The sequence below is a fragment of the Bufo gargarizans genome, chromosome 6 (genome assembly GCF_014858855.1).
Source record: "Bufo gargarizans isolate SCDJY-AF-19 chromosome 6, ASM1485885v1, whole genome shotgun sequence".
Classification (NCBI taxonomy): Eukaryota; Metazoa; Chordata; class Amphibia; order Anura; family Bufonidae; genus Bufo; species Bufo gargarizans.
The window spans coordinates 255,135,701-255,207,789 of NC_058085.1; the positions used below are offsets into that span (position 1 = coordinate 255,135,701).

The 72,089-nt window shown below is 44.1% G+C and overlaps 2 protein-coding genes across 2 annotated transcripts; both read left to right on the plus strand.

Annotated features, from left to right (window-relative positions):
- The first annotated feature begins 24,688 nt into the window (after positions 1-24,688).
- Positions 24,689-48,024, plus strand: RNF114 (ring finger protein 114). Its single transcript, XM_044298907.1, has 6 exons — positions 24,689-24,842; positions 38,458-38,608; positions 42,688-42,794; positions 43,371-43,485; positions 43,564-43,671; positions 46,694-48,024. Exons 1-6 carry the CDS (start codon positions 24,715-24,717, stop codon positions 46,757-46,759), a joined length of 675 nt encoding a protein of 224 aa, XP_044154842.1. The 5' UTR covers positions 24,689-24,714; the 3' UTR covers positions 46,760-48,024.
- A 17,229-nt stretch (positions 48,025-65,253) lies between these two features.
- On the plus strand, positions 65,254-67,604 carry SNAI1 (snail family transcriptional repressor 1). Its single transcript, XM_044297406.1, has 3 exons — positions 65,254-65,415; positions 65,585-66,103; positions 66,698-67,604. The coding sequence occupies exons 1-3, from the start codon at positions 65,337-65,339 to the stop codon at positions 66,877-66,879; spliced, it is 780 nt and encodes a 259-aa protein (XP_044153341.1). The 5' UTR covers positions 65,254-65,336; the 3' UTR covers positions 66,880-67,604.
- The last annotated feature ends 4,485 nt before the right edge of the window (positions 67,605-72,089 follow it).

Sequence of the window (72,089 nt, forward strand, 5' to 3'; positions counted from 1 at the left end):
CCCCCCCTTCATCGACTTTCAATTCCAATTCTTCTCTCAGAAACTTGCTTACTGATTCTGAAACTATGGCTGCTGTCAGTTCAAGTCTTGGTATTGTCTGAATACTGGTAACCCATAACCAGGGCACAGTGTATCTTTTCTTCTCCTATTACTCTGATGTAGAAGCACTGACCATAACCATAACTACTGGCATCTGAAAAATGATTAAGTTCTATTTTCTTTTACTTTCCAAAATCATGCGGTACAAAACATCTGGGTATCCGAACTTCTCTCAAGTTTTGCAAGTCTCTTATCCAACTCTCCCACCTTGGCCTGAAATTTTGAGGTATGGGCTCGTCCCATCCCAACTTCTGTCTGTATAATTCTTGTAGTATTTCTTTTTCTCTGAGGATTACTGGGGCCAAGAAACCCAATGGATCAAATATAGGAGCCACTGCGGAAAGAATGGTACGTCTAGTTGCAACTTGTCATTCTCTACATTGCATCCCAATCCAAGTTTGTTTTGAACTGGAAGATGATCATAATTGAGATCTACATTCTTCATGTTGATGCATGTTTTAGAGTCACTGATAGATTCCAGTACCTCTCTGTTGTTTGAGATGTTTCCTCTTGCGCATAACTCTTGGCTTTCTTTCACTAGTTTGATTGCAGATTCTGTGGACTCTAGACTTATGAGACCATCATCTACATAAAAGTTTTTCTTCAGAAAATTTGCTGCTGATGGGCAATCCTTTTCATTCTGATTGGCCAGGTACTTCATACCATAATTGGCACAACCTGGAGATACTGCTGCTCCAAACAAGTGTACTTTCATTCTGTATTCCGCTGGCTCTGTATCTCCGTCTTCCCACCATAGGAACCTCAGGAAGTCTCTATCTTCATATGAAACTGGTGGAACATCTTTTCAATGTCACACAGGGCCGCTAAGGGATACTTTCTGAATCTACAGAGTACTCCAGGCAGAGTGTTTGTAAGATATGGTCCTTTTAGTAGATGATCGTTCAATGCAACACCATCGTACTTTGCTGAGCAATCAAACACCACTGTAATCCTATCTGGTTTCTTTGAGTGGTAAACACCTTGATGTGGGATGTACCACACTTCTCCTTCCTTAGGTTGATTATTAACTTTCTCTGCATATCCTTCTTCGAGGATGCCTTCCATGAATTTCAAATAATCATTTTTGAGTTTGGGATCTCTTCCCATCCTTTTCTTCATACATTTCAATCTTGTTAGGGCAAGATTTCTGTTATTTGGCAGACGAGGTCGTTCTCTAAAAGGTAAGGGCATTTCAAGATGACCCTGTTGATTCTGCTTAATACTTTCTTCTAGAGTGTGTATGAACTTTATGTCTTCTTGGGATACAATCTTTTCTTTAGAACGTTTGTCTGCAAAGTCGGATTCAAGGATCTTGATTACTTTTGCTGGACTTGTTGGTAACTCTTGGACAGATATTCGATGACACAATCCTGTCACCTGTCTAGAGTTTGCGATCTGCTGTTTTCCTCCAACAACACCCCATCCTAGATCAGTTTGAACAGCGTAGGGTTCACACTTTCCTCCTGTAATTACCTTCCATGATACTAAGGCTTTGGGACAATCGTAGCCTATCAACAGTCCAATACCAAACTCCTTCAGTAGGGACATTTCATGAGATATGACAGATAGGTGCTCCCATTCATTGGCTGTTTCACAGGTATGCAATCTCGATCTAGAGGTATATTGTCTTTTGTTAAAGCTGGAGGTAGATCTAATGTGAAGTTTGAATGAATTCCTCTAACTCTCAGTCCTTTGACAATTTGACTGTTCACTAATGTGTCTCTCCCCGTCATTGTGGTGAGTTTGAACTTCACTGGTTCTGTAGCCACTTGTAATTTTTTTGCAGATTTCTTGATCAATGAAGGTGACATCACTCTGGGCATCCAGTAGCGCATAGGCGTATACCTTCTTGTTCCTCCTTTTAGGAATTGAAATGCAAACTTGTACAATTGATGTGCTGTTGCTTTCTCCTTCCCTCGCTCTGCAAGAGAATACTGATACTTTCTTTCCTTCCTCAGTATCTTTAGGTATTGAGGATTTATCTTTCTTTGGATGTTCTTAATGTAGTGGTGTAGGATGTTTTTTTTTGCAAACGCTGCATGTGGACCTTTTGTTACACTCCTTAGTAACATGGTCTTTTCTTAGATATCCGAAACAAAGTTGGTTATCCAGTACAATTTTTTTCTTTTCTTTTATGGGCTTCTCCTTCAATTGTTGGCACTTGTGTATGGAGTGGTTCCCTCCACAGAACATACATTTGAAGGTAGTCTGAAGATTTGTTGGTTCTGTCTCTCTACTGATCCCAGTAGTGACTTTGAACTTGCTCGTAGGTATCTGGACCATAAGCTGCTGCGTTGGTTGCAAAGCTAGTTGCTCTTGCACGTCTTATCTCTCTTGCAGGCCTTTCTTCTAAGGATTTAAAGACATAAGAGGATGTTACTGGATTACATGCTACCCGTGCTTCCTTATTGACAAACTCAGAGAACTCTTTAAAACTTGGGAAGTTCTTCTCCATTTCAGCTTCCATTTGATGGTGCTGTGCCTTCATTTCAGCTTCCATCTGATGGCATTGTGCATCTATTTCAGCTTCCATTTGATGGCGCTGTGCTTCCATTTGAAAGCGCTGTGCCTCGATGGCAGCTTCCATTTCAATTTCCGCTCTCTTGACAGCAAGTTTTTCTGCTGATTCCTTTTCTTTGGCTGAAGTATTTGAGGACTCTGATATATGGGTGGCACTTCTGCTAGCAAAAGAAGTCCCACTTGAGATTGTGGTTCCCCCTAACGACCTAGCATAGTCTCATTCTCCTTCTTGCTTTAACTTCATCATAGTTTGCTGCAGATGAAAGTTCTCTCATGAGCTTTACTAAATCCTTAGTGACCACAGTACACTTGTCCATGTTCCTTACAATATCCTGGGAAGGTGTAAACGGTTGACATATGCTGCCATAAGCTCTGATTCAGATTCTTCTACTGTCTCTACTATATCACTCAAGTTCCTTTTTATGCTTTATTGCTTTAACGTTCTATGAATGTCTTTAATGTATGATTTCCACCTATCATACATCCGGGTGAACTTTTTCTCTTTTAATGCTGCTTCTTGCTCCAAATTTTCCAGCATCTTTGATGTCGGTTTTCTGGCACATGATGAACGTCTTAGTTCATCTGTTTGGGCTATATTTGTTTGAGGCAAGACTAATGCTGCATCAGACTCTTCTATCTCAGACAGGTTCCCTTGCTCTTCCCCCTCTACTCTATCTATCTTTGTATCCTCTAACAGTGGCATAGTAATACTAAGCTCAGACATTTTACTTTAAATGCTATAACAATCAATATAAATAATAAGATGCCTTTCACTTTAAATGCAATACTGACAAATGCAGAAATAAATGACTTTCACTTTAAATACTTTAGAGTCCATATACTACAAACTGTCCTTTGTTTTTACTTTAAAGTCTCTTATTTCTGAACACAAAAAATGTCTATTTATGCCAAAGCCTGTATGCAATGATAAGTAATAAAAGGAAAGCTCTGACCTTATTCTAAAGAGCAGGAACAAATGTCAGTCTTCAAGGAGACGTGTCTTTTCTTAATATAATGCAATGCTCTGCGCTGACTTGCGATGCTCTGTGCAGACTTGCGATGCTCTGTGCAGACTTGCGATGCGCTGGCTTGGATACGCTGCTTGTGATGTTCTGTGCTGAATTGAGATTCTTTGTGCTGACTTGCGATGCGCTGGCTTGGATACGGTGCTGCAGACCTTAGACCTACTGGCGTGAAACTAGCTGGCTGCAGTACGTGGTCTCTCCGTACTCTAGCTCTGGACTTTGGCCTCCCACCATGCGTCTCTTTCTCTCTCTAGGGATCGCAAGAGGGTTAGTGCTCTTTCTCTGACTATTTAGTCTCTGCCACTTTATGAGTCAGCTACAGTTTGACTAATGCACACGTTCTATGGCCTTTATGGTAGCTCCGCTGAGGTGTCTTTGCTTGCTCACTCAGGAAACAGTTGCTGCGCAGCGGTATATGCTGGCGCTCTGCTGCTCTAATGCGCTTTTTACTGTGCAAGTTGAGGAGCACTATCACTTTGCCCTCTGAGGGTAATAGTTTCACTGTGGCAGGCACAGCACTATGAAGTGCCCTTTGCTCTGTGGCATTAGGAGAATTCTGATATCTCTGACTTTTAGTCTAACCAGACTGTTTGTTACTCTGTAAATCCTCCAGCGCAGTTCTATGGAAACAGTAGGTTTAAAGAGCACACCAAATGCTTGAAATAACTTTTTTATTAACGTCAACTTTTCTTTATATAACATTGCCGCCTCCGCAGCAGATAATCCATGTACAAAACATGTGTTGCATAAAGATTCATAAAAGGGCGGTATGCATAAGATGGTGTTCAATCTTGTCATTCATGGTGGATATATTTCTCTCTTGAGTATCTGTACTCTCCCTTTAAGTTATTTAAGCACTTTATGATCTCTCTGAGAGGTACATCTGAGGTCTAACTAATAGTTCACTTGCTGAACTTGGTCGCAATTTTCAATATGCAGTTAGCATTAACAATTTGCAGATTGGTTGAGTATGATCTGGTATGGTTGTATGCAATTTGGATTGCAATATGGAGTTTGAATGGTTGCAATTGTTTGTATGGTATTTGTAGTTTGAAATTGGTGAAACTGTAAGTAAACACACATATAACTGGTTCAGTACACAATTCTTATCACTATATTAACAGTAAGAACATTATATAACTGTTTTAAATACCTATTTTGGCCTCTCTGCTTCCATAAAACACAGCTCTTAGTGGAGTGAATGTCTGTTCAGCTTCTCGGTCTGGTGAATAATGATTTCTAGCAGTTCCTGCTAGGGAATTTCCCACACAGGCTGTTTGTGAGGCTGCCTGTGATTGGTCAAGACTCCTGCCCAGCAACAACAGTTTAACTCTATGCTTTCTGTTGTTTCTGCTGTGTCATTGAGCTTGCCTTACATTATATAATGTAACATTATCTTTTTCTGCTTCTGTGGACACAAAATACGGTATAACAGTTTAATGACATCTAAAAATGAAGTCACTATAAATAACTCTGCTTTTGTCTTTAACACACAAACATAGGAACTGTATTAACCCCTTAGCGCAGAACGCCGTACATGTACAGTACAGACCAAAAGTTTGGACACACCTTTTCATTCAAAGAGTTTTCTTTATTTTCATGACTATGAAAATTGTAGATTCACACTGAAGGCATCAAAACTATGAATTAACACATGTGGAATTATATACATAACAAAAAATTGTGAAACAACTGAAAATATGTCATATTCTAGGTTCTTCAAAGTAGCCACCTTTTGCTTTGATTACTGCTTTGCACACCCTTCGCATTCTTTTGATGAGCTTCAAGAGGTAGTCACCTGAAATGGTTTTCACTAATAAGTGGGACTACACTTTAATAAGTGGGATTTCTTGCCTTCTAAATGGGGTTGGGACCATCAGTTGCGTTGTGGAGAAGTCAGGTGGATACACAGCTGATAGTCCTACTGAATAGAATTTGTATTATGGCAAGAAAAAAGGAGCTAAGTAAAGAAAAACTAGTGGCCATCATTACTTTAAGAAATGAAGGTCAGGCAGTCCGAAAAATTGGGAAAACTTTGAAAGTGTCCCCAAGTGCAGTCACAAAAACCATCAAGCGCTACAAAGAAACTGGCTCACATGCGGACCGCCCCAGAAAAGGAAGACCAAGAGTCACCTCTGCTGCGGAAGATAAGTTCATCCGAGTCACCAGCCTCAGAAATCGCAGGTTAACAGCAGCTCAGATTAGAGACCAGGTCAATTCCACACAGAGTTCTAGCAGCAGACACATCTCTAGAACAACTGTTATGAGGAGACTGTGTGAATCAGGCCTTCATGGTAGAATATCTGCTAGGAAACCACTGCTAAGGACAGGCAACAAGCAGAAGAGACTTGTTTGGGCTAAAGAACACAAGGAATGGACATTAGACCAGTGGAAATCTGTGCTTTGGTCCTACATGCCTGGTTCCCACCGTGAAGCATGGAGGAGGAGGTGTGATGGTGTGGGGGTGCTTTGCTGGTGACACTGTTGGGGATTTATTCAAAATTGAAGGCATACTGAACCAGCATGGCTACCACAGCATCTTGCAGTGGCATGCTATTCCATCCGGTTTGCGTTTAGTTGGACCATCATTTATTTTTTTCAATAGGACAATGACCCCAAACACACCTCCAGGCTGTGTAAGGACTATTTGACCATGAAGGAGAGTGATGGGGTGCTGCGCCAGATGACCTGGCCTCCACAGTCACCGGACCTGAACCCAATCGAGATGGTTTGGGGTGAGCTGGAGTGAAGGCAAAAGGGCCAACGAGTGCTAACCATCTCTGGGAACTCCTTCAAGACTGTTGGAAGACCATTTCAGGTGACTACCTCTTGAAGCTCATCAAGAGAATGCCAAGAGTGTGCAAAGCAGTATTCAAAGCAAAAGGTGGCTACTTTAAAGAACCTAGAATATTACATATTTTCAGTTGTTTCACACTTTTTTGTTATGTATATAATTCCACATGTGTTAATTCATAGTTTTGATGCCTTCAGTGTGAATCTACAATTTTCATAGTCATGAAAATAAAGAAAACTCTTTGAATAAGAAGGTGTGTCCAAACTATTGGTCTGTACTGTACGTCGGGGGATGCATTGCCAGAATGCATTTCGCCGTACATGCACGGCGGGATGATCAGGCGGGCATTGGATCGGTGCGCACCCGATTACTGCAGGGGTCCGGCAGTCCCTGGTAGCCGGGCCCCTGCCGTATCCAGCGATGCCGGCGGATTAACCCCTTCTATGCCGCAGTCTGCGCTGACCGCGACATAAAAGAAGTTTGCGGCAGGTGAGTGATCGCATCGAGTCCCCGCGCTGCTGTGATGGGGACCCGATGTGTGACAAAGCAGCCAGATGCCGTGCAGAGGTTGCCCAATGACCTGCACGGCATCGGGAACTGCGTTCTACAGGAGCCGAGGAGATCCAGCCTCAGGCATCCCGCAAAAAATTAGCCCCTACATAGGACAATCGCCCAAAAACAGTAAAAACGATGGCTCTTAGAATATGGAGACACTAAAACATGAAATTATTTATTTATTATATTATTGTGTAAAACCTACATAAAGAAAAAAATGTATATATATTAGGTATCGCCATCTCCGTAATAGCCTGCTCTATAAAAATATCACATGCCTAACCCTTCAGGTGAATACCATTAAAAAAAAAAACTTTTAAAAAAAGCCATGTTTTGGCACCTTTCATAACAAAAAGTGTAATAGCAAGCGATCAAAAAGTCATATGCACCCAAAAATAGTGCTATTCAAACCATATCTCATACCACAAAAATCGTATACTACCCAACATAATCGCCCAAAAACTGAAAAACTATGGCTCTCAGACTAGAGACACTAAAACATGTTTTTTTTTTGTTTCAAAAATGAAATCACTGTGTAAAACTTACATAAATAAAGAAAAAGTATATATATTAGGTATCGCCGTGTCCGTAATAACCTGCTCTATAAAAATATCACATGACCTAACCCCTCAGGTGAACACGGTAAAAAATAAAAACGGTATAAAAAAAGCCATTTTTTGTCACCTTAGATCACAAAAAGTGTAATAGCAAAATACTGCCAATCAAACCGTCATCTCATCCCGTAAAAAATTAAGACCCTACTTAAGATAATCACTCAAAAACTGAAAAAACTATGGCTCTCAGACTATGGAGACACTAAAACATGATTTTTTTTGTTTCAAAAATGAAATCACTGTGTAAAACTTACATAAATAAAAAAAAGTATACATATTAGGTATCGCCGCGTTCGTAATAACCTGCTCTATAAAAATATCACATGACCTAACCCCTCAGATGAACACCGTGAAAAAAAAACAACGGTGTAAAAGAAAGCTATTTTTGGTCACCTTAGATCACAAAAAGTATAATAGCAAGCGATTAAAAAGTATTACGCATCCCAAAATAGTGTTAATAAAACCGTCATCTCATCTCGAAAAAAATTAGCCCCTACACAAGACATAAATAAAACTATGGCTTTCAGAATGTGGAGACACTAAAGAATCTTTTTTTTTAAATGCTTTGTTATGTAAAACTGAAACATATTTGGTATTGTCGTGTCCGTGACAACCTGCTCTATAAAAATACCACATGATCTAACCTGTCAGATGAATGTTGTAAATAACAAAAAATAAAAACGGTGCCATAACAGCTATTTCTTGTTACCTTGCCTCACAAAAAGTGTAATATAAAGCAACCAAATATTCTATGTACCCTAAAATAGTACCAACAAAACTGCCACGCTATCCCGTAGTTTCTAAAATAGGGTAACTTTTTGGGAGTTTCTACTGGGATGCATCAGGGGGAATTCAAATGGGACATGGTGTCAAAAAAACTGTGCAGCAAAATCTGCCTTCCAAAAACCGTATGGCATTCCTTTCCTTCTGCGCCCTGCCGTGTGCCCGTACAGCAGTTTACGACCACATAGGGGGTGTTTCTGTAAACTACAGAATCAGAGCCATAAATTTAGAGTTTTGTTTGGCTGTCAACCCTTGCTTTGTAACTGGAAAAAAATTATAAAAATGGAAAATCTGCCAAAACAGTGAAATTTTGAAATTTTATCTCTATTTTCCATTAATTCTTGTGGAAAACCTAAAGGGTTAGCAAAGTTTTTAAAACCAGTTTTGAATACCTTGAGGGGTGTAGTTTCTTAGATGGGGTCACTTTTATGGAGTTTCTACTCTAGGTGTGCATCAGGGGGGCTTCAAATGGGACATGGTATAAATAAACCAGTCCAGCAAAATCTGCCTTCCAAAAACCATGCTACGCCCTACTGTGTGCCCGTACAGTAGTTTATGGCCACATATGGGGTGTTTCTGCAAACTACAGAATCAGGGCAATAAATACAGAGTTTTGTTTGGCTGTTAACCCTTGCTTTGTTACTGGAAAAATTGATTAAAATGGAAAATTTGCCCAAAAATTTAAATTCTCAAATTTAATCTCCATTTGCCAATAACTCTTGTGGAACACCTAAAGGGTTAACAAAGTTTGTAAAACCAGTTTTGAATACCTTGAGGGGTGTAGTTTCTAGAATGTAAGCCTCACAAAGTGACTTCAGACCTGAACTGGTCCTTAAAAAGTGGGTTTTTGAAAATTTCTGAAAATTTTCAAGATTTGCTTCTAAACTTCTAAGCCTTGTAACGTCCCCAAAAAATAAAATGTTATTCCCAAAATGATCCAAACATGAAGTAGACATATGGGGAATGTAAGGTAATAACTATTTTTGGCGGTATTACTATGCATTATAGAAGTAGAGAAATTGAAACTTAGAAATTTGCACATTTTTCTAAATTTTGGGAAAATTTTGTCTTTTTTTTATAAATAAAAATGATTATTGTTTTTTTACTCCCTTTTACCAGTGTCATGAAGTACAATATGAAGTACAACATTCTGAGATTGATAAAAAACAATCTCAGAATGGCCTGGATAAGTAAAAGCATTTTAAAGTTATTCACACATAAAGTGACACTGGTCAGATTTGCAAAAAATGGCCTAGTCCTTAAGGTGAAAATGAGCCCGGTCCTTAAGGGGTTAAGGTTATTGGCAGGTTTAGCTGTATAAACATATAAGCTATATTAGAAACCTAGGACAGGTCTTAGCTGGCCAGCTACAGTCACTGCTCCTAATTTACTGCTGGAGTCACTGCAGCTTCATTCTGTTCCACAGCATCGGCGCCTCTGTGCCCTGGGTTCTTTATACTTCCACACCCATATCCTCCTCACTTCATGGCACCCTGCCCCCTCTTAATATAGCCTCACTTCCTCTAACATATTGGCTGTTTACAATTCTCCTCTTCTTACTCTTGCCATCTCTGCACTCCTTCCACAGGCATGGATGCATAGTAAAAATACATGAATGTTCTTGAACATAGCATTCCCCTTACGCTAACATATTTCTCCAGTTTTACAGATGGGGTCCCATAACAAAGTTAAAAAAGGACCTTACTTTATAGTGCTATGTTTTGCCACTCAGGGACACCATGATCTTGTGTTTGTTTGCTCCTCAACTCCCTTTCCATGACCCGGGCAGGGGTGGACGCAGACAACAGAGGACCTCTGTGCAAGAATCATAGCTCTTTGATCTCCAATAATTCATTATACAGATCTTCTTTATGTCTCTAACAATCCACTACTTACTATGAACCATTAAACTAATTTATTCAGTCCCTGTCATTTTTAGGCTGAAAGGGCCCCCTTACCTAATGGGGCCCTTTGCAACTACACTTGTTGCACATATGGTATGTACACATCACCTTGTTTTGCTAACAATATGTGACCAAACTGATAAATGCATTGAGCGAGGATTTCCCACCAGATAGCGTCTGATAAAAAAAAAGTATGATATGAATATTGGTTGCAAAATGGCTTCTTTTACTAAAAAAATTAATAAAAAAAATCACAATTAGGCTTTCTGTTTATCATGACGTGGTACAAGTCTTTAGTACTTGGGTGGTAATATCTCTCCTTGGTAAGAGAGTGCCTTAATCGGCGTGAGGAGACTTATGGGGCATACATGCTCCTCTGGAACTCTGGGAAGAAAGGAGTGCAAATGTGCTCTGAACAAGCTCTGCCTCTAATGTCACCAGATGTAAGGTAGATATCCTATAAGTCAGTGGTGCCCCACCATTTTTCATCTGAGGGCTGCACTAGACATGGTATAAATTTTGCGGGCCAGAACCAGGTAACTTTGCCAAAAAGAAATGCAAACAATGTGGGGGGACATGTGCGAGCATTACTACTGTGAAGGGGCAAATATCTGGGCATTTTTTCTGAGAAGGGGCACATCTGGGCATTTTTACTGTAAAAGGGGCGCATCTGGGCATTTTTACTGTGAAGGGGGCACATCTGGGCATTAACACTGTGAAGGGAGCATGTGAGCATTACTGTGAATGTGGCACATCTCTGGGCATTATTACTGTGAAGGTGACACATCTCTAGGCATAGCAAAACTAAGGATTGGAATGCAGGAAACTCTCTTTAGAAATGCCTTGTGGTACAAAATTAAGAATCCTCTCACACAGGCACCAAAGATAGCAATCACATATTAAGAAATAGTCTCAGGTCCAATCACTTCCACCACTACCACCCTCGCCAGTCACATCCTCCATAGACCTCCTGCTCCCATCTGACTCATCCTCATGAGTGGCACACTGTTATGGGGGTATATATAGAAGTGGCACCTGTTATGGGGATATATATGGGTGGAACACTGTTATGGAGTATATGAGTGGCACACTGTTATGGGGTATATATTGGTGGCACACTATTATGGTATATATGGGTGGCACACTGTTATGGGGTATATATTGGTGGCACACTATTATGGGGTATATATGGGTAGCACACTGTTTTGGGGTATATATGGGTGGCATACTGTTATGGGGGTATATGTGACTTATTTTTGGGAACATTGGGACTAGTAAAGAGGAGTCATGTAAAACATGTGCCCCTATTACACAGCGAATCTCTCCTCCTCGTGTGTTGTACTCTGTGTGGGGGCTCATGTATAAGACTGCAGAAAATAATTGTACTGCAGTACTGCAGGCCGAATGACTGTGAAGGGGGCACATGTGAGCTTTATTACTGTAAAGGGGGCACATGTGACCATTACTACTATGAAGGGGACACATGTGAGCATTACTACTGTGAAGGGTTCCTCCAGGAATCTAATATATGGTACCATCGTTTTCATCAGAGAGGGTACCTTAAAAAGACATTACATAAGGTCTTCCATAGGGCCAAAAAGAACCAATCGTTGTGACCTTCTTCAAAATAAACAAAAATAAAGTACCAAAACTACCAAAACTTTTTCTGGTTTAAATATTAATTGGGAGAAATCACATATGTTGTTATTAGGAGACAATCACAGGGAGATTCAAGGGTGCATGTCCTTGAAAAACACGAGAACTTTAAACGGAACCTGTCACCAGTTTTATGGTGTCCTAACTAAGGGCAACATAATTAAGTGACTGATTCTCTAAGCAAAATGCTGGGTCACTTTCTTTAATTGACCAAGTCAGTCTGCCAACATCTTGTATTGAAAAGCTCCAGCTGATAATGATGAGTCATGAATATTCATGAGCTCCTGACTCTCCCCGCCCACCTGCTGCTGAATGACAGTTTGTTTCGATAGGAATCAGCAGCAGGTGGGCAGGGGAGTGGCTATAGCTCTGAATTAAATATATACGCTGGACTCAATAGCATCACACTGGACTCGAATCAGCTCATTAGCATGCGGCATGCGGCATCTTTGTGTGTATATTATGAGGTAACCATCTGTCACACCAGTAAGTGAATACATCTAAGGCACTTTTTAGTAGTTAATGATTGCATATAATTAGTTAGATTATAACCAAATATCCACATGACAGGTTCCCTTTAAATATCTAGGCATACAAATTTCTGGAAATATAGAAGAATATGAAAAATTAAATGTACTCCCCTTAATAAAAGAACTTAGAACCAAAATACATATTTGGAAAAGATTTCCAATGTCAATACAGGGTCGGGTAATGTATGTAGTGTATGCAGCGATTTAGAAGGCAGGGACACCTGGGAACTGTCCCTGCCTTCTCTCTGGGGTGGCCTGCTGTCACTGACAGTGGGCCCCCTGCTCGGCAGCTGCCCGATTCCAGAACACCCATTCAGAGATAAACATCCACCCATGTGTCACGGACGGTGTACAGGAAACAAGACAATGCAACATGCATATATGACTCACTGGATCTAAAGCTAAGGAACCAAAAGGGAGACCCCTGCACAAGAGCTGGCACTTTCCCTGGCTGCTCAGCCTATGTAAAAATCCCAAAGGTGGATGGTTGCATATCCACGTACCTCGACTATATAACACCTGAACACCCTACAATAGTGAGGGGACACGACCACCGGCTCCCTACACCAGACACGGAGGGAGTCAGGGTCACCTGGGATCCAGCAAACAGAAAATAACAGATAAATGTACAGCACTTAACTTAGTAGCAGACTGGGAAATAGGATCAGCATGCACACACACTCCAGGAAGAAGTATAAGCCGCCCAGTAATGCATTATGGGGAGGAATTTAAAGGGAAGCAATCAGTCCAACTACATGACAGCTGAGAGAGGCTAACGAGATGAGGAACTGAACACCACAACAAAGAAAACTCAAGGAGGAGGTTCTGAAAGGCTTCTGTCAGAACTTCTCAGCTGTCTGGTTGTGACACCATGTGAGATTCAGTGGTCACTGGGACCAAAGTGTGGCTTTTTGTCACCTCACTGACTGATTATTTTAATAAAACATACATTTTAATGGTTCATTTAAAATATTTATTTCCACTCTAAATACCTAAGTGTCACGGCTGAGGATGGGAAAAACCCTCAGCCGTGCGATGCCAGAAGATGTTAGGCTGCTCGGCCAGGACAACAGGATTAGGGAGCAGGTCACCTCCTAAAGCGTCCCTAACCTGACCCTAACTCCTAGCTGCATGGGCCGACCTTGAAGGTAGGAGGGCCCATGGTCTGGAACCTCGGATCCCTAACTCACCCTCCGACCGGTCCCTGAACTAGGAGTCAAGGTAAGACGGCCTGTTCCTTCTGGACACGGAGGAACAGGGGTCTCACTGGCCAAGCTATAAGGAATGGGGAAACACATACAACATACAGATATGCCACGCTGACTGGAACCCATGCATGCACTACTAATGTCCACAGAACAACTAGAGGACACAGCACACATAACACACAGGTAACCAGGACATCCGTAGTTGCAATAAACAGAGACAAAGGAAAACATCAACTGAACATCAAGACATAAACTACACAGATAAACCTATCACCACAAGGGTGGCCCCCACTGGCAGATGATATACACAGGAGGCTGCTCCAGCTAAGCATGGCTAATGCAACCCACTGACACATGTCAAACACTGAGGCTTTATAGGCCTAAGAGGCCACACCCACACAGACACACCCAGTGTCTCACACACACAGAAAGGGAGTTAACCCTTCCAACACCAGGGAAGGGAAAACACCACTTAAAGGGGAAGTGTCCAAACCAAGATCACACTGTGGCTGTTGCCGCAGGCAACGACATGGGTGGCAACCATATCCTGGGAGTCAGCCCGAAGGCCGGGACACTGCCACCACATGTACACATCCAACCAAACGTTGCCACGGGCAGCCACAATGACGGGAAGAGTCCTAGTGCACACACAACACAAAACGCAGTGCACACCAGACAAACAAACACAACACCCAACATGAAGGTTGTTAGGTGCAACCGCATGCCATGCAGCAAGCTGCCCAGCACCGCTCAGGCTGCTCTGCTGAAACCAACAGCATACAACTAGTTGCCCGCTGGCAACCACAAGTGAGGCCACACACCAGCTGCCCTCACCTGTGATTGAACACCAAAACCAAACCGCAGGCAACCGCCTGCGGTTGAGGAGTCACGACCTTAACCGTGGCCGTGACACTAAGATTTAAAATTCCTCAGAATTTGGAGAGATGGGAATTGTATCTAATACTGATACATGGACTTGTTCCCTGCTAGGGTGCCTGACGCCATCCCCTGAAGAAGCCGTTGATACGGCGAAACATGTAGGGATGCAAGAGTAACACTGGTTTTAGTTCAGAATTGGAGAGAAGGGAACCCCAACAGGGGAGACAGTATACACAGCGAAATAAACAGCTGGTATAGAAAACAGTTTGACTTGAAGGAGTAGGACACATGAAAAGAAGGGGGATAGTCCTGAGGAGATATCAGGCACCCCAGCAGGGAACAAGTCCATGTATCAGTATTAGATACAATTCCCATCTCTCCATGTTCTGAGGAATTTTAAATCTTAGGTATTTAGAGTGGAAATAAATATTTTAAAATGAATCATTAAAATGTATGTTTTATTAAAATAATCAGTCAGTGAGGTGACAAAAAGCCACACTTTGGTCCCAGTGACCACTGAATCTCACATATAAATAAATATAGTGTGGCCACCTCCTGAAGGACCCAAAATTCTGTTGAATAAAACATCCACCCATAGGACTTTTATATCCTATGGGCGGATGTGAAGTGGTTAGATAATTTGTTACAACATTTTTCTTTGACTTTTTGTGAGCCTTGAGGACACTATAATAACACACTTTGAATGTAAATTAGATTTTATTGACAGTAATAACCTAAGGCACCAGTAAAGTCACAGTTACAGTCATGTGAAAAAATTAGGACACCCTTTGAAAGCATGTGGTTTTTTGTAACATTTTTAATAAAAGGTTATTTCATCTCCGTTTCAACAATACAGAGAGATTAAAGTAATCCAACTAAACAAAGAAAACTGAAGAAAAGTCTTTTCAAGATCTTCTGTAAATGTCATTCTACAAAAATGCCTATTCTAACTGAGGAAAAAGATAGGACACCCTCACATGTATTCCCTCTTAAATTGGCTCAGATCTCACACAGGTATATCACACCAGGTGCACATAATTAGTAGATCGTTACTCTGCATGTTGAATGAGGCTTGCCCTATTTAAACCTCAGACATTTAGTTTGGTGTGCTCCTGACTGTTGAAGTGAGAGTGAGCACCATGGTGAGAGCAAAAGAGCTGTCAGAGGACTTCAGAAAAAAGATTGTAGCAGCCTATGAGTCTGGGAAGGGATTTAAAAAGATCTCAAAAGATTTTGAAATCAGCCATTCCACTGTCCGGAAGATAGTCTACAAGTGGAGGGCTTTCAAAACAACTGCCAACATGCCCAGGACTGGTCGCCCCAGCAAGTTCACCCCAAGAGCAGACCGCAAGATGCTAAAAGAGGTCTCCAAAAACCCTAAAGTGTCATCTCGAGAACTACAGCAGGCTCTGGCTACTGTTGATGTAGAAGTACATGCCTCTACAATCAGAAAGAGACTGTACAAGTTTAACTTGCATGGGAGGTGTGCAAGGAGGAAACCTTTGCTTTCCAAGAGAAACATCGAGGCCAGACTGACATTTGCCAGAGATAAAGTTGACAAAGACCAGGACTTCTGGAATAATGTTCTTTGGACAGATGAGTCCAAAATTGAATTATTTGGACACAACAGCAGAGGACATGTTTGGCGTAAACCAAACACAGCATTCCAAGAAAAGAACCTCATACCAACTGTGAAGCATGGAGGTGGAAGTGTCATGGTTTGGGGCTGCTTTGCTGCAGCAGGACCTGGTCAGCTCACCATCATAGAATCCACGATGAATTCTACTGTGTATCAGAAGGTGCTTGAAGAACATGTGAGACCATCAGTTAGAAAATTAAAGCTGAAGCGGAACTGGACCATGCAACATGACAATGACCCAAAACATACTAGTAAATCAACCAAAGATTGGCTGAAAAAGAAGAAATGGAGAGTCCTGGAATGGCCAAGTCAAAGTCCAGATTTGAATCCCATTGAGATGCTGTGGGGTGACTTGAAAAGGGCTGTACGTGCAAGAAACCCCTCAAACATCTCACAGCTGAAAAAGTTCTGCATTGAGGAGTGGGGTAAAATTTCCTCAGACCGATGTCGAAGACTGGTAGATGGCTACAAGAACCGTCTCACTGCAGTTATTTCAGCCAAAGGAGGTAACACTCGCTATTAGGGGCAAGGGTGTCCTATCTTTTTCCTCAGTTAGAATAGGCATTTTTGTAGAATGACATTTACAGAAGATCTTGAAAAGACTTTTCTTCAGTTTTCTTTGTTTAGTCGGATTACTTTAATCTCTCTGTATTGTTGAAACGGAGATGAAATAACCTTTTATTAAAAATGTTACAAAAAACCACATGCTTTCAAAGGGTGTCCTAATTTTTTCACATGACTGTATATGGTAGAAAAATATGCAACTTCAAATATCTGCATAGTAGAGCATCTATACAATGCGATAGTCTAAGCATCCTCTGCAACAGCGAGTAGTTATCTGTCCCTTTGCTCCTTTATATATACTTACCTTCTCCTTTAAGAGATGTCAGTGTCATTCTGTATTTATTTAATATCTTGTGACAATATCTAGTCACATTATTATACCATCTTGAGAGTATTACTTAGGTCTGACAATAATAGTATATATTTGTTTGCCCGATGAAGTCAGAAATCCCCTAGTTTTCCAGATAACACCAAAGTCATGTGCTACCCCGAAAGCATACCTGTAATCAGTGTAACAATTTATTCGCAGTCCCTTACCCATTGTACATGCGTCAGTGAGTGCCTTCAACTCCGCCTCCTGTGCAGACGCACAAGATGGGAGTGGATTTTTTTTTACTTTCCTTTATGTCTGGTGATCCTCCAAAAATAAATTAAGACACACGGAAACAAAAACGGAAACGGATCACGGAACCCCCAATTTTGCGGAGCGGAACACAACAACGGTCGAGTGCATGAGGCCTTAGTGGGAGTTTAACAGTTGTTCCCTCAACCCCTTGACAATAAATGTAATCTGAGGAGATAAGCTCCTCAGGTACATAATTTTCTTGTATTAGGGTATAGGCTGCTCCTGTGTCTACCAAAAAATCTATTCCCTGTGTCCTCACATGTGGATGTGATGATTAGTTGTGGACCTGGGGTTGTGTCAAGGGGTTAATTAACGGTGAGGGAACTCACAGGATTGCCATCACTTCATTGATGAGGTCTGGGCAGTAGTCTGACCTCTCAGTCCTAAATAGCGTAAATAGCGTGCAATAGTTAGGCCGCTGCAGACAGCCTCATTATCTGCGCTACATCTCCTGTGTGCGCATCCCAAAAATATCTGTGACATCCAGTGTACGTTTGTATGTTTTCCGTAGACGGTGTCCGCTGTGGACAGGAACATTAGCTTTGCTATGTCTCCTGTGTAATGTGTGCACATCCCAAAAATATCAGTGACATCCAGTGTACTTTTTCCGTAGACGGTGCCCGCTGAGGACAGTGACATTACCTGGGGTACATCTCCTCTGTAACGTTTCCACATCCCAAATACCTGTGACATTCCCTGTAATTTTATATTAGCCAACATTCCAACTACCTGTGACATTTCCTGTAATTTTTTAATAGCCGCTGGTGGCAGCATTGACATTATCTGCGGTATATCTCCTATGTGATGTTTCCACATCCCAAATACCTGTGACATTCCCTGTATTTTTATATTAGCCGCTGCTGACATCAGAGACATTATCTGCAGTATTTTTCCTGTGTAATGTTTCCACATCCCAAATACCTGTGACATTCCCTGTAATTTTATATTAGCCGCTGCTGACATCAGCAACATTATCTGCGGTATTTCTCCTGTGTAACGTTTACACATCCCAAATACTTGTGACATTCCCTGTAATTTTATATTAGCCACTGCTGACATCAGCGACATTATCTGCAGTATTTCTCCTGTGTAACGTTTCCACATCCAAAATACCCGTGACATTCCCTGTAATTTTATATTAGCCGCTGCTGACATCAGCGACATTATCTGCGGTATTTCTCCTGTGTAACGTTTCCACATCCCAAATACCTGTGACATTCCCTCCAATTTTTTATTAGCCGCTGCTGACATCAGCGTAATTATCTGTAGTATTTTTACTGTGTGACATTTCCATTTTCCGCGCATACACTTACAAATCCTACGCTACTCTACGTGTGACATACTTTAAAGCATACAGTATATAACATTTAATATGAAGAAGGTGAGCAGTAAGGGGCAGGGAAGTGGCAATGATGCTGATGGTGAACGCAGAGGCTGTAGCCCTGGGCGCGGTGAAACTGTGCCTGCTGCCAGAGCACAAGAAAAACAATAATTCAAGATACCTAGCTTCATGTCCCAGTTTGCAGGGCGGCGCATAACAACGCTCTCGAAGTCAGACCAGTGCGACCAGGTGGTCGGTTGGATTGCAGCAGATAATGCTTCTAGTCGGTTAAGCACCACCCTGTCTTCCACCAAGTCCAGTCTCAGTAGCCAAGAGTTTGGTCAACACAATACTCACCCTGATCCTCCTTCCTCCCACCATGAAGTCTTGCCAAACAAGTGATCCCACACTCGGATATTCAGAGGAGCTCTTTTCAGCGCCATTCCTTCATTTGGGCCTCTCGACAAGCCCGCTTGAAGAGGGACATGAGATCTTGTGCCCTGATTCCCAAACTCTTGAGCATCCACAGTCACAAGAAGATGATGGTGGTGAACGGCAATTAGTGTTTCACGAGGTGGATGATGATGATGAGACACAGTTGCCAATAAGTCAACGGCAATTAGTGTCTCAAGAGGTTGATGATGAGGAGGAGACACAGTTGTCAATAACTGAGGTTGTTGTTAGGTCAACAAGTCAGGAGAATGAGCAGAGTGAGGAAGTGGAAGAGGAGGTGGTGGACGATAAAGTCACTGACCCAACGTGGGAAGGTGGCAAGCCGAGCGAGGACAGCAGTACAGAGGGGGAGAGATCCGCAGCACCGCAACAGGCTGGAAGAGGCAGAGGGGTGGCAAAAAAAAGAAGGTGTGCCACACCAAACAGGCCCGCAACTGTTCCCCGGAGCACACTCTGCGGAAATCTTCCTTGCCAAGGGGTAGGTGTTCCGCAGTCTGGCGCTTTTTTTTAGGAAAGTGCAGTCGACACAAGAATTGTAATTTGCAACCTGTGCCATACAAAAATGATCAGGGGCGTGAACACTAGCAACCCCACCACCACCAGAATGATCCGCCAAATGGCATCAAAGCACTGTAATAGGTGGGCCAAACGCCTGGGTCCACAATCTGTGTCTGCGGGTCACACCACTACCTCCTCTTCCCCTGTGTTACATGCTGGCCAATCTCCTGTCGAAGGAGCAGGGCACCTGGACCTTCGCAAGCACCATCAGCGACCACATCCACTTTCGTGTTCCAGCGCATCATATAAATGTCCTTAGTCAAGGCATTTGAATGCAAGCGCAAATACCCAGCCACCCACCCACAGTCCATAGCACTAAATGCATAGCAACTTTCCAAATTACTGGCCCTGGAAATGTTGCCATTTAGGCTTGTGGACACTGAAGCCGTCTGCAGCTTGATGTCGGCGGCCGTCCCTCGTTACGCAGTCTCCAGCCGCCACTATTTTTCATGGTGTGCTGTGCCCGCCTTACACCAGCATGTGTCCCGTAACATCACCCGTGCCTTGACCAACGCAGTTACTGGGAAGTTCCACTTAACCACTGAGACATGGACAAGTGCTTTCGGCCAGGGACGCTACATTTCCCTGACGGCACACTGGGTGAACGTTATGGAGGCTGGAAGCGAGTCGGAACCTGGGATGGCACAGGTGCTACCGACGCCAAGGATTGCGGGCCCTAATTCCATCAGGGTTTCCGCCACCACCTACGTTAGTGGCTCCAACCCCCACTCCGCCTCCTCCTCACTTTCACCTCAGAATTGTCCTCTTACAGCAACCAGTCAGCCATCAGTCAGTAGCTGGAAGCAGTTTAGCACTGCAGTGGGGAAGCGGCAACAGGCCGTGCTTAAGCTGATCTACTCAGGTGACAAACAGTACACCGCCACAGAGATTTGGCTGGGGATAAGAGACCAGACTGAACTGTGGCTCTCGCCACTCAACCTAGAACCAGGTATGGTTGCGTCTGATAATGGGCGTAACTTGGTGGCGGATATGCAGCTCGGGAAGCTCACACACATCCCATGCCTAGACCACATCCTCAACTTAGTGGTTAAGCGGTTTCTCAAAACCTACCCCAATTTGCCTGAGCTAATGGTGAAGGTGCGCCACGTGTGTGCGCATTTCCACAAGTCATCGACAGCTTCCACCGGCCTGTCAACGCTGCAGCAGCACTTACAATTGCCAGCTCACCGAGTGTTGTGCGACACGCGCTGGAACTCGACGTTCCACGTGTTGGCCAGGTTTTGTGTGCAGCAGAGGGCAATAGTAGAATACCAGCTGCAACATGGTCGTCGCCTTTCCAGTCAGCTTCCGCTCTTCAGAAGCGAGGAGTGGGCATTGATGTCCGACCTCTGTGAGGTTTTAAGAAACTTTGAGGAATCAACACAGATGGTTAGCGGCGATAACGCTATTATCAGCGTCACCATCCCACTTCTGTGTCTACTCAAACGCTTGCTGCTCACAATTAAGACCGACGCTTTGCATGTGGAAGAGGTGGAAATAGGGGGAAACATTACACAGGGTGATAGCCATACCTCCCTCAGTTCATCTTCTCAGCGAAAATTGGAGGAGGAGGATGAGCAGGAGACGGTTGTCTCCGCTACAGAGGGTAGTACCCATGGAAGTTTAATCCAATCTGTTCATCCTCATGATGATGACAGCGAAGTCTTGCCTATTGGGACTCTGGCACACATGGCTGACTTTATGTTAGGCTGCCTTTCCCGTGATCCACGCGTTTTACGCATTTTGGACAACACAAATTACTAGTTGTTCACCCTTCTCGACCCCCTCTACAAAAATAACTTCTCATCTCTCATTCCTGTGGTGGAGAGGACGAGCAAAATGGTGCAATACCAGAAGGTCCTTGTTGAAAAATTCCCGAAAAAATTTCCAGTTGACAACACTGGCGGCAGAGTACGTAGTTCCTTGGGCAACCGAGGAGGGGAGAAGAGGGGAACACACAGCAATTCCAACAGAGGCAAGGCAACACTCTCCAAAGCCTGGGACAGTTTCATGACACCCCGCCAGCACTCTCACCCTGATGCGTGGCCTAGTGTCACAAGGAGGGGGAAGTTTTGATGTTGAAGGAGTACGTAGCAGACCATGTCAGCGTCCTCAATGATCCCTCTGTGCCTTACAACTACTGGGTTTCCAAGCTGGACTCGTGGCACGAACTGGCGCTCTACGCCTTGGAGGTGCTGACCTGCCCTGCCGCCAGCATTTTGTCAGAGCGTGTATTTAGTGCTGCTGGGCGCATAATAACTGATAAGTGCATCCGCCTGTCAGCTAAAAATGCTGACAGGTTGACTCTTATAAAAATGAACAAGGTGTGGATTTCCCCTGACTTCTCTACTCCACCAGAGGAAAGCGGCTGAACATAAAGGCACTTTAAATGTGTTTTTTATAATGTACTGAATACACTGCATTCCCATGCACCCCTTCCACCACAAAAAAGAGTATATGGTTCGATCTTCCTTTTCTCATCCTCATCCTCTTCCATCATATCAACATGCTTATTAGTCTGCCCTCGCTCCTAATGTTGTAGAGGGTCAGCTCACCTGCAGGCCCTCACATATAATGTTTTAGAGGGTCAGCTCACCAGCAGGCCCTCACCTACAATCTTTTAGAGGGTCAGCTCACCTGCAGGCCCTCGCATATAATGTTTTAGAGGGTCAGCTCACCAGCAGGCCCTCACCTACAATTTTTTAGAGGGTCAGCTCACCTGCAGGCCCTCACATATAATGTGTTTGAGGGTCAGCTCACCAGCAGGCCCTCAACCATAATGTTTTACAGGGTCAACTCACCAGCAGGCGCCCATAATTTTTTCTATGGTCAGATCAGCAGCAGGCACTCATCCCTAATGTTTTAGAGAGTCAGCTCTGCAGAAGACCTCACCCCTAATGTTTTTGAGGGTCACCAGCAGGCCATCAATCATAATTTTCCAAGGCTGTGTATGATGCCCTCCTTTATGTGTAATAAAGGGTGTATTGGAGTGCCGATTCCTTGTAATTTTTGGCAGCCCTTTCACTTAGTGCATAGGATTTATGAGTGTAGGAGTCCCACTACCTGAACAATTGTACCACAATGTGAATGAGGCCCTCCATTATGTGATATATAGGTTGTATCGGAGTGCTTCTTCTTTGTAATTTATGGCAGCACTTGCACTTTATATACAAGTAAATATACAGGAAAGAATGTTTACTAACAATTTTTCCTTTAAAATCTATTTTATCTTCGGTTTTAGGGCTCTTTCACACCTGCGTTCTTTTCTTCCGGCATAGAGTTCCGTCGTCGGGGCTCTATGCCGGAAGAATCCTGATCAGTTTTATCCTAATGCATTCTGAATGGAGAGAAATCCGTTCAGGATGCATCAGGATGTCTTCAGTTCAGGACCGGAACGTTTTTTGGCCGGAGAAAATACCGCAGCATGCTGCGCTTTTTGCTCCGGCCAAAAATCCTGAACACTTGCCGCAAGGCCGGATCCGGAATTAATGCCCATTGAAAGGCATTGATCCGGATTCGGCCTTAAGCTAAACGTCGTTTCGGCGCATTGCCGGATCCGACGTTTAGCTTTTTCTGAATGGTTACCATGGCTGCCGGGACGCTAAAGTCCTGGCAGCCATGGTAAAGTGTAGTGGGCTAGCGGGGGAGCAGTATACTTACCGTCCGTGCGGATCCCTGGGCGCTTCAGAGTGACGTCAGGGCGCCCCACGCGCATGGATCACGTGATTGCACGTCATCCATGCGCATGGGGCGCTCTGACGTCATTCTGGAGCGCCCCGGGAACTGCGCGGACTGTAAGTATACCGCTCCCCCGCTCCCCACTACTACTATGGCAACCAGGACTTTAATAGCGTCCTGGCTGCCATAGTAACACTGAACGCATTTTGAAGACGGATCCGTCTTCAAATGCTTTCAGTTCACTTGCGTTTTTCCGGATCCAGCGTGTAATTCCGGCAAGTGGAGTACACGCCGGATCCGGACAACGCAAGTGTGAAAGAGGCCTTATGTGTATTTGTGTTAGTCTGTAAAAGTGGCGTACTTCTCGGACAACATCGTTCCCAGCAGCGAACTGGGAGTCCAAGATGCATCCAGACATCCTCCCCATGCTGTTCCTGAACCATTTTGGTGGTTCCACCAATTTCTGACCTTTTCCTATGAACCAGACACCCTCCCCTCTTCAGAGAAGGGGGTGCCTGGTTTAATGCTCGGGTTCTCCCATTGTGCTCGGGTGCCCAGTAGAGCACCCGAGCATCCCGAGGTGTTCGACCCGAGCCCCCAAGCACTTTGGTGCTCGATCAACACTAGTAAAGATGTACGGTGAAGACACAAGCATCCATGTTAATTCTATGGGGAAGCTGACCCTGGCACAGACTTGCCCAGTGCAGATTAGTGAGCCCCGACAGATAGACGTTAGTGCCACCTAGAAGAGCGGAGACTACCAGTTTGACCTCTGGTGGCAACTCAAACTCCCTCCAATGAAACACTCAAATGGCATTATGGTGATGGTTCTCAATCTCAGGGCTCATGCACACGGCCGTCTACAAACAGCAGGTCCGCAATATACAATGCGCGGAAGGGCTGAACAACGGCCTCGCTTCTCTCATAGACAGTCCTCTCCTATACTGATCCCTTCTGGAACCACTGTGTGGCTGCCCAGTGTGAACCGTGGCCTGTTCAGTTAGCCACTACGTGTCAGTATTCGTATTTTATCTACTTTTAGCAGCTGAAATGATTATAAAAAAATAAATAAAGATGTAACCCTATGAATTTACCATGGTTACTATTAGTAATACTGAACCCCTATATTACCATGTATTACTATTAGCACGATATCGCTACGAGGAGGACGATGACTACATGACCACCTTGGAGCTGTAAGTTTCCAGCATGAATAACGTCATGTGACCCGAACGGTCACGTGTTGCGCCGGGGGGCGGGGTCTGAGGATGAGTGACGTCAGAGGGTGTATGCGGAAGTGCCGGGACTGATGGCTGGGGAGCAGCGCAGGCCGAGAAGCTCCGGGGCAGCCTGGGACGTGGACCCCATGGAACGATTCATCTGCCCCATCTGCCTAGAGGTGTATCTGGACCCGGTGCGGGTCACCTGCGGCCACATGTAAGTCCCCGCTGGGTCACATTGTATCATCAGTGTTTGTGCCAAGGGAGTTGTAGTGTCGCTGCAGCTGTGTCCTGTCACCTCACCTGAGGGTCCAGACTAGAATGGAGTCAACGGATCGGCACTTGTCATTTGAGGGAATCATCTGTGTGTCCAGTAGAAAGTGAAAGTGAGGTGTGCAGCTGCTGACATGTCTGGGTGCAGTCCCATGTAAGACGTCACCAGGGGAGTAGATGTCACTAAAGATTTGTTCTGCTATAAGCCTGTATATACCCCCCTCTAGACACGTATACACACATGTATACCCAAGTAACAACCAACATGGCTGCCAGAAAGTCCTGATGGGCTAATAAGCCATATATATATATCTCTTTATTTGAATAAAACAAGTACAATTAAAATTTTAGTTTGAGATCAAAATATAATAATATTTTTCTTCCCCATATAAGGCTACTTTCACACTCTCGTGTGGTGCGGATCCGTCATGGATCTGCACAAACGCATCCGTTCAGAACTGATCCGTTTGTATTATCTGTAACGTAGCCAAGACAGATCTTAGACACAATTCAAAGTCAATTGAGGACGGATCTGTTTTCTATTGTGTCAGTGAAAACGGATCCGTCCCCGTTGACTTACATTGTGTGTCAGGACGGGTCCGTTTGGCTCAGTTTCGTCAGACGGAGCAGCGTTTTGGTGTCCACCTCCAAAGCGGAATGGAGACGGAACAGAGGCAAACTGATGCATTCAGAGCAGATCCTTTTCTATTCAGAATGAATTAAGGGCATCTCACAAGTGGAAAGCCAAAACGCCAATGTGAAAGTAGCCTAAACCACCAGTCCCCCCCCACCCTCGCTATGTGTCTCAGATCTCATTATCACACAAAAAAGAGGAGAGAGGAAGAGGCAAAAAGGGAAACTGCAACAAAGAGTCAAGACAAATAGATCATCAAGGCTTAAAGGGAACCTGTCACCGGGATTTTGTGTATAGAGCTGAGGACATGGGTTGCTAGATGCCCACTAGCACATCCGCAATACCCAGTCCCCATAGCTCTGTGTGCTTTTATTGTGTAAAAAAATCCATATGCAAATTAACCTGAGATGAGTCCTGTATATCAGAAGTTCTGTCCCTGACTCATATCTCAGGTTCATTTGCATATGGATCAAATCGTTTTTTTTTTTACACAATAAAAGCACACAGAGCTATGGAGACTGGGTATTGCGGATGTGCTAGCGGCCATCTAGCAACCCATGTCCTCGGATCTATACACAAAATCCCGGTGACAGGTTGCCTTTAAGAACTCCAAGCTAGGGCTGCAGTAAATGGTTATTTCAGTAATCGAGTATTCTATCGATTTATTTTTTTACGATTAATCGAGTATTCTAATAAGAAAAAAATGAATTAATAGACTGTTTTCCTTTATAAAAACTCATCAGACCCCCTGCCATCAGTCCCCAACACCCTTTGTTCCCCCCTGTGTGATCAGCCCAAGTGCTTCAGTTCCCCCTCAGTGCCATCGGCTCCACTATCCCCCAGTGCCTTCAGCTCTCCCCCACCCCAGTGCCTTCAGCTCTCCCCCACCCCAGTGCCTTCAGCTCTCCCCCACCCCAGTGCCTTCAGCTTTACTCCACCAGTGTCATGTCCCCCACTCCCCCAGTGCCATCAGAATAGCCCCTCCATGGCCCCCCCCAGTGCCATCAGAATAGCCCCTCCATGGCCCCCCCCAGTGCCATCAGAATAGCCCCTCCATGGCCCCCCCCAGTGCCATCAGAATAGCCCCTCCATGCCCCCCCCCCCCAGTGCCATCAGAATAGCCCCTCCATGGCCCCCCCCCCAGTGCCATCAGAATAGCCCCTCCATGGCCCCCCCCGTGCCATCAGAATAGCCCCTCCATGGCCCCACCCAGTGCCATCAGAAAGCCCATCCATGGCCCCACCCCCAGTTCCATCAGAAGCCCCTCCTGCCCCCCCCAGTGCACTCAGAATAGCCCCTCCATGGCCCCCCCCAGTGCCATCAGAATAGCCCCTCCATGGCCCCCCCCCAGTGCCATCAGAATAGACCCCTCCATGGCCCCCCCCCAGTGCCATCAGAATAGCCCTCTCCATGGTCCCCCCCCCCGTGCCATCAGAATAGCCCCTCCATGGCCCCCCCAGTGCCATCAGAATAGCCCCTCCATGGCCCCCCCAGTGCCATCAGAATAGCCCCTCCATGGCCCCCCCCAGTGCCATCAGAATAGCCCCTCCATGGCCCCCCCCAGTGCCATCAGAATAGCCCCTCCATGGCCCCCCCCAGTGCCATCAGAATAGCCCCTCCATGGCCCCCCCAGTGCCATCAGAATAGCCCCTCCATGCCCCCCCCCAGTGCCATCAGAATAGCCCCTCCACGGCCCCCCCAGTGCCATCAGAATAGCCCGTCCATGCCCCCCAGTGCCATCAGATAGCCCCTCTATGGCCCCCCAGTGCCATCAGATCAGCCCCTCCATGCCTTCCATTGCCGGCTGCCCCCCTTCAGTGCCATGTGCCCAGCGCCAGTGAAATAAAATACTTACCTTTCCTGTAGGGGCGGAGCTCCACAGCTCCTTCCTCTTCTCCGCGCGCTGCACTGGACCCTGACATAACACAGCGTGGGATCATTGTGCGCGCTTACGTGCACTATGACCTGATGATGTGTCATGATACAGTGCATTGTGGGCTGGCGAGTGACCACGGAGCGGTAAGTAATAGCAAGTGCTTCACTCCCGCTCCGTGGTCACATGACACAAACAATTTTTTGTGTGTCAAATTACTCTATTTAATTGAGTAATCGTTTCAGCCCTACTCCAAGCTTCCCATATCTTAGTCCACTTCTCTTGAGCATTTCTTTGCTTATATAGAATATTCTCATAGTTTTTAACCTTGTTAACCAAATTTATCCATGTATTCACATCTGGAGTATATCGTGAGAACCAGGACCGAGTAATCAGGAGTTTGGCCAAAGATAATATTCTACCTAGAAAAATCTTTTTATATTTATGACTGCTTAATTTAGAAAGATCACTCAATATAAAACATTCTACTTGTAACTTCAATTTATGGATAAGAAAAGTATTAATACCATTCCAATATTCTTTTAATTCTGGACAGGACCAAAGCATGTGTAGGTGATCCACACCTGGTAGATCACACCGTGGGCACCTAGAACTATCTCTTAGCACACATTTATTAAGCCATAAGGGCGTGACATATAATCTATGAAGAATAATAAATTGTACCAAAATGTGATTAAAATTGTGAGATAATGAACTTAAATTTAGAAATCTATTTCCCCATCCCCCTACTTGAATACCTGGACAGTCAATTCCCCAGGCCCTTTGCCCTGGTGATTGTATTTTAATAAATAGTGCCTTAAGAAATAATTTATAAATATGTGCAATCTTCAATCTCTGCTCTAAATTCCCTATCAATTCATTTACAAAGGTAGAGGTATCTATCTCTAAAAGTGCTTTATCCTTTAAACTAGAAAGTGCCGATCGCAACTGAAGATATCTAAACCACGACAAATTCTCCACCCTTAGAGCTAAGTCCAGGAACAACATTGTCTCTCTATTCTTCACCACCTGTGTAACATATAAAAAGCCATTATTTTGCCAAAACTGATCCCCAACTATTCCATCTAAAAAAGAATTATACTAAAGAGGGGGTGCATTGAAGTGATCCTTTTATCCCCAACCATGATCTAATGGTGCCCCAAGACTTAGATAATAACTTTTGGCCTCTCTCCCGATTAATCAATTGGCCAGATTCTAGTAAATATATTGTTATACGAAGATCTCCTCACCAAAGTTGTAAACAATGCACTTTTCTGCCATTCGCGATACAACCATAACTGGCCAGCAATAAAATAACCCATGAAGTAGGGAAGATTCAATCCCCCCTGCTCCAATGGTTTATACAAATATTCCAATTTAAGCCTTACTTGCTTTCTTCCCCACAACAAGTCATTAATCTCCATAACTTTAAAAAACTTGTCTTCTATCCATATGGGTGAGATCCTCAGAATATAAAGGAGTTGGGGTAGAATCACCATCTTAACCAGGGATACTCTATCAGCTCTAGATAAGGGAAGTTGAAGCCATATCCCAATTTTTGACCTCAGCTTAGTTACCATTGGAATAAAATTAAGCTGTAGAAAATCCTCAATCTTAGTGACTATAGTCATACCCAAATAATAAAGAGCCGGAGACATTTAACTTAGACAGAAAACCCTCATCGGAGGGTACAAATGGTACAGTGACATAAGAGTAGTTTTTGATCCGTTTATATCTAAACCTGAACACCGGCCGAAGGAATTAACCATTCGGATGAGTCTTGGAAGAGTTGTACTTGTATGATCTATAAAAAATAAGACATCATCCACATATAGAGAAATGCGGTCTTCCATCCCTAATATTCCTAAACCCTTTGATTTTAACATCCTGTCTAACGGCCAAAGCCAAAGGCTCTATATAAATGTCAAATAGCAATAGAGATAGTGGGCAGCCTTGACGAGTGCCCCTATTCAAGTCAAATAATTGTTTAATCATATCTATAAATCTATCTCCAAATCCTACCCAAAACCTTTCAGAGGAATCTCCACTCCACCCTATCAAAGGCCTTAGAGGCATCCAAAGACAGGATGGAGCGAGAGGTCCCTCTGGAGGACTGAATGTTCATGAACAACTGATGAAGATTATTTGGTACCCATTGGATGTATAATAGAAGAGATGACCTTGGAGAGCCTTGTAGCCAGAATTCTTGAGAGAAGCTTTAAATCCGTATTTTGTAATGATATAGGTCTATATGACCCCAGATCTATTCTCATTGTATACAATAGGTTGACACTCTCTCGCCCATCTTAATATCATATCTCTGTCCCGTAAGACCAATATCTTAACCAGAAGTGTCCGTGCCTGCCTCAGAGGAATTGGCACCCGGTGTGCCCTATCTACTAAAAACCACCATGACTGCACATATGAGAGATTGACCCCTGACCTCTGTAGGGGCAGGAACAGAGAAAGGTTAAAATGACCCCTCCCACCACCATACACCAGTGTGTTACTGCCCCTACAGTGGCCAGGACGGAGAAAGTCCTCTCTGCCAGTCAGGGAGGTGAAACGTATTGTATACCCCCCCCCCCCCCCCTTTTTTTTTTTTTTTTCAGAAGTACCTGGGAGCTACATCGGAAGCTCGGCTCTTCCCTTGCAGACATCTCGTTCCGGGTACGTCCTCTGCTCTCTGGAGATGCATGCCAAAGCTGACAGGGAGACGGCAGGGTCACGCTCCCTGTTAATCTGGAGCCTATCCTGCGGCTGCCATGGGCCTCCTATCTCCTAGTGAGATCAGCTGGCCGAGATGTCGCACGTGTGTGGGCAGTCTGATGTCCCTTCCGGGTCAAGGAGTATACCTGGAAGTGACTATCTCAGGCGGGGGATTAAAAAAAAAAAAGCTCTGTTCCTTGCTGACAGTCACATCATGTCGGACCAGGAGCTACAGCATCCAAAAGAGCAGGGCGCTCCAACACTGCAAACCGTGAGTGTACACTTTTGTGTAGTGGCAGCAGACCCACCAAGGAAAAAAGTCCATAGTGGGGATTATAGGAGGTGGTTTAGAATAACTACTATGGAATACCTCCCCTTGGGCTGGTACCCCACATTTCAATGTACACTGCACTTTCTTTGATGTACTATACATAGAATCCTGCAGTGATATAGCTGCTCTCTCATAGGTCTCTAAACAAACCTTGAAGAAACCCAGGAAGACTATGAGATGCATCCAATGCTGTGCTAAACTTCCTGATAAAAAAAACTAAAAAGCTCTGTAAGGAGTGTATTACAAAAATTGTGAGAGATGAACAGCCATCTATCATGCAGGAATTCAAGTCCATGATCCAAGAGGAAGTTAGATCTTCATTGGTATCCATTCGCGAAGAAGCCCTTGCAGCACCTCCGCCAAAACGCCCAAAATTTATAGATATATCCTCTTCAGACTCTGACGGGTTGGAGGACGAGGCTTCCTCATCTAAAAGAGACTAAGACGAGCATCCCTTATCTGAAGGGGAAATAACAGATGAATAAAAAAAAAAAAAAAAAAATTCTGCACAACGGAAATGAATGATCTTTTAAAGGCGGTTAGAGATACTATGGGAGTAGAGGATGTCCAAAAACCTCACTCAGTTCAGGAGGAGATGTTTGGGGGATTAAAAACTAAACGCTTTAGAGTGTTTCCCATATACAAAAACATCAAAGAAATGATTATGGATGAGTGAGCATTCCCTGAGAGAAAATTTGGCATTTCTAAAGAATTCAAGAGCAGGTTATTATTTGACCCCACTGAATCTAAGGTATTTGACGAAATACCTAGAATTGACATCCAGGTAGCAAAGGTAAATAAAATAAAAAACTCGCTACCTTTTGAAGACTCTTCCCAATTAAAAGATACCATGGAAAGGAAGGCGGATAGTCTCCTGAGGAAGTCTTGGGAAGCGGCAATGTATTGCCTTAAGACGAATATCACCGCAACCTCAGTGGCTAGGTCGATGTATCTCTGGTTGAATGAACTAGAGAGACATCTAATTAATAAAACCTCACGAGAACAGATATTAGATTGAATTCCATTACTGAAATCAGCCACAGGCTTCCTAGCTGATGCTTCAGCAGAAACTATTAGTTTTTCAGCTAAAGACGTGACTTTATCCAATGCCGCCAGAAGAGCTCTTTGGATGAAATCCTGGTGTGGGGGGGGAATTATAGTATCCAAAATGAAATTATGCTCGATAGCTTTTTCTGGGGAGTATGTATTTGGGCCCCGTCCTGGACACAATCCTAGAAAAAGCTACCGACAAGAAAAAAGGTTTTCCTGGAGAGAAGCCGACAAAAAGGAAATTGCCCTTTCGTCCCCAGTTTAATCAGGGGAAATCCTTTCGGAGGAAAGGGAAAACGGGCCGCTGGAGCTATGCAAAAGGGGGACGGGGTAGAGGATATCTTCTTAATCTCCAAAACAAATCCAGCGACAAACAGTGATGCCAGGATAGGGGGAAGACTAAAAACCTTCTACCCACAGTGGAAATCCGTAACTTCAAATCCTTGGGCTTTAAACATAATAACTTGAAAATAACAAACTGGGAGATCCCTCAGGAGGTTACTACGCTATTCTATTAATTAATTTGAATTTCGATGGTCACTTGGACCTGAGCGTACCTTTGCAACCTCACTGACTAAATTAAAAACTTACACTTTTATTTCAATTCTCATTAAAAGTACAAACAAACTTCTATAGAACATGTGTTAAAGCTCTCAGGAATGGAATCAGGGGCATATGCTAATTGCATTGATACATGTGTATATGTATTCACGTTCCGTAGTACAGCTGATTAGCGGGGTGATCCCACCTCTAAATATCCAATTTATCCTCACTATAAAATTGGATATTTAGAGATGGGAGCACCCCACTAATCAGCTGTAGTACGGAATGTGAATACATATACACATGTACCAATGCAATTAGCACGCCCTGATGTGTACAGTCGACCTAAAAGACGCGTACTACCACGTCCTGATCCGTACCGAGTCTCAAAAATACCTGAGGTTCGCCATAAAAGATCACGGGGGGAACCTAGCCCATTTTCAATTCGTCGCCCTCCCCTTCGGGATATCATCTGCCCCCAGAATATTCACCAAGTTAATCGTAGAAATTATCGCCCTTTTGGGGACTAGGGGTCTTACAATCGTCCCCTCCGTAGAAGACGACTTCCTAATCATATCAGACTCAGAACAACAAATAAAAATAGATCAAGACAGGTTTTGCGACCTTTTAAAAAATCTACGATGGGATAATAAACTTAAACAAGTCGTGCCTATCGCCAAAAAACAAGGGTAAAATTTCTGGGAGTTCTTTTGGACTCCACAAAACAAACTTCCGGAAGGAAGGATAGAAAATATACAAAAAACTGTGAGAGTTTTTTTTTTTTTTTTTTTTTAAGGAGGTTTTATTTCATCAGGGAGACTGAGTCTCTTAGGGCAGATGACAGCCTGTATTGTTGCAGTTCCATGGTGTCAGGCCCACTACAGAACCCTCCAGGCTTGGCTTGGCTGAAGAAGTGGGACAAGCACCAGTCATCACTAGACCAAAGGATTCGTATCCCAGAACACGTAAAAAAGCTCCACACTCTGGTGGTTGGATTAAAAAAAGCTAAGGAAGGGTGTAGAATGGCAGAAAACACCAGCAATAATTATCCAGACCGACGCGAGCGGCACGGGATGGGGAGCAAAGGTCAACACAAACCTCTATCGGGGAATCTGTTCTACGGAGATGGCAATGCGATCCTCGAACTATGGGGAACTCAGAGCAGTATGGGGAGACCTTGAAGGCAGCCTCGGCAGAAATGGTAAACAACCACATAAAGATCTTCTCAGACAATGTGACAACAGTATCCTACCTGAAACATCAGGGGGGTACAAGATCAGTAAGACTACAGAATCTATCCACAAAAATATTCTACTGGGCAGAGGGAAAAGTAAAATCTATCTCGGCCATTCACCTAAAAGGAGAACAGAACTTAATAGCAGATTTTCTGAGCAGGACCACCATAGATCAGGGAGAGTGGTCCTTAAACAGCGAGATATTCAACCTGTTGGTGAAAAAGTGGGGTCTCCCATCAATAGACCTATTCGCATCCAAACTAAACGCAAAAGTCCCATTATTTTGCTCCTTGGGCAATAGATGAGTTTTCCCAAAACTGGAATTGGGACCTCGCTTATGCCTTTCCCACATTCCAGCTAATACCCAGGGTTCTACAGAAAGCATGAAAAAGTCAGCAAAACTAATCTTAATGACCCCGCTCTGGCCCAAGAGAAGTTGGTTCTCCATACTAATGAAACTATCTCCACAGGAACCTTTTAATTCTTCCACTCAGGAAAGATACCTTGGTCCAGGGCCCCGATCTCACATCCACATCTGGAACTCTTCAAACTAACAGCTTGGATCCTGACTCCGACATACTAAGACGCAAAGGCCTTTCTGAGACGGTAATATCTACTCTCAAGTGAAGTAGGAAAAAAGTTACCGGTGCCATTTACCTCAAAATATTGAAAACAGTCTGTATCTGGAGTGGAGAGGACACACCTAACCACTCAGAGCCCAATATTCAGAAGATCCTAGACTTTCTTCAAAAGGGTCTAGAACTGGGCCTCAGGCCATCTACCCTGAAGGTTCAGATTTCAGCTCTAAGTGCCTTCTTTGACATTAAGCTGTCCAGTTATAGATGGATCAGGAGGTTTATTAGATCCTCATCTAGACTAAGACCTTCAATCAGACCCTGGATGCCTTCCTCGGACTTAAATACGGTTCTTAAAGGACTGACAGGGGCTCTATTTGAACCTTTAGAAGACATCTCCTTAAAAAAAAACTTTCACAGAAAACAGCTTTCCTGATAGCCATATCATCAGCTAAGAGTTTAAGCGAAATCCAAGCCCTTTCAATTCGTATATACCTCACTATACAAGAAGACAGGATAACCCTCAAACTAGATCCAGGCTTTTTACTTAAGGTAGTAACCGATTTTCATAGAAACAAAGAAATAATAGTACCTTCCTTCTGCACAAACCCCAAAAATCCTGGGGAGAAGCAATTCCACTGCCTGGATGTCAGAAGAACGGTCCTCAAATACCTAGAAAACACCAAGGATTTACGCCAAGTGGATAATTTACTTATCCAATTCCGAGGAAAGAATAAGGGCAAAGCAGTATCAAAAGCAACCATCGCTAGATAGTTACACTATTCAGGGTATTAGTTGCCCCGTAGGAGTTAAAGCCCATTCTACCAGGGCAATTTCCTCATCATTTGCAGAAAGAGCAGGGGCTTCTCTGGAACAAATATGCAGCGCAGCCACATGGTCTAGTATGAATACCTTTGTAAAACACTACAGATTGGACGACTTATCCAGATCCTCAGATCTTTCGGGAGGAAAGTTTTACAAGCCATAGCCCCTCCCTCCTTAATGTAATGTACCGGTAATTCAGTTTCCATGAATCCACAATGACTGCACAATATCCCACCCAAAAATATATAACTGAATTACCGGTAAGTCTAATTCCGGTTTTCGAAACTTCTCCAACATCAACGTCTGTAAAAATTGAGTGAGATTTTTATCCTCAGCACCCTCGGGTAGACCCAGTATTCTCAGATTGCATCTCCTTGACCTAGTCTAAGTCTACCATTTTTTTTTCTAAGCATGTTCAGATCCGTCTATAGTGTAGCGATCTCAGTTTTTGATATTTTAATTTCATTCTGTAAGGCACCCAGGGAGTTCTCCACAATATTAACTCTGTCTCCAATCTCCTCCCTTATCAGAACTACATTGGTCTGAATTGATCCTAGCTGGATTGAGATTTCCTGTATTAATTCCCAATTTTGTTTAACTCCCAGCAATATTTATTTTAACTGGGACGAATCAGCATTGGATAATTCTCCTTCCTCCAACCTCTCTATCCCCTGAGGTTGAGGGAATTCTTTCATGACTACCTCCGCCATAGCCACAGAATTATTATTTCCTTTAGAGCTAGTATCCTGCAGCCCTTTTTGTTCTGCTCTCGTAGTAATCTTTGGAGAATTCAGAAACTGGTCTATTTTTACAGTTCAGTAGCTCTCGGGGCTGATTTTTACCCCAGAAAAATCAGCTGAATGCTTATTTTGCTTAGGGCCCATTTCCCCCCTCTTTCCTTCTTCCCCCAAAGTAAGCTATTTATATGTTGATCAATTAGTCTGTTATAAACAGAAGAGAAAATCAGCATGGGGAAGCAATCTAAAAAGAAAAAAGACAGAGATCCAGCCAGTCTCCTTATAAAAAGTCTGAGAGATAAAAACTCAGGGAGAGGCGGCCGACAAAACGAGGACAGGAAGAGAGCAAAAGGAATCCATGGGGAAAAACAAACCGGGCCAAAAGGATCCACAACTGCAGTGAATAAGCGGCCGTATTAGGCTACTTATGTTAGTCTTATTAGTTGAAGATGGAAAGATCCCACCAGTCCTCTCAATAAATATTGACCGGATTCGGCAGGACACACAAGCCCCAGGGAGGCAACACAGAGAGTGGAGGGGAGAAGCTGGCAGAGGAATTCACGTGGCCAGCAAGCGGGACAAAGAAGTCGCAACCAGACCACACCGGGATCAGTATTGAACTCAGCCGGGTAGGTATCGTCGATGACAAGCGGTGGAGCAAAGCAGAAGCGGACTCTGTGGTGCAAAGCAGGAGGAGGGAGTGACGCACCTAATCTACGCCATCACGTTGCACAACCCTGCTAATAAGCCTTTCAGGGTTTAAAGAAAGCTGGGATGGAATAGATAAATACCCCTTTTAAAGAGCATCTGGCAGCATGATTAACCCTGTAAACCTACAAGTACCTCATAAATAACCATAGTCAATATACAGTCACCTAAAGAATTATTAGGAACACCTGTTCTATTTCTCATTAATGCGATTATCTAGTCAACCAATCACATGGCAGTTGCTTCAATGCATATAGGGTTGTGGTCCTGGTCAAGACAATCTCCTGAACTCCAAACTGAATGTCAGAATGGGAAAGAAAGGTGGGCTACAACAGCAGAAGACCCCACCAGGTACCACTCATCTCCACTACAAATAGGAAAAAGAGGCTGCAATTTGCACGAGCTCACCAAAATTGGACGGTTGAAGACTAGAAAAATGTTGCCTGGTCTGATGAGTCTCGATTTCTGTTGAGACATTCAAATGGTAGAGTCCGAATTTGGCGTAAACAGAATGAGAACATGTATCCATCATGCCTTGTTACCACTGTGCAGGCTGGTGGTGGTGGTGTAATGGTGTGGGAGATGTTTTCTGGGCACACTTTAGGCCCCTTAGTGCCAATTGGCCATCGTTTAAATGCCACGGGCTACCTGAACATTGTTTCTGACAATGTCCATCCCTTCATGACCACCATGTTCCTATCCTCTGATGGCTACTTCCAGCAGGATAATGCACCATGTCACAAAGCTTGAATCATTTCAAATTGGTTTCTTGAACATGGCAATGAGTTCACTGTACTAAAATGGCCCCCACAGTCACCAGATCTCAACCCAATAGAGCATCTTTGGGATGTGGTGGAACGGGAGCTTTCGTGCCCTGGATGTGCATCCCTCAAATCTCCATCAACTGCAAGATGCTATCCTATCAATATGGGCCAACATTTCTAAAGAATGCTATCAGCACCTTGTTGAATCAATGCCACGTAGAATTAAGGCAGTTCTGAAGGCAAAAGGGGGTCCAACACCGTATTAGTATGGTGTTCCTAATAATTCTTTAGGCGAGTGTATATCCATAGTCACAACACTTAAACCACCTGAAAACACAAAACAAAGACTAATGGAATTACTATAAAAAAAATATATCTTTTATTAAATACAATGACAACTTGTATCACATGATTGGAATAGGAGAGAAAGGATGGAAAAATGACACCTAATACAAAAGAAACTAAAGCAGGACGAAGCCTGGAAGGTGATCCACGTGTTGAGGTGTTCTTCTAGCAGGGTATTTGGTACCTGGCGACCACGGGTATGTTTTAGATGTATGTTATTACGATTAATTATTGAGTTGTACAAGTGTGGTGCCACATTGTGGGTCATGTAGATAAGACTGAGTATTTGTACATTTTACATGTATTTGGGGTGATTCTAAGAGACTGTTTTATGTCCTCTCTTGTTCATTTTGGCACAATATCCGTGCTTGCATCTTTCATGCCCCTCTTTTATGAGAATCATTACTGTTCCTATATCATGTCATATTGGTAATTATAATTAGATCTTATTGGTAGGTTTGGATTCTTTACAGTTGTGGTTAGTCAAAGTCCGCATATCCCTGCTTTAGTTTTTTTTGTATTAGGTGTCATTTTTCCATCCTTTCTCTCCTATTCGGATCATGTTGTGGTATAAGTTGTCATTGTCATTGTATTTAATAAAGATGGATAGATAGAGATTATATATATATATATATATATATATATATATATATATATATATATATATATATATTCTCTATTTATAGTAATTCCATTAGTCTTTTTGTTTTGTGTTTTCAGCATGATTAACCCTGGCATACAGTCTGGTAGGGTTGATCATGCTGATACAATACCTGGATTATGACTGTCCGTTGCTAAGAGAACTGCATTTTTATTGATATGCAAATTACCTTCCTGGAACACTAAGTGGCTGGCCAGAGCCCTCGGAGCACCAGTTCATTTCCAGCTCTTAGGATTCTGTCGCTCTGCTTTTCCCCTGGATTGCCCAGTTGTTTATGCCTGCGCTGTGTCTCCCGGTCTTGGCGCTTGCTCAGTCAGAATCTACGCTGCTTGGAGAGCAGCAGTAGATCCCAGCTTTCCATGAACCCTGAAAGGCTTATCGGCTCATCAGCCATGTTAGTTGTCTTTTGGATACACCCTGTACGTGTTTCTGGCACTGATCTTGTAACTGTCTTCTGAGAGTCAGTGGTCTGACGCCCGTGAGCTGGGAGTAGTATCTGTGCAACAGCAGGAGAGCTGCAGACTGCTGGTCTTCTTCTGTTCCTCAGCTCTTCTTGTTTTGCTCTGCAGATTCTGCTCCTCCTGCCTCCAACAGTGTATGAAGCAGAAAAGTCCTATCTGTGCCGTTTGTCGTTCTGCCCTGAGCCCAAGCTGGAAAGCCTCGGACCTGGAGAGGCAGATGCGGGACATCCAGGCCTCATGTAAAGGTTGTCATATACAGGTGAGTGAGTCAGTCCCGGAAGATGGCTACATCCTTACTGCCTCCAGTAACTGGACTGGACTCATTTGGGTGTTAAAGTGGTTCATTCCATGTAGTCACTTTATGGGCCCATTCACATGGCCGTATTTTGGATCCGAATCCGATCCGCCTTTTATTGTGTATTAGATGCAGACCCATTCATTTCAATGGGGATTCAAAATGAACGCACCCCGTGTGCTGTCCGTATCCATATATCTTTTCCGTGGCTCCGCAAAAAAGGTAGAACATGTCCTGTTATTGTCCATTTTTTTGTTGTAAAATAATTTTGTGTTTTTTTTTGTCATGGACAATAAGCTAAGTCACAAAAGTTGGTATATTATGCATTGTAACAAATAAGAGCATAACGTTACCATTAGGTACTAGTACAGTGAGGTATCAGAATGCAGTTACAAAATACAGTTTCAAAAGTCTGTACATAGCTATATAGTATTAGAAAATTGCCATACAATAACTCAACCTAGTTATGAACAAGGTGGGGGAGAATTCCATGGGATAGTGGGCGGGGAGGGGGGGTATGGAAAAAGGCCATTCGAAGGAGTGGGCGATCAGAAGGCAAATTTTGGTTGTAGGTAAGGTACTACTACAGGTAAGGCACTGCATGTGTCAATTCACTTGGGTGGAGATACATTGCATTAATGTAACTTAGTTAGTAGAAGGTAACTCGTATAATATTGTAAGTGTAATCAAAGGGGAGATCTACCTTTGCACAAAAAGCATAAGGAATACTGGAAGCCGTCTTATTGTCCATTTCTTTTGGACCAGGGTACGATATTTTGGGCATGCATGCAGCCTCACTCCGCTACTTGCGGACTGCAAAATTGATTGTCTTGTAGGGCCTAAAGGGGTTGTCCCGCTGATCAGCTGGTTGGTGTAGCTCGGTCAGCGGAAGTCAATGCTTTAATGGGAGCATCCCTATAGTAGCGAGTTAGTGCCTCTTACAGTGTGGTGCTGACTCCCATTGACAGAGCAACAATTAACCAGCTGATCAGCGAGTGTGCAGGGTTTTGGACCCCTGCCAATTGGGTGGTGATAAGCTATCATCATCACTTAAAAAACCCTGGACATGGGATCTGGGGATGTCCTAAGTTGAGATCATTCTGGGATCAAGTGTGTATATATGCCAAAGATGTATGGGGAGTTGAAGTTAAAGATGTACCCCAACAATGTGTGTTTCAGTTCATTCCCAGGGATCAAGAGGACGCTGACTCATCCATAGTGAGCACCAAAGGGCCACATGTCTTGCTGCTAGCTGGCAAAAAAATGTATACTGAGGAAATGGTTACAACCCCAGGTGCCTACTTTGGATGAGGCCATTGGTACTATGAAAATACTTATGTATATGGATAGATTAGATGCGGAACGTAGTAAAGAAAAAGCCACACAGTCCTTTATTCACAAATGGAGACCATTTATTGAACATTCACTCACTACCTATGAGATACAGGAGGTTGTGAAACCATTTGCAGAAACTACCTGGTATATGAAAGCACGAGTGGCAGGTAGGTTAGGCAACCTGTTAATATAACTTGAAGTCTTGGGATTATATGTGGTGCTATATTGAGTTGGCTGGTTAACTCTGTTTAGTTGAGATGGGGAAAACATATCTAGAGTGACGAAAGGGAGATCTAGGGGTTACGCCAATATGGAACAAAACAATATAGTGTAATTGTACCAGTATTTGTACATGGTGTCCCATCACTTTTCTTGGGGAGAGGGAGGGTGGGTTGGGGGTATAAACATAAAAATGAGATCTAGGCATAAACCTTCTCGAGAACACAATGCTATGCTTTAATCTTGCACCACGAGATGGTACTTGACGTGATTCTTGTATTTTGACTTTCATTGTATGTGTCTTCTTACTTTTTGTAAATTGTACATGATGCCAGATCTGAATAAAAATTTTGAATAAAAAAACCCCAAAAAAATAAAAAAAAACCTGGACAACCCGTTTAGGCCCCTTGCACATTTTGCAGACATGTTCTATCTTTTTGCAGAATAGATATACGGATGAAAAAAAGCACACTGGGGATACGTGTGATTTCCCCGTCTGTTCTGCAAAAGGATAGAACATGTCCTGTACTTGAGCGCGAAATGCAACGCATTGAAGTCTATGGATCCGTAAAAAAATGCAAGTTCAACACGGACTGAATCTTTATTTTGTTGATCTGCAATTTTGCAGACAGCAAAACTGATATGGTCGCGTGTATGGGGGCCTTAAAGCGCTGATTTATTTATTTTGCTACATATACTCCAGTCTCATCAAGAACAGCAATCGTAATTCTGTTTTCTTGTTGGCTTTCAGGCTTCAGGACTACCCTTCAGGTCCCTTGTATGTTCAAAGTATTTGCTGCAGTGTGCAAAACGGATAATATGATGCAGCGCAAACTACCTCCCGGCAGCGCCAAATAGATAATACAGTGCAGCGCAGACTACCTTCCAGCAGCGCCAAGTAAATAATACAGTACAGCGCAGACTACCTACCAGCAGCGCCGCCAAGTAAATAATACAGTGCAGCGCAGACTACCTTCCAGCAGCGCCAAGTAAATAATACAGTGCAGCGCAGACTACCTTCCAGCAGCGCCAAGTAAATAATACAGTACAGCGCAGACTACCTACCAGCAGCGCCGCCAAGTAAATAATACAGTGCAGCGCAGACTACCTTCCAGCAGCGCCGCCAAGTAAATAATACAGTGCAGCGCAGACTACCTTCCAGCAGCGCCAAGTAAATAATACAGTGCAGCGCAGACTACCTTCCAGCAGCGCCGCCAAGTAAATAATACAGTACAGCGCAGACTACCTACCAGCAGCGCCGCCAAGTAAATAATACAGTGCAGCGCAGACTACCTTCCAGCAGCGCCAAGTAAATAATACAGTGCAGCGCAGACTACCTTCCAGCAGCGCCAAGTAAATAATACAGTACAGCGCAGACTACCTACCAGCAGCGCCGCCAAGTAAATAATACAGTGCAGCGCAGACTACCTTCCAGCAGCGCCAAGTAAATAATACAGTGCAGCGCAGACTACCTTCCAGCAGCGCCAAGTAAATAATACAGTACAGCACAGACTACCTTCCAGCAGCGCCAAGTAAATAATACAGTGCAGCGCAGACTACCTTCCAGCAGCGCCAAGTAAATAATACAGTGCAGCGCAGACTACCTTCCAGCAGCGCCGCCAAGTAAATAATACAGTGCAGCGCAGACTACCTTCCAGCAGCGCCAAGTAAATAATACAGAGCAGCGCAGACTACCTTCCAGCAGCGCCAAGTAAATAATACAGAGCAGCGCAGACTACCTTCCAGCAGCGCCAAGTAAATAATACAGAGCAGCGCAGACTACCTTCCAGCAGCGCCAAGTAAATAATACAGATCGGCGCAGACTACCTTCCAGCAGCGCCAAGTAAATAATACAGATCGGCGCAGACTACCTCCCAGCAGCGCCAAGTAAATAATACAGATCGGCGCAAACTACCTCCCAGCAGCGCCAAGTAAATAATACAGATCGGCGCAAACTACCTCCCAGCAGCGTTATTACTCGTAACCATTTCTCGCCCATTGAGAGCAACAGTGTTACCCATATCTACCCTCCTCCCACTGACAGCGGCTCTGTTACCTCCAACAGCTCCTCCCACTCTGATAGCAGAATTGTTACCCATTACCACCCTTCCCTTCTGACAGTAGCATTATTACCAGAGTACCAGTGGAGTAGCAGCTCTGGATGTGACTGGAGTATAATATGGGCTGTAAGTAAAGGAATAAATGTATGAGGTGATGATTTTAAAAATCATTGGGTGTTGGGCAACTCCTGTTAAATTTTTAAAAGAGGTACAGACAGAGTGGCTGTGTAATAATCGGTCAGGCCCGAGTTCCCCTCGAGGCTGAGCTGATTCCGATCATTAATAGTGAGAAAGTCCTGGACTTTCCCCTGTTGGGAGTCAGTTGTTTTTCTTGAATTCAATCATGGGGATTTCCAGCCGCACAGCTTTCTTGTACGTTATCTACTGAGACATATTTCCAGACAGCTCACATGACGCTTTTCTTCATAGATGGCCCTGTCAAACATGCGCAGCCACTCCGCCACTTGTTCCAAGTATGAGAGCTACGTTATGGAGGGGATTAAGTCGGTGAAGAAGGAACAGACGCAGGTTGTCAGGTGAGTGTCGGGTAAGTCGCTGCTGCAAAACTAAGGGCTCATTCAGACGAACGTAAGGGATCCGTGCTGCGGACCGCTAATATACGGGCACTGGCTGTGTGCACATCGAGGTGCGAATGCAGACCAATTGACTTGAATGGATCCGCAAAAGATCTTTTGTGGTGCGGAAGCTCACGGGAGTGCGTTGTAGTGCTTCTGTGGGCTTCTGATCCATGCTTCCGCTCCGCAAAAGATAGGACATGTCCTATCTTTGGCCATATCTTGCGGATCGCGGACCCATTCGGGTCAATGGGTCCGCATCTGCACCACGGAGTGCCCGCAGCTGGAGCCCTTACGGTCGTGTGAATAGGGCCTAAGACAAGGACTAATACATTCTATGTACCAGACGAGTGCATGGTGCCATCATGCCTATGTATTGTATGCATAGCTATCCTTATGTCTGTATACTGGACATGTGAGCATGACCACCCTAATACCTATATGCCAGACTAGTGTATTGTGCCCCATATATTATATAGCACAGTATATATAGAGTCTTCCTGAAGTACAAGTGCCTCTCGTCTGTTTCTGTTGCAGTGATGTCCCTAACCGCTTCACCTTTATCTGTCCATACTGTCGGCAGCAGAACCTGGACCAGGAGGGTTTGGTGGAACATTGCAATAAATTTCACTTCTCTGACCCAACCCCAGTGGTAAGGCCTTACAGTCCTCTCACTCAGGCTATATTCTCTGCCCATCTTCTGCCACCTCACCTGTATTCTCTTCCGTAGGTTTGCCCTATTTGTGCCTCCATGCCCTGGGGAGACACCAGCTACAGGAGCTCCAATTTCATGGAGCACATCCACCGCCGACACAGGTTCTCATATGATACATTTGTGGTTAGTACATTTATGTATTAACATACTTATAAGACATGTCTGCGAGAGAGAGTTCTGTTCTGCACTATTTACATGCCATTAGACACAGATTTGAGTTGCCATAGAGTGAAAACAGATTTATATAATGGCATGTACACACACGTCTGTAAGGGTACTTTCACATTAGCGTTTTTTGATTCCGGCAATGGAACTGCCTGCCGGCAAGCCATGTACAAATGGAAAGCCTTTTTTTCCGGATCCGTTAGATTAAAAATAGCTCCTCCTATGTCCCGGTGCATGCGCAGACCGGAAAACCAGATCCGGTAATGTGGCATTTTCCGAAACGCTTGGTACTGGATCCGACATTAATACATCTCTATGGAAATTAAGTGCGGGGAAAAAATACCCCAGCATGCTGCGGTATTTTGTCCGGTCAAATACCGTACAAGGGACAGAACGGAAGACATCCTGGAAAGCAATCCGTTCAGGATGCATTAGGACAAAACTGATGTTTTTTTTTTTTCCGGTATTGAGACCCTTTACCGGATTTCAATACGAGAAAAGAATAAAGCTAGTGTGAAAGTACCCTTAGCTTACTTTTGATAAGATGTGAATGTGCCTCTGGTGCCCCCTATTGGAATTACTGATGAATGACACATTGCCCTTTAGTAATTGAGAAATTGACATTAATATTTTTTTTGATGGGGCCATTAATTCCATGGCACTGTACATCTAAGAGGGGGTATACATACAGAACATAAACAACACAAGTACAATGAGCATGAACTTAGTAATAAACTGGGAAGGAGAGGACCCTGCCCGCTACAGTTTACAATCTACAAAGGAGAAGGACACAGTAGTTGAGTGTGAAAGCTGCTCACATGGCTGTGTGGTGGCCGAATGCTTATTGCAGGTGGTAAACTTTCCCGAAGAGGTGGGTTTTCAGGTTGCTTCTGAAGGTTTAATGTTGGGGTAGAGAGTTCCAGAGTATGGGGGATGCACTGAGAAATCTTGTAGTTGATTGTGTGAAGAACAGACAAGAGGAGAACAAAGAAGAAGGTCTTGTGAGGATCAGAGATTACATGTGGGGATAATCGTGAAAGCAGATTGTGGACAGCCTTATATGTAGTTGTTGTATCTTGAACTGAATTCATTTGGCAATGGGGACCCAGTGAAGGGACTGGCAGAAGAGAAATGGGTGGAGAGGCGGATTAACCTGGAAGCAGAGTTGGGGATAGATTGGAGGGATGAAAGAGTTGTACATGGTTGGCCACACAGGAGGAGTAGTTCGGGAAATTATAAGGGCATAGACTAGCATTTTAGTTGACTGAGCGGTGAGGAAGGAGCGGATACAAGAGATATTCTTGAGTTGAAAGCAGCAGGTGGAGGTGAGAGTTTGGATGTGTGGTTTAAAACATAAGGCAGATTAAAATATCTTGAGGCAATGGACCAGAGAAAGTGTGGTGCAGGTTATTGTAATGAATTAGGGGGCAGAGTGACATGGGGGAAAGAAGCGGGAGGAGAAGAATAAAGACATAGCTAATGTAGACACGTGAAGATTCTCGATAGTAGAGAAGTGACATCTGGGCCAGAGCGGTAGGTTTGAGTGTCATCGGCATAGAGGTGGTACTAAAATCCATGGGACTCTATGAGCTATCCCAGGTCGCATATATAAATGTAAAAGAGTAAGGGACCCAGGACAGAGCCTTCAGGGACGCCAACAGCAAGGGCGCATGGTGAGGAGGTGGTGTATGAATGGGAAACTCTGAAGGTTCTGTTGTTGAGGTTCAAGGAGATCCAGGAGAGGGCTAGGTGTGTAATGCCGAGGGATGAGAGGGTTTGCAACAGGAGAGAGTGGTTGATTGTGTCAGACAATAGACAGGTCAAGAAGGAGGAGCACAGAGTAATGACATTTGGCTTTGGCGGCTAGCAGATCATTGCCGACTTTGGTTAGGGCGGTTTCAGTGGAGTTATTGGGTCAGAAACTAGCCCGACATTATGTTATTGTAAACAAAGGAGCCTTTGCCCTGCGCGAGCATCGGAGCATGAACTGCTCTGATGCTCAAGTCAGGGGGGCTGCCTGGGTAAAAATGGAGGTTTGTCTGGGTTCAGCTCTGAACCCGGACAACCCCTTTAAAGCTTCTGTTTGGAGGCTCTTCTGCTTGTAATATTAGCAGGTTATCATATTTAGTAGTTGCTGAAATTGTAAATCCGATACATACTAGATAAAGGGGTTATCCAATTTGTCAACCCACACACACACACACACACACACACACACACACACACACACACACGTGGCGGGCCCCTCACCGGTAATATACTTACACCTCTCCCGGCGCCGTTCCTAGTCCTCGCACCGCCGCTGCTGCTTCTTTCTGCACGCTGATGGGGAAGAGCCTCCATAGCGTCACCTGCGATGCTAGGGAGACTCATCCCAATCCCTGCCATTGGCTGGTGTGTGTCCCCCTCCCCCCGACACTGGATGTTTTTATCCGCGTGCAGGGAGAAGCAGCAGCGGCAGTGCGGAGACCAGGAGTGGCGCCGGGAGCAGGGTAAGTATATTACCTGTGAGGGGCCCGGCACATGTGGGGGGGCTTTGAGAAATTGGATAACCCCTTTTATGGGTCTTTAGACGATAAATAGCAGTTCCTTAGCAAAGTGTTACTTTTATTTCATGATAAAACACATTGCTGCAGTCTACTGCAGATCCATCAGCGGAATACAGGCTTCTGTTAACGTGAATAGAATCCGCAGTACACATTGATGTACTTTTCTGATATGTCTGCAGGGAGACCATGGGGCTTTGGGAATCCACGTCATCCTTGTACATGCGGATAGCTCCTGCAGGTAAAGGAGGCAGTTTGGATTATAATTTTTTTTTTTTTTTTTTTTGCGATATTCCTTCCCTAATGATTTCTGGGTTGGGGAGCTTCATGAAGTTTTTGCGAATCCCATCTACTGTTATTTTTGCTTCTCTGCCTCCCTCTAGTGACGCTCACAGGAATTACAAGAATTTTATAATTTATTTCTCTCATGTTAGGATTACAGCGCTGATGAGGATGCCATGATGCGTGAAGCTCTGGTACGATCCCTAACGGACAATTGAGAATATCGGTGACTGAAGATGCCATGCACATTGTCTAGCTCTACATGTTTTGCTGCTCTTCTGCAGTTGGATAATCCATGTAATGGGATAGGCTGCTGATGAGTGGATAGCGTCTGTTCTGTTTAGACACTGATCTTGGGTGTGTCTTCACCGCTCAGTGTGTCCAGGTGATAGATGTCACTGTAGCTGACGCCCCTCTCCCTATATAATGTTCTGTTATAATAACTTTAGTGTACAGGTTTCTATGTGTATTCATGTATTTTGTAGTCAGGGAGATAACAAGATCTTTGTATAATGTATACCGCTGGATTTTATATCTGATTTTCTTTATTGCATTCAGTTGATTATAACCTTCTTATTGGGTCAATGTTTATTTTTATTTTTATTTTTACACATATATCTTAAAGGGAGTCTGTCAGCAGTTCTGATCATGCTAAACTGCTGGAAGCATTAGGTAGATGCCAGGGAGAGCAGGACAAACCTACCTAATGTGTATTGTTTATCATAAGGAGTAGTCTGAATATGAAGTTTTATTCTGCCATATTCTGTTTCTGCCCAGGAGGCGGAGCTATTTGCATTGTACTGCTTCTCAGCTCCTCCTTTCTACTCTGAGTGGCTTCTGTAGCATCCAGCCAGGAGACAACTCCACTGTCACTCAGAGCAGAGGAGAGGATCTATGAAGAAGGTCAATGCCGAGAGGAGTTCACACTGAAGCGGAGTGTAATCTAGCAGAATAAAACTGTCATATTCTTACTACACCTATTTGTCCTGTTCTCCTCAGCTCCTACCTAGTGCTGTCAGCAGTTTAGCATGGTCAGAACTGCTGACAGTCTCCCTTTAAAGTTTCCTTTTTAACTCTTCATAGGATGTAGTCTCTCTAGTCTGAGTTCATCATGCACAACCTCAGGGCGAGATATATTAAACATGTTCAAGGCTTTTTCTTTTCCTCCTCAGATCAGCTCCTCTGTCACCTATCCTGGCTTTTCTGTTGGGAAATGATTTGCTCCTTCGTGCATAAATATAATGTTTTTATGAACAATAAATCATCAGGCAGTTATTTTACTTATAGGGATTCTTCGGGAATACTGATCTTTTACCAAGTGCCCGCAGTCTGCCTCTCCAACAGAACATACCTATAAGTGTGGGCCATTTACTCAAAACATTATTATGCAGGTGCTGACATAAAACAACACAAAAATCGCCTATATAAAATACCAAAATACACTGCAACGCATGTTAGAAATATTTCCAAATGATCTTTATTGATTTATAAAATACAGTGTAAAAACAATTATATGCATTTTCACACCATGACCACAAGGGGGCCGTACTAGGTCAACTATAGTATCACATACAATGTCTAATAAAGGGAAAAGTATGCATTAAAAGTGACAAAGACCATATGGTATTCCCTGAAAAACTTTTTAGTTTCAAAAGTTGGTTTTATTAAAGAATGACATAGGATAAAGTTACAAAACCAGAAACAATATCATAAAAGAGCACCTCACATTTGAGGTGGTTAATAATAGGTGTATAGTTTTATGCATGTAGTATCAAATGAACAGGGAAAAGTGAACGGGAGAAAATAATTTAAAAAAAAAACAGTAGATTCACATACATCAGGTAACCAAAACATGGTATCCTTGTGAATGCAAGGCTTAGGAATTCTTAGATACATGGAGGGGGCAGATGTTGTGGACAGAATGTAACCCAGGCATCTCGGAGCATACTTTAGGGGAAGTCCTGAAACTTTTTTTTAAAGACAAAGGAGTATAAATATACAGACCCAGATTATACTTGCTTTATTTATACTCCTTTGTCTTTAAAAAAAAAAAAACACATGGTCTTTGGCACCTTTGCTACATACTTTTCCCTTTATTAAACATTGTATTTGATACTATAGTTGACCCAGCGAGGCCCCCTTGTGGTCGTGGTGTGCAAATGCATATAATTGTTTTTAAGCTGTATTTTATGAATCAATAAAGATAATTTGGATATATTTCTACATGCATTGCAGAGTGTTTTGGTATTTGATATAGGTGATTTTTTATTTTATTTTTTCTCTCCAAGCAGAAGATTTATACTTACCTGCTCCCCACCACTCTGGTACTCCGAGCTGCCTCTGCTACATCCACGTTCTGGCCCCTGGCTTTTTTCTTTCTGCTTTATGGGCATGGTCACATGCTCTACTGTAGCCAGTGACTGGCTTCAGTTGTAACAGGTTCAGCACATCACCGCTAAAGCCAGTCATTGGCTGCAGTGGAACTTGAGGGCATGCCATGGATTGCCAGAAGAAGAAAACATCCAGGGACTGGAATATGGAGGCAGCGTGGAGAAATGGAGTGGCGGGGAGCAAGGAAGGGTCCATTCACACATCCGTAGTGTATTGTGGATCTGCAATACACCCGGCCGGAACCCCTATAGAATTGCCTATTCTAGTCCACAATAGCGGCCAAGAATAGGACATGTTTTTTATTTTTTGCGGAGCCGCGGCCCGGAAGTTCGGGGCCGCTGTTCCGGAAATGCGGCTGCGGAGAGCACATAGTGTGCTCTCCGTATCCATTTCTGCCCCATTGAGAATTAATGGGTCCGCACCCATTCCTGATATTGCGTAACTAATGCGGACCCATTTGCGGACGTGTGAATGGATCTTCCGTTTAGAGAGGCAGCCTGCGGGCACTTGGTAAAAGCTCAGCATAACCGGAGATCCCCTTTTTAAAGAGGTTGTCCCAGTTGCACAGCTGCTATACTTGTGACCTATTAGGGACTGTAGAATCTCCTCTCTACAAGATAAGACATTTTATTATTTCATGGTTGCCCATTCATTTGAATGGACACATATGATAACAAATTTCCCTTGCGGCAGCCTGCAGCTTCCCCATTTGGTGCCACTTGTTTAAAGTGCATGCCCATTACTGCTTTCAAGAACCAGAGGGGCATAGCACATTGGAGCATCTTAATTCTAGTGATTGTGTGTGCGTGTTTGGGGGGTGGGGGGCGCGGGCTGATACAGATATTGTCCACAAGTGTAAATCTTTTTCTTTGATGTATCAGAAGATGGTAAATAGTGTGGTTCCCCTTTAAACGTAAGAATTGTGCCACCACACTCCAATATCACAAAATGTCTAATCTGCTACAGTCAGTCATTGGCATTTGTATTCACCCATAAATTGGACATATTTGTATATTTTGCTCCACAGTGTTTATGTTTTTATGTGTATTTTGGGCTGAGATTCTTTAAGGCTACGTCTACACGACGACATTTGTCGCGCAACAGATAGGGCACAACTACAGTGCAACATTTGTAGCACAACATTTTGTTGCACCAATGTCGCGCAACAATATTTATAATGGCAGTCTATGGTGTCGCACTGCAACATGCTGCGAGTGCGACACAACAGTCGCAGAAAAATCCATCTTGAATGGATTTTCTGCGACTGTTGGGTCGCAGTCGCTGCATGTTGCAGTGCGACACCATAGACTGCCATTATAAAAATTGTCGTGCGACAAATGTTGTCGTGTAGACATAGCCTTAGAATGGGGTAGGATGGAGTTATTCTTCTAGCCTCCGTCCATCCTCAGGGCCGGCACACTGACTGACACGATCCCAGTGGTCTCTTCAGCAATACGTTACCTATATTGTACATGGAGATTGAGTATTTCTTCTTTATCTTTGTAGCATCTTAGTAGATTCTTTTGCAATAATTTATTTTCTGGCATTCCGTCAGCAGTGGGGGAGGAGCATCATTGAGTGCGGCGCGCGATACGTCTGTTGGTTTTTAGGTCTCGCTTTTCTCTGTTACTTTGCTCTATGACAATTTTTCTTTGCTTGCCTTTTGCATTGTGTCCCATAAGGTTTGGGAACAGAGTTTTGCTCTCGGGCAGAAATGCGTTGGTTTTCCACCTCGACGTATCTTGTAACGTCAGACCCGGCCCATTAATACATATCCCGAGTCTACATTCCCCGTATTATCTGGACGTTTCCCTATTTTGTGCTCCAAGACTGCACGGTTTGAAGGTCTTAGGCCTTATGAATATTTTGATAACGGCAGATACTAAGGCTAGGTCTACACAACGACATTTGTCGCGCAACATTTTGTAGCACCAATGTTGCGCCACAATTTTTATAATGGTAGTCTATGGTGTCGCACTGCGACATACTGCGACGCGACAGTTGCAAAAAATCCATTCCATAGACTACCATTATAAAAAATGTCGCGCAACAAATGTTGCAGTGTAGTAAGTCGCGCGACAAATGTCGTCGTGTAGACCTAGCCTAAGGACTCATGCACACGACCGCTTTTATTCCGTGTCCTTTGAAAACTCGGCTAATGCACCGTTTGCCATCCGCGTCTGTGATACGTGGTTCCAGTCTGTCAAAAAAAATATAACCTGTCCTATTTTTGGGGAAAACAGTTTGCGGACCCATTCAAGTCAATGGGACCGCTAAAAAAACACGGAGGCACTCAAGATTGTCACCCGCGTCCGTTTTTTTTTTTACTATCATTTGCATGGCAAACCTGTCTTAGACTTTTTTTACATTCCTTTTATGTCTGATGGTCCGCCAAAAATAAAGGAAGACACACAGAAACGGAAACGAAAACTGAAAAGGAACAGAAGAGAACCCCATTTTGCGGAACTGAACACAACAACGGGCGTGTGCATAAGGCCTAAGGGCCACTCCGCCCAAAACCCTTCAGAGATGGAATTTCTGTGACACAGTTTCACTCCCCCTTTTTATTTTTTGGTTACTGGTAAAGGCTGAATTATTTTTTTAGGCTGGTTTCGCACGCATGTTTGTTATTACCGTTTTTTAACAGCATTTTTTAGCAGGGTTTTTTTTTTTCATGTTGCCATATGTTTCTTTAAAATCTATGGTGAATTATCAGATTCACTACAGTAAAAAAAGAATTTGCATGGTGTTTTTTGCATTGCTTTGTGGTTATATTTTTTTTGTTTTATTTTTTTCCAGTTTTTGATAAAACACTGCATGCTCTAGGTATGGTATTTTTTTTTTCAGAAATTCTTGCCTTAGGAATCTCTATAAAGGTTGACAATGTCTTCTGAGTATACTTAAATAAATAAAAAGCCACCAAAAAATGTAATAAAAAAAAACCCATTAAGAATTGCGTAAAGGAGGCCTAAAGTAGGTTACTAAATCATATTGTATAGTTAAAGGGGTCGTGTGGCCTAGGAGCCGACATCCTCAATTGTCATAATTTGTGGCCAATTCAATAAAAAAATAAAAAACTCTCCTATCTACTTTCCTGCGCCTCTGGCCCATTCTTGTCCAAATCAGGCCAGTGATTGGTCTCGGTTGTCGTGGGACCAAGCCACTTCCTGTCAGTTGGGGATCAGAAATGAGGCAGTGGTGCAGGACCAGGGACAGGCGAGCAAATGTCTGTACATGGAGGTCTGGGATTCCGTTTTATATATTTTATAGCTTCATAGAATCTTTTGCAATAACTTCTTACACGAGACCAAGCCACTTACTGTCCGGTGGCGATCAGAAGCAGGCAGAAACTGGACCGCAGTAAGGGATCGGGGACAGTGTTTTTTTATTTTATTTTTTATGTTTATTTTTTTAATTGGCCACAGCTTACCACCACTGGGGTTGTTGACTCCTAGGCTGAACAGCCCCTGTAACAGTTCTGCAACTTTAATAAACTGTGTTTCAATTCCTCACCATTTCAAGTATCTTTGTTTGCTGTCAGTGACTGGGAACATTGGAACATTAAAGGCTTCCATCCAGAGACTAAAACCCCCAAAAGACCTAATATTTCTCAATATTTCCAACCCCCCCCCAGTGTATCGCCGTAGAGAGCAGAGCTGTACATTAATGGGAGTCTGTCAGCACTTTCCACCATGCTAAACTGCTGACTGCTCTCCATTCTGTACTACTGCTGTCTACGATCAAGGATTCTGAACACATTTCAGTTTAATCATTTTGGTGTGGTCGGTCTACCTCCTGTGCCATCTCCTATCACGTCTCACATGTGCAGTGTTAACAGGTGATCTTGTCTACGCAATATGCATAAATAGGAACAAATCAACAAAACCTTTTCTGCCAGCAGCCGGCCGGGCACATTTACAGGTGAAACTCGAAAAATTTAGAATATAGTGCAAAAGTCCATTTATTTTAGTAATGCAACTTAAAAGCAATTGCATTAATGCAGCTTAAAATTAGAATTTTGTGAAAAGGTTTAATATTCTCGGCTCAAAGTGTCACTCTAGTCAGCTAATTACTCCATACCCCCTGAGCAAAGGGTACCTCAAAATGGTGACTTTGGGGTTTCATAAGCTGTAAGCCATAATCATCCAAATTATACCAAATCAAGGCTTGAAATATCTCACTTTGCCTGTAATGAGTCTCTCATATGTTAGTTTCATCTTTTAAGTTGCATTACTGAAATAAATGAACTTTGCACGATATTCTAATGTTTTGAGTTTCACCTGTATGTCCCCCTTCGGTTGTTTCTTGCACTGCCCCTGGGGCGGATGACCCCAGAAAATTCCTCTCTACTGTCACTTTATTATTTATGCAAATATAACACTCAGTGTATTAAGCCATTAACACACATTTTACAAAACCATGTTTGTAATTCTAAGCAGCAATAAAGCACTTGGAGGAATCAGTGAATTGTGTCCGTTCCTTGTGTGTGCACTAAGGGGGGGCTCCACCCCAACAAAATGCTTGTTATTCTCTTCTGTTATTAATTATCAAGATGATGGCGGCCATATTGGTTGTTACCCAGCTCATGATCTGAGGTGCAACACTGTGTGCTTCAGCACATTTTGCTTTACTTACACCATCTCATTGTTGGTTTACTTTAGAGCAGGGCTTCTCAACCTGCGGCCCTCCAGCTGTTGCAAAACTATAACTCCCAGCATGCCCTAATAGCTGTAGGCTGTCCAGAGATGCTGGGAGTTGTAGTTTAGCAACAGCTGGAGGGCCTCAGGTTGGGCATCCCTGCTTTAGAGCAATAAAATGGTTTTTGGAAAGTTCGATACAGATAACCCTCAATTTCGGATCAGAGGGATCCCCACGATTAGCTGCGGTGAGTGCCGCGGCCTCCTCACAGTTTACCAAGCACAGCGCCATATATTGTATAGCGCTGTGCTTAGTAGTGTAGCTTAGGCCTATACGTTTGAATAGGACTGAGCTGCGCCTTAGGCTGCTTTCACACTCACGTTTGGTGCGGATCCGTCATGGATCTGCACAAACGCATCCGTTCAGATAATACAACCGTCTGCATCCGTTCAGAACGGATCCGTTTGTATTATCTGTAACATAGCCATAGCGGATCCGTCTTGAACACCATTGAAAGTCAATGGGGAACTGATCCATTTTCTATTGTGCAATATTGTGTCAGTGAAAACGGATCCGTCCCTATTGACTTACATTGGCTCAGTTTCGTCAGACTGACGCCAAAACGCTGCAAGCGGAATGGAGCCAAACTGATGCATTTTGAGCGGATCCTTATCCATTCAGAATGCATCCGTTTTGGACCGCTTGTGAACGGATCTCATAAACGGAAACCAAAATGCCAGTGTGAAAGTAGCCTAAGCCATGTGACCCTTGAACACTGTCGCCAGCCGCAGTCCATTATGGTCTCTTCAAACGGCTGATTTGCAGAGTGCTGGGCGTTGACCCGCCCGCCTATCTGATATTGATGACCTATCCTGGGGGTAGGTCATCGGTATCAAACTCCCAGAAAACCTTTGGAATTTGTGCTGAATAGCAGGGTCATGCCATAAATAAATGTGTTGCCAATTGAGACCCACTCAACCCTGCCCACTTGAACATGGCACCCTGTCATTCTTTTTTGCGCAGTTTAATAATGAATCTGTCCAATATCTGCTGAACCAGGAAAATGACACAGATTATGCAAAAAGAAAACAAGTGCAAGGTCTTTATTAATTGTATTCAGCCATTACCTAAGGTCGGATGAACTACGGACTGAGGAAGCTGGGTGTCCTACAGTCTGACTGCCACGGGGACTGTCGCAGTCCCAGACTCCGTTTTCAGCACACCTGTTTACCTAGAGCACAGTAAGCAGATTCGCCATTGAAGGATCTGAGAAAACAATGTGGGTGCAGTAATGGTTAGCCATTGTGGGGTGCAGGGTCACGTCCATAGATGGTTGGGTGTATTGTGCACCTTGCTACTTGCAGCTGTGATCCCACCTCTGACCAGACACGGAGTCCTACACCTGTCCTGTGTATTGGTACCGTGCTGACAGCAGGATGCTAGCCCCGGACCACTCCCTCCTTTACACCCTAGTTTGCATCTCATTTTCCCCCAATCTTTTGTTGTTATCACCTCCGCAGAGTCTGCAGGAATAAAGGGTGGAGCGGGCGGGTGTCTGGGACTTGTGGATTGTGGACTTGTGTGTTGGTGTTATATGTATCCAGGGAGAAAGTGACAAAAAAGCTAATTTGCTTTCTAAAAGGCCGGCTTGTTAGGAGCAACATTAAGAATTTAATCCTTAATCTACGACTTTGAAGTGACGCTTCGTCCTGACACTTTCCCTGCTCCAGATCCTGTGCGATTCCAGAGTGTGGCTGTGTCAATCTGGTCCTAGACCAGATCCTGTGGCATGTTCACACACTAAGGGCTCATGAACACGACCGTATGTATTTTGCGGTCTGCAAAAAATACGGATGACTATTCGTGCGCATTCCGTATTTTGCGGAACGGAACAGCTGGCCCCTAATAGAACAGCACTATCCTTGTCCGTAAAGCGGACAATAATAGGACATGTTCTATTGTTTTGCGAAATGAAAATACGGACATATGGAAATGGAATGCACACGGAGTAACTTCCATTCTTTTTTTGCGGACCCATTGAAATGAATGGTTCCGCATATGGTCCGCAAAAAAAGGAACAGACATGGAAAGAAAATACGTACCGTATGTATTTTGCGGTCCACAAAAAATATGGATGACATTCGTGTGCATTCCGTATTTTGCGGAACGGAACAGCTGGCCCCTAATAGAACAGTACTATCCTTGTCCGTAAGGCGGACAATAATAGGACATGTTGTATTTTTTTGCAGAACGGACATATGGAAATAGAATGCACACGGAGTAACTTCCGTTCTTTTTTTGCGGATCCATTGAAATGAATGGTTCCACATATGGTCCGCAAAAAAAACGGAACGGACATGGAAAGAAAATACATTTGAGTCCATGAGCCCTTAAAGGGCTTCTGTCACCCCACTAAAGTGTTTTTTTTTTTTTGGGCTAGTGAAATTAGTTATATTGCGATATATGACAATATAATTGTGTTACTTACTTTGATCCAGCAGTTTCTGCAAAAAACGAAGTTTTATAATATGTAAATTCGGTCTCTACCAGCAAGTAGGGCGGCTACTTGCTGGTAGCTGCTGCAGAAATCCGCCCCCTCGTCGTGTTGATTGACAGGGCCAGCCGGGATCTCCTCCTCCGGCCAGCCCTGTCGGCATTTCAAAAATCGCGCGCCTGTGTTGATTCGGCGCAGGCGCTCTGAGATGAGGAGGCTCGTCTCCTCAGCACTCCCTCAGTGTGCCTGCGCCGATGACGTCTTCTATTTCGGTGATGTCATCGGCGCAGGCGCACTGAGGGAGTTCTGAGGAGACGAGCCTCCTCATCTCAGAGCGCCTGCGCCGAATCAACACAGGCGCGCGATTTTTGAAATGCCGACAGGGCTGGCCGGAGGAGGAGATCCCGGCTGGCCCTGTCAATCAACACGACGAGGGGGCGGATTTCTGCAGCAGCTAGCAGCAAGTAGCCGCCCTACTTGCTGGTAGAGACCGAATTTACATATTATAAAACTTCGTTTTTTGCAGAAACTGCTGGATCAAAGTAAGTAACACAATTATATTGTCATATATCGCAATATAACTAATTTCACTAGCCCAAAAAAAAAAAATCACTTTAGTGGGATGACAGAAGCCCTTTAAGCCGCATTCACGCAATCGTGTCACAGCCATGAATCTGCAAAACACAGGCACCGGCTGTGTGCACCCCACATCTCGCTGTGGACCCATTGACTTTAATGGGTCTGCTATCCGCAAGATGTGGCCAAAGGTAGGACATGTTTTATTTTTTTGCAGCGAGGAGGCACAGAAGGCTATATCTTTGACTGCATTTGTGGATTGCAGACCTGTTCAATTCAACAGGTCTGCACCGCGATGTGGCGTGCAGACACTACTGGTGCCTGTGTTTTGAAGTCCGCAAAACAGACACAGCTTTGACACTGTTGTGTGAATGCGGCCTATGGTTTCATGCACATGACTGTATTTTGTATCTTGGTCCAGTCTGCATTTTTTGCGGATTGCATATAGACCCATTCGTTTCTATGGGTCCGTAAAAAAAAAAATTTACAGGTCCATTCCAAAAATGATAGAACCTGTCCTATTATTGTGGTCAAGAATAGTAACTTCTAGTAATGGGAGTGAGAAAAATGCGGGATTTGCAGATCGCTTTGTGGACTGCAATACGGATACGGTCGTGTGCATGAGGCCTAAAATGCATGTATGGAAATGCTTTTGATTTTGCATGTAATTTTCTGGGAATTGGGGATAGACCCTTCTTTTTTTTTAGCAGGTAAAATATTCAAATTGCATTGCCATATTATGTAAAATCAATCTTATCACAGGCCTGGTTATCATTACAGATTGGTGCTATTTACTGTACTGTAGAGACTTCTTGCATTGAATGTAAATGATCACGCCTAGAATTAAATACGTCCTGTGCAGCTATTAATATGATCAATGACAAATATAATGCCACGTTAGAGTGATACCGTTCAGTGCAAAATGGGTAGTAACGAGTGGTAATAGTGAACAATCCGAAAAAATAATATATTGGGATTCATCAGAACGTTCCTGGAACTACCACTGTCCACCACCAGAGGGCAGTGTTGTTTAATATTTTGGTAGCAGGATGTGATTTCTCAAATCAGATGAATTCTGTCAGGTTGAATATTACATATCTCATAATCTTCTAATAAATGGAACCGTAAAACATCATTAAAAGAAGATTCAACATGTGAGTACTATCAGGGCTTTATGCCTCCTCCCTGCCCTTAGCTCAGTGCCAGTCCATCATGTGCAGCGTTGCCAACCGTCCAGAAATTTCTGGACAGTCCGTTAAAATATGTGAATTATTTTTTCCCCTGCGTCTGTGTTTTTTTTTTTTTTTTTAGGCTGGGAGTACTGGACTAGATTATTTTGGTGGTAATTATCATCATCAGCAGCTCAGAGTAAATGCTGGTAATGAAGTGTTATCAGTATATTGAGCCATAGATGTGTATCTCTTATAATCTTTATCATTCACTATGGTTTTCCAATATGTCCATAAAAAAAAAGGCTGTCTGTCTGTGATTTTGGGATAAATTGTCCAGAAAAAGAAAAATTCTGGTTGAAAACCCTGGTTTTGTGTAATCTTATAGAGAAATATTACTAAGGACTTATGCCCTTACAACTGTTGTTAGAAAGTGTACCCACAGCAACCAGCCTGTCTGAAATGAGTCAGCCGCCACTGTGCTGACAGCAGAGGTGAGGATTAGCTTGGCAGCGCTGACACCACCTCAGACTTGCATATTCATCTCATCAGTATACAGATAAAACATAATTCTTATATCATATTTAGGCTACATGCACATGACCGTATGTGTTTTGCAGTCTGCATGACATCTGTATACCATCCGTTTTTTTTTTTTGTTTGTTTTTTTGCAGATCCATTGTAGCAATGCCTAAAACGGACAAGAATAGGACATGTTCTATTTTTTATTTTTTTGCAGCGCTACGGAACGGACAGCAAATTTTTTTGCGGACCCATTGAAATGAATGGGTCCGCTTCCTATCCGCAAAAAAAACGGAATGGACACGGAAACTAAATACGTTTGTGTGCATGAGGCCTTATTATCACAGTTCTGTGTCTTTTATACTTTCCTTTTTTTATTTTTTTCCTGTGAGCGATGTACCAAAGTTCACCACTAGGTGGTGGAGTTGCTGTGTGGTTGCTGTACATTTGTTCATTTGCTATGGACCTTTAAAGGGGTTTTCAGTGTTCAGAATATTAACGTCCTATGCCCAGGATAGGCCATCAATAACAAATCGGTGGGGTCGTCTGACTGTCGGCACCTCCACCGATCTTCAGTCTTTACTTCAGTCCCTCCACCTGCAAGCCGTCTACTTAGTTGCAGTGATTTGGAGGACTGGAAGTTTATCCCCTTCACTGGAATTAGATAAAGCTGCAATATCCTGCATCGCCGCTACTAAGTAGACGGACCCATTTAAATAATGTAAACTAGTCTGTCAGCGGGGGTGTCTAGACTCAGACCCTTACCAATTTGGTATTGATGGACTATCCTGAGGATGGGTCATCATCAATACTCTGAACCAGGTAAACCCCTTTAAACATCAGGATGAGCACCGATAATATAGTTACAAAGGTACCCGCCGTCCAGTGTAAAGCACGTTGCCGTGAGTACTGCCACATGACAAACTGAACTCTGCGGAAATATTGTAAATGGGGAAAAAAGTGCATATACACTACGTGCAGAATTATTAGGCAAATGAGTATTTTGACCACATCATCCTCTTTATGCATGTTGTCTTACTCCAAGCTGTATAGGCTCGAAAGCCTACTACCAATTAAGCATATTAGGTGATGTGCATCTCTGTAATGAGAAGGGGTGTGGTCTAATGACATCAACACCCTATATCAGGTGTGCATAATTATTAGGCAACTTCCTTTCCTTTGGCAAAATGGGTCAAAAGAAGGACTTGACAGGCTCAGAAAAGTCAAAAATAGTGAGATATCTTGCAGAGGGATGCAGCACTCTTAAAATTGCAAAGCTTCTGAAGCGTGATCATCGAACAATCAAGCGTTTCATTCAAAATAGTCAACAGGGTCGCAAGAAGCGTGTGGAAAAACCAAGGCGCAAAATAACTGCCCATGAACTGAGAAAAGTCAAGCGTGCAGCTGCCAAGATGCCACTTGCCACCAGTTTGGCCATATTTCAGAGCTGCAACATCACTGGAGTGCCCAAAGGCACAAGGTGTGCAATACTCAGAGACATGGCCAAGGTAAGAAAGGCTGAAAGACGACCACCACTGAACAAGACACACAAGCTGAAACGTCAAGACTGGGCCAAGAAATATCTCAAGACTGATTTTTTCTAAGGTTTTATGGACTGATGAAATGAGAGTGAGTCTTGATGGGCCAGATGGATGGGCCTGTGGCTGGATTGGTAAAGGGCAGAGAGCTCCAGTCCGACTCAGACGTCAGCAAGGTGGAGGTGGAGTACTGGTTTGGGCTGGTATCATCAAAGATGAGCTTGTGGGGCCTTTTCGGGTTGAGGATGGAGTCAAGCTGAACTCCCAGTCCTACTGCCAGTTTCTGGAAGACACCTTCTTCAAGCAGTGGTACAGGAAGAAGTCTGCAAGGTAAGAAAAACATGATTTTCATGCTCCATCACACGCGTCCAAGTACTCCACAACGTGGCTGGCAAGAAAGGGTATAAAAGAAGAAAATCTAATGACATGGCCTCCTTGTTCACCTGATCTGAACCCCATTGAGAACCTGTGGTTCATCATCAAATGTGAGATTTACAAGGAGGGAAAACAGTACACCTCTCTGAACAGTGTCTGGGAGGCTGTGGTTGCTGCTGCACGCAATGTTGATGGTGAACAGATCAAAACACTGACAGAATCCGTGGATGGCAGGCTTTTGAGTGTCCTTGCAAAGAAAGGTGGCTATATTGGTCACTGATTTGTTTTTGTTTTGTTTTTGAATGTCAGAAATGTATATTTGTGAATGCTGAGATGTTATATTGGTTTCACTGGTAAAAATAAATAATTGAAATGGGTATATATTTGTTTTTTGTTAAGTTGCCTAATAATTATGCACAGTAATAGTCACCTGCACACACAGATATCCCCCTAAAATAGCTAAAACTAAAAACAAACTAAAAACTACTTCCAAAAATATTCAGCTTTGATATTAATGAGTTTTTTGGGTTCATTGAGAACATGGTTGTTGTTCAATAATAAAATTAATCCTCAAAAATACAACTTGCCTAATAATTCTATATAGAACGTGCTGTGATTTTTCCTGAATGCAGGGAGGATCAGTGATAAACACCTGCCCATTGAAATGAATGGGTCAGAACTCCGGATGGTGTCCGGACAAAACATGGATTGTATCCGGACGGAAACCTCGCGCATGTGAAAGAGCCCTGAATCTTAATGTTAAAACGCCCAGTGCTGGTAGCAAATGGATTGTACTGTATATACATATGTAAATTCTAAGCCCCCCAGGGCTATTGGGCGCTTGGATTCAAGCTGTGGTGCGGTGACAACTTGCATAGGACAGGAGTCACCCCATCCATCTCTCCTACAAGGAATGGAAAAGAAGCAATCTCTGGGCCCTACTGTGGCAAAATGTGGTTGGTACAGTGCACCAGTAGAGGGCACCGTTTTGTACCTCCTTTGTCCACATCCCTGAGACTACTTTCACACTGACGTTTTGGTTTCCGTTTGTGAGATCAGTTTTGCCCTTAAAGGGGTTGTCCGGGTTCAGAGCTGAACCCGGACATACCCTTATTTTCACCCCGGCAGCATCCCTGAGGCTGGCATCGGAGCAGGACAAGGGCTCTTTTGTTTATCATAACACACTGCCCGGCTGAAACTTCCGCCGGGCAGTGTGTTCGGTGAGGTCGCCGCCTCTGATGGGCGTGCTTTAGTGCTGCCCTAGCCGTTTTACTGGCTCGGGCAGAGCTAAATCCCGCCCATCAGTGTCGGTGATGTCACCAGGCTTCCTGGCAGCCCCATGGAGAGCGCCGGTATGCCACCGAAACTCCTAAAAATGATGCGTGATTTAGCACAGGGCAAAGGAGAGCATCGGAGCATGAACTGCTCCGATCCTCAAGTCAGGGGGGCTGTCTGGGTGAAAATGGAGGGATGTCCGGGTTCAGTTCTGAACTCGGACAACCCCTTTAATGCATTCTGAATGGTTAATGATCCGCTCAGAATGCATCAGTTTGGCTCCATTCCGCTTTGCAAGCAGCGTTTTGGTGTCCGTCTGACGAAACTGAGCCAAACTGATCCGTCCTGCCACACAATGTAAGTCAATAGGGACGGATCCGTTTTTACTGACACAATCTGACACAATAGAAAACGGATCTGTCTCCCATTGACTTTCAGTGGTGTTCAAGACGGATCCGTCCTGGCTATGTTAAAGATAATACAAATGGATCCGTTCTGAACGGATGCAGACTGTTGTATCATCTGAACGGATCCGTCTGTGCAGATCCATGACGGATTGGCACCAAACGTGAGTGTGAAAGTAGCCTACTATATTATTTTTTTTAAAAACTCGAGTTTTACACCCTACTTGGTGATCTGGAATGTTCTTCTTGGACCCGATGCTCAGAAGAAACGATTGGGCTCCATCCAAGCTATAGGCGCTCTCAGACAGTCATTTCCCAGCCACCCATGGACAACATGAGAGACTCTGCAAAGTTAAAAGTGAGCAGCAGGAGCTGGGATCCCTCTGGGTCTACTGTCACCTGTCCATACTGTAGTGTCAGAGGAATGCGGAGGGGTCAGGTGGCATCTGGCCGACACGTGTGGGCCTGTCTGAAGCAGAGTTCAAAAAAAAGTAGGAGGACTCTTCCTAACAATCCCAGGGGAGGGAGGGGGACGATTAAAAAGCAGTTCCCATACTCGGCTTACTACTGTGACAGCTCCAGATCTGTGTAAATGCTCCCAAAATGTGCAGATGTTCTCACGGTTGGTATTTGTCCTTCTTATGAATGTTATTACTATGACAATAAACTCCTTTTAATCCGGCATCCAATAATCCAGAAACTAAGAAGAATGAGCAGAGAGGACCAGTCACGAGACAAACTGACTGCAGCAGGTTCTCTGGCCTTACAAGTGAGTTATCTCGTCTTTTAGGGTTATGTTCACACCAGACATGGTTTCCTATAATCCCCATTCAGATGAACTCTCATACGATCGGGTCCCGTTAATGATGGCAGTGAAAGGAAAGGTCTACATGATGGCTCAGGGGTTGGAGGCGCAGGATGCCTCGTGCCTAAGGCTAGGGCTACACAACGACATGTGTCGCGCGACTATTTTTATAATGATGGTCTTTGTCGTCACGCTGCGACTGCAACATGACTGATGCAATTTTTCTGTGACCGTGGCGTCGTCGCATGTCACATGTCACAGTGCGACACCATAGACTATCATTATAAAAAATGTTGCGCGACATCATGTTGCAGTGTAGTTGCGCCCTATGTGTCGTTGTGTAGTCCTGGCCTTATTCTTCTGTATTCTTGGAATGTAATTACCGTGAGATGGGACGTCGGGGCAGCGCGGGTCACGGGGGTGGCTGCTATGTGCACTGGCCAGAGCGTCACGTCTCATCTACAGGCCCCACTTTGGGGTTCTGGACCTATGGGAACAGGTGGCGGCTGTGTGTTTTCTGCTTTGAGCACGGCAGGTTTAGCTTCATTTACCCAAAAAACCAAGTGCAGTCATTGTCCCCAGTGTAAATAAGGAGCCGAGCACAAAACAACTTAAAACAGGGTTAAAAAGCCTGCGAAGAGGGAACTGATTTGGAAAGAAAACTATTTGGAGAGGGCAGGTTCCTGTATTGTCCCTGTGAGGAGCTGCCACAATAGAGTTTTGTGTTGGTGACAATGTGGGATAATTCCTGGAGAGACCCCCTGAGCCTGCCCGTGGTGGTGCTGCAGATGGAACTGCAGTGTCAGGTATTATTACTGCTTGGTGCTCAGGTATTGTTCCCGATACAGGTTGTATCTGTCCATTATACTTTCTGTCCTTTTATGGTTCTAGTTTCCAAAATGCCATCAGGAAACCTGAACCGTACGTTCAGTCGCCATCAGTCTGCATTTTTTGGATGAAGACCCATTGATTTTAATGGAGCCACAAATGACGCGGACGGCACACTGTGTACTGTCTCCATCCGCCGCAAAATAATACAACATGTCCTGTTCTTGACCGCAAGATGCACGAGGAAAGGGACGTTTTTACAAGATTTACAAAAATTGTCGGCATGCTCTCTGCAGGGATCCGTGTTTGTGCATGAGGCCTTAGTGTTAGATGCTCAGCTGATACCTGGGTGCTCGAGTATTATTTATTAGATGCTCAAATATTAGTTATGGGTGCTCAGTTACTACTAGTGTTGGGTACTGAGGTATTGGTGCTGGGGTATTACTACTGTTGGATGTTGAGGGTATTAGTGCTGGCTGTCCAGGTATTACTAGTGTAGAATACTTAGATATTGGTGATGCATGTTACGTTATTACCAGTGCTGAATACTCAGGTAGTGATGCTGAGTCTTCAGTGATATACTACTGCTGGATACTCAGATATTGATGCTGGGTCCTCTATTTTTAAAGAGTTGGATACTTAGTTATAAGTGCTAGGTGCTCGGGTATTACTTGTGATGGATACTGAGGTGCTGGTGCTGAGTGTCCAGGTATTACTCAGGTACAGGCGCTAAGTGCTCAGGTGTTACTCAAATACCGGTGCTGTGTGTCTAGGAAATACTTGCAAGTACTCAATTCGGTCAGTGGACCGACAAAAATCCCTGTAAAGGTCCTAAACTAAATAACTTTATTGTTAAATATCTAAAATCTAAAGACCTACAGGGATTTTTGTCGGTCCACTGACCAAATTGAGTACTTGTGAAATTATCCTGAGGGCCCTAAAATTGGGCATTTTTTGTTTTTCATTAGGTATTACTTGGGTACAGATGCTGAGTGCTCAGGTATTACTCTAGTACTGTTGCTGTGTCCAGGTATTACTCAGGTACTGCTGCCCAGTGTCCAGGTACTGCTCTAGTACTGGTGCTGAGTGTCCAGGTACCACTCTAGTACTGGTGCCCAGTGTCCAGGTACTACTCTAGTACTGGTGCCCAGTGTCCAGGTACTGCTCTAGTACTGGTGCCCAGTGTCCAGGTACCACTATAGTACTGGTGCCCAGTGTCCAGGTACTACTCTAGTACTGGTGCTGAGTGTCCAGGTACCACTCCAGTACTGGTGCTGAGTGCTCATGTACTACTCTAGTACTGGTGCTGAGTGCTCAGGCAATACTCTAGTACTGGTGCTGAGTGTCCAGGTACCACTCTAGTACTGGTGCCCAGTGTCCAGGTACCACTCCAGTACTGGTGCCCAGGTACTGCTCTAGTACTGGTGCCCAGTGTCCAGGTACCACTCCAGTACTGGTGCCCAGTGTCCAGGTACTGCTCCAGTACTAGGTACTCCGGGGCCCCGCTCCCTCAGCCTCCAGCTATGTTCTTCAGTTTCTCGTCTTTATTACAGGGTAGAAGTTCCACCAAAATCCACAGCTCCAGGCACCTGCTGGAAAGAGGGGGTGTGGCTGACACTCCCCTGCTCGCTGATTGGCTGGGATCTGACAATGCTCATTTACATGGGAGGTCCCCTGGCCGGAGGCTGCATATTAGGCAGCAGCGCAGCGCTGAGCCGGACAGTGCCTTCCCTGCTGCCAGTGCCGAGACCCCCTCTGCCTGCAGCCTCCTCCCGGCATCATGCCCCGCTCATTCCTGGTAAAGAAACACTTCTCTGCCACCAAGAAGCCGAACTACAGCGAGCTGGAGAGCCAGACAGGTAAGGGCACCATGCTGAGCAATCAGTACGTGCTGCAGAGCCGCAGCCCGTATTCTAATGAATGCTGTACCTGATGGAAGTGATACATGCGATGCTACCTAGTTGTAGCAGAGCTGCTGCGGACTCCTGGAACATCACGTGACGCACCTTTTCCCTCTCTCTCCTGTAGTCTACATCTCTCCGTTCCTGTATGACAAGTTCTCCATCCCTGTGATCCCCCAGCCTGAGATCCTGAGCACAGGAGCTTACTTCTCCCCTCTGGTCTGGGATACCAGCTTACTTACAACATTCTTCACCACTGAGCCTGACTACAGCAAGTCTCCCTCCTCCACATCCAGCGATGACTCCAAACCTCTGGACCTCACCTCCTTCTCCAGCGAGGACGATGAGGGGAAGACCTCGGACCCCCCTAGTCCTGCCTCCTCAGCCACAGAAGCTGAGAAGTTCCACTGTAACCTATGCAGCAAGTCTTACTCCACCTTTGCTGGACTCTCTAAGCACAAGCAGCTCCACTGTGACTCACAGACCAGAAAGTCTTTCAGCTGCAAGTACTGTGAGAAGGAATATGTCAGTTTAGGGGCCCTAAAGATGCACATCAGGAGCCACACGCTGCCCTGTGTCTGCAAGATCTGCGGCAAGGCTTTCTCCAGACCTTGGCTTCTACAGGGACACATCAGAACACACACAGGTAAGGACCTGCTCTCACCTTCTGGATGTAGTTGGCTTTCTGTTCCTTTTGTTGTGGTGCAGAAGTAGTTTCTGGGAATAGTGTCTGTATCGTAGATCCCGCCGTCCTCTGATCTTGGTCATGTGACTCTAATGGCGCGTTATTTGAATCTGTAGATGATGTCTGAAAAGCCCTCCATACTATGAATGACAAAGGCTGCTGGCTGATATTAGACCAGGGGGTTCTGTTGCACCTGTTGGTACAGTTGTAGCAAGGCTATGTTCCCCCAGCTGCCACACTGGCTCACGTTCCAAGCCTGGATCACATTCACAATACACCTTCATCCTCCTCCTCACAGGGCCGCTCTGATTTGTTGTGACTTGTATAGCTTTGATTTCACGCCCCTCTTCAAGTGCTAGGTATTAAGTGATTCTTGGACACTTCCCTGCATTTTATACAAACGGTGAATGACCAATTTAATGCTCCCACTCCCCATACACCATAGGGCCACTACTGATGGTCACATTCTGGTCACACGACGATTGAATTTTGTTAATTTTCTTAGACGTTAATTTTACGTTTTTCTTATATCTTTTTTTTCTTTCTCGTGAACAGGTGAGAAACCATTTTCCTGCACACATTGTAACCGGGCCTTCGCTGACCGCTCTAATCTCCGCGCTCACCTGCAGACCCATTCAGATGTCAAGAAATATCAGTGCAGATCCTGCTCCAGGACTTTCTCACGCATGTCCCTCCTTCACAAGCACGAAGAGTCGGGCTGCTCTGGGAGCCATTGATCGGTTCTTGTGCACAAGTGACTGTGAAAGACGTTACAAAGGGTTATCGGGGGGCCCCCTAAATACAAGTGCCTTGGCTGAGTGCAGCAGGTGCGCTCCTGTGGTTTTTGGGGGTATCTATGACACTTATATAATGCTCTTAGGTGCTGAAATTAGCTCGCTGTGTTCCAGAGCCTTATTGCGACACCCGCTCCGTGAGTGTCACCAGCTACGTTGTGAGGTGCTGAAAACCAACCAAATTCCACTGCGACTGATGGTAGTCTAGAAAAGCGCCGAAACCTTGTGGTTCGCAACACGTAAAAGCGGCAGGTTATAGAAACCAAATTCCTTCTTTGTTTTATGGAAGCAGAAAAAGGGCTATTTCTTCTATTTTTATGAAGGACGGAGTCAAAGTGTTTAAAATGCATTCATATTTTTGTGATTGTATATAAAAAAAAAAAAGTATATGCCAAGAAGGTGTTATTATGCAGCGGTGATCTCCCTCTTACAGGGCAGCTGTCCGCAGCACAATGGCTGCAGCATTAACAATGATCAGGAAAGAGCGAGCCGCTTGCGGTTACCAAACAACAATTGTGTTTACAGAGCTCTTGAGCACCTGTTAATGCGACTCTTAAACAACTGCCTTTCATGCGATCTCACATTAATAGCGAGCAGTTGTCAGCCGATACAATGGCTGCTTGTGAGCGCCGGCCCACGGACAGGTGGACGCCAAAGAACTATTTATGTGCAGGAAAAAAGGTGTTGATTCAGTTTATGTTCTTTCTTTCCATATTTTTTCTACATAATCCGTACAGATGAATGTTTACATTTCGATGGTACACTGGTATTTATATTTTTTTATCTTCCACATTTTGTACTGATGAAACTTTTATAGTTAAACACAAATTATTTGATATTAAATAAATAAAAAAAACTTTAATTTATAAAACTTGGTTTTGATATTTTTCTTGGTGGCCAATGTAAAGAACCCAGGGAGGGCTCCTGCCTCAGAACCCGTTCATTCTCCTTGCTGCTTTCACTGGTACAAATACATGATACTTGTGTTGCAGTATTCTGGGTTAAATATGTAATCTCTTTATTAACTCTCACCTTAAGGGCTCATTCACACGGCCGTTGTTCGTCCGTTTTGTGCATTGTGGCTGCAATCCGTGCAGCTGCCGCAACGGATCCAGACCCATTCAACTTGAATAGGTCCGTGATCTATCCGCACCACAAAAAAATAGAACGTGTTCTATTTTTTTGCGGTGCGGCGGCACGGACAGAAACCTCCGTTCCGCACTGACCTTCCAGATTGCAGACCCATTTAAGTGAATGGATCCGCAGCTGTGATGCGGGGTGCACACAGCCGCAATACGGGCACGGCCAAACAGCAATGTGAATGAGCCCTAACAGGGTTATCCAGGATTAGAGACTCAGCTGCTTTCTTTCAAAAAACAGCACCACACCTGTCCAGAGGTTGTTTGTGGCATCGCTTACAACCCCTTTAAGGCCTCAAGCACACCACCGTATTTTTGTCTGCGTCCAATCCACATTTTTTTGCAGATTTAGATGTGGGCCCATTCATTTTCTATGGGGCCGCAAAAGATGCACACAGGACATCCTGTACTGTCCGTTTCACAGCTCTGCCAAAAGAACATGTCCTATTCTTGTCTGTATTGCAGACAAGAATATGCATTTCTACGGTAGGAACGTGTGGGATGTGCACAGCCAAGACTTTTTTTTTTTTTTTTTCGGATTTACGCTTTGCAAAGACAGCATAACACTTATGATCGTGTGCCTGAGGCCTAAAAGAATTGATAACTGTGACTCATTGCAACTAGTGCTATTATCCAGGAACTAGAACTCCCTACATATGGTAGAAGTATCAAGGGCATGCTGTGAATTGTAGTCCCACGGGTTGTTTCTAATTCTGCCAATACTGTAGCCTGAAAGAATTGAGTCTTATATTAGGAAGGCATGCAGAACAATATGTTGTGTGCAATGGATGCCAGTAGGAAACACCTGCTGTTCTCAGAGTCATTTCACAGGTATGAGGGGATTCCTGGCCTCTTCTCAGCAGGTACAGGGACATGAGACAATAAAGATTCTGAGATTCCAAATACCTACCTTTTTCTTGTAGACTCTGTAAGGTTGGGGGGGGGGGGGGGTAACATTTTCTTTTACTAGGAAAAATGCCACATACAGTTCTTACAGTATACTCATATTTTCAATGACATATGAACGTGTCAAAGTGACTCCACTGAAGAGTGAACCCCAGAGGTGGTGACATCCAGGACAATTGCCTGCGTCTGTTTGCGGTGTTAACAACGCAGGCATGTGCTGACCTGGTGGCTCATTTGCTGCTGGGCAGGTTTCTTTAAATGGGAAGTTCTTTTCAGTGAATAGATGTAGCTGGCAGCTATTGTAGGGCCAAACCTGTCATCCAACCTCCCAAGAAAGGACATGATAACGATCAATAAAAACAAGATGTTCTGAAGCAGCTTAGAATCTTTAGTTTCAGCCGAAGAAACTGCAGCATTTTCATCCTTGGAGCAAGTGGATACAACAGGTTTGATGAAACTTTCTATTTCTCTATATAAAGAATCCTATGGCCCCAAGCGTCCTGCTGGTCTTGAGAGGATAGGTGGTCGGGGCACGGCCCTCCCTGTACATGGCCTTAGGCCGCGCTGTTTCTTGTCTTCTTCACGCAGGTTAACAGCAGAGTGTAGAAAAGTTAATTGGCCACTGGAAATAACTTGCTCATCGCCTCCAGCCAGAGTTCAAGGAATTCGCAAAGTGGATAAAGGCTTTATTGGGGATAATTCTAGTAGGTATTTACCTCTTACAAACAAACAAATAAAATAAAACTGCACAATTTAAATAGTAAAAAGATAAAATAAGTAAGCAACGCTGTATCAAAACCCAATGCAAGAAACAGCCATGGGTACAGGGCAATGGTACACTACACCCGGGTATAGGGCAATAAAACAATGATACTGGGAATACAGGAGTATGATACACTGACACTTGGGGTACAGGCCAATGAGACACTGACACCAGGGGGGTGTTATGAGCAACACGAGTCTCTGTTGCTTCATGGTCACCTAGTTACTAACTTTGGGCAGTTGCTATGCACATGTCTTGCATCTGAATCTGGGTTTGGACTATTGTCTGGATCAGGCATCCTCAAACTGTGGCCCTCCAGCTGTTGTAAAACTACAACAATGCTCTGCTGTAAGCTGATACCTGTAGGCCATGGATGTCAAACTCATGGCCCTCCAGATGTTGCAAAACTACAACTCCCATCATTCCCTGATAGCTGTAGTATGCCCAGGCATGATGGGAGTTGTAGTTTTGCAACAGATGGAGAGCCTCAGTTTGGGGATGCCTGGTCTGGATGATTAGGGTGGAGTTGCTGATTGTCAAGACTCCACATCAGGGATGGCCAACCTGCGGCTCTCCAGCTGTTGCAAAACTACAACTCCCAGCATGCCCAGACAGCCTACAGCAGGGCATGGTGGGAATTGTAGTTTTACAACAGCTGGAGACACGCAGGTTGGCCAGCCCTGCTCTACATATTCAGGCCTCACACCATTATTGTTGTCAGGTATAGCATTTGCTGGATGCATTCCCATATATTTTGTATTTTGGGATCTGTAGTTGCATGGTTGTAACTTGCTCTAGTCTAATATGTTTTCTCTTAGTACTACCACATAATGGAAGGACCCCTTAGTACTCCCACATAATAGAATGCCCCCTTCATGCCCCCACACAGTAGCGTGCCCCCTCACAACCTTTAGTGACCCCCTTACCATACAAAAAGCTAGTTGGCTAACATTACCCTATTTTATCTATCTTTATTTTTTTATCTATTAGGTAGAGCCCAACTATTAAAATGATTCCTTACTTCAACTTTCTTAAAATCTTTGTGCTCATTAAAAACCCATCACTGCGTATTAGATCATAGGTTCATAACGACAGAAGGGACTGTGTTTGGTGCACACAACTCCATTAACCCTATCCTGTTATATATGTGTCTCTATTATTGCATCATTCCATCACATTCTTATTTTCTGTTGGTGGTAGCTTGTTATTAAACATGTGTACACTGCCCCCTGACATGTTTCGCCAGGAGTATACCAGCCTTCCTGCTGGGAAGTGCACAGGGCGGTAAATGGGTGACCAGGGAGGTGACAGCTCCAGGCTTCACCATTGTCTTCAACTGTATCTGCGTCCTCAGGAAATCGGGACATGCCACAGCCATCCCGGGACGGCAGAACAGTCACAGAAATCTGGCACTATCCCACCGGATCCCGCACGGTTGGGAGGTATACCTCTATATATGTTTTAGTCTGTTTGTTGAACAATTCAGCCCTTCAGTATCTGAGTATCAAAAGTCACTGTTAGGACTTGGAAAGGTGATTGCACCGCAGCCTTCTCTATGCTCACCAAGCAGAGCGCCATATATTGTATAGTGGTTGTGCTTGATATCGCAGCTCAGTTCCTTTCACTTCAATTGGGCTGAGCTGCGTCTAGGCCACATGACTAATGAACGTGTCGTCACTGGCCTAAGAAATGGTGAGAGCAGGCCACAGTGCTACTGCGAGAGCTGGTACCTTCTCACACGGCTGATCAGCGGTGGTCCCGGGTGTTGGACGCCCACTGATCAGATACTGATGACCTGTCCTGAGGATAGGTCATCAGTATATAAGTCTAGGAAAACCCCTTTAAACTCTGTGGGCCAATTCACATGTCTGAATTTATTCACAGACCATTGGGTCATGCAGAGAAAGTCTCAGCATGGATGTCACTCGTGTGCGGTCCATTTTTCACAGATGTTTGCTGGGAGATGGTGAAAAGTAATAAATGCAGTTTTTTTTTTTTTTACCATGCGGATGTAAAAACGAACAAATGTAACATATTGGGAGACAATATCAGACTACAGGCTTGGTTTGTTGTCTGTTACTATGGGGACACATAGGTCTGCACAAAACCTGTAGACACAAATTGGGATGGGATTTTTAACCAAGACTATTTGCAAATCTGATGTTTATTTTTGATGCCTAGGAACAAAAAAAAAAAAGGTGTAACAGTGGACATAGCCATAAATTATTGATGTCAGTAAGGCAGAGAATTTAAGACCTAAGGTCTTTTTTATGGCACCATCCTCTCATGAACCTAATGATTTTTTGGGTAATTAATACTGCTATCACCACCTAAGATTATGCTGA

Bases quoted from the DNA above. Each gene is read 5' to 3' on its own strand.
- SNAI1 (XM_044297406.1), top strand. From the start codon at position 65,337: ATGCCCCGCTCATTCCTGGTAAAGAAACACTTCTCTGCCACCAAGAAG. The intron at 65,416-65,584 runs GTAAGGGCACCA...TCTCTCCTGTAG, and splicing joins CGAGCTGGAGAGCCAGACAG to TCTACATCTCTCCGTTCCTG. The intron at 66,104-66,697 runs GTAAGGACCTGC...TCTCGTGAACAG, and splicing joins ACACATCAGAACACACACAG to GTGAGAAACCATTTTCCTGC.
- RNF114 (XM_044298907.1), top strand. From the start codon at position 24,715: ATGGCTGGGGAGCAGCGCAGGCCGAGAAGCTCCGGGGCAGCCTGGGAC. The intron at 38,609-42,687 runs GTGAGTGAGTCA...TTTTCTTCATAG, and splicing joins GTAAAGGTTGTCATATACAG to ATGGCCCTGTCAAACATGCG. The intron at 43,486-43,563 runs GTAAGGCCTTAC...TCTCTTCCGTAG, and splicing joins TCTCTGACCCAACCCCAGTG to GTTTGCCCTATTTGTGCCTC.